Source organism: Oncorhynchus mykiss, chromosome 16 (assembly GCF_057628025.1).
Source record: "Oncorhynchus mykiss isolate SJ-2025 chromosome 16, ASM5762802v1, whole genome shotgun sequence".
Taxonomy (NCBI): domain Eukaryota; kingdom Metazoa; phylum Chordata; class Actinopteri; order Salmoniformes; family Salmonidae; genus Oncorhynchus; species Oncorhynchus mykiss.
This window is the reverse complement of record NC_143037.1, coordinates 74684259-74756347: the sequence shown is the minus strand read 5'-3', so window position 1 is coordinate 74756347 and position 72089 is coordinate 74684259. Positions and strand designations below refer to the sequence as shown.

General features: G+C 41.8%; 7 non-coding genes and 1 pseudogene across 8 annotated transcripts; all 8 read right to left on the bottom strand.

Annotated features, from left to right (window-relative positions):
- Positions 1 to 5557: 5557 nt before the first annotated feature.
- LOC110492677 (aerolysin-like protein) lies at positions 5558 to 6760 on the bottom strand (annotated as a pseudogene). Its single transcript, XR_016487541.1, has 2 exons — positions 6255 to 6760; positions 5558 to 5993 (listed from the first exon to the last, which is right to left on the bottom strand). The product of XR_016487541.1 is annotated as an aerolysin-like protein (transcript).
- A 14513-nt stretch (positions 6761 to 21273) lies between these two features.
- trnat-agu (transfer RNA threonine (anticodon AGU)) lies at positions 21274 to 21347 on the bottom strand. Its single transcript has one exon. It is a non-coding gene; the product is annotated as a tRNA-Thr (tRNA).
- An 8017-nt stretch (positions 21348 to 29364) lies between these two features.
- Positions 29365 to 29436, bottom strand: trnah-gug (transfer RNA histidin (anticodon GUG)). The gene has a single exon. It is a non-coding gene; the product is annotated as a tRNA-His (tRNA).
- A 2595-nt stretch (positions 29437 to 32031) lies between these two features.
- On the bottom strand, positions 32032 to 32103 carry trnah-gug (transfer RNA histidin (anticodon GUG)). Its single transcript has one exon. It is a non-coding gene; the product is annotated as a tRNA-His (tRNA).
- An 865-nt stretch (positions 32104 to 32968) lies between these two features.
- On the bottom strand, positions 32969 to 33040 carry trnah-gug (transfer RNA histidin (anticodon GUG)). Its single transcript has one exon. It is a non-coding gene; the product is annotated as a tRNA-His (tRNA).
- Positions 33041 to 36679: 3639 nt separating this feature from the next.
- Positions 36680 to 36751, bottom strand: trnah-gug (transfer RNA histidin (anticodon GUG)). The gene has a single exon. It is a non-coding gene; the product is annotated as a tRNA-His (tRNA).
- An 849-nt stretch (positions 36752 to 37600) lies between these two features.
- On the bottom strand, positions 37601 to 37672 carry trnah-gug (transfer RNA histidin (anticodon GUG)). Its single transcript has one exon. It is a non-coding gene; the product is annotated as a tRNA-His (tRNA).
- Positions 37673 to 39822: 2150 nt separating this feature from the next.
- trnat-agu (transfer RNA threonine (anticodon AGU)) lies at positions 39823 to 39896 on the bottom strand. The gene has a single exon. It is a non-coding gene; the product is annotated as a tRNA-Thr (tRNA).
- Between the last annotated feature and the right edge of the window lie 32193 nt (positions 39897 to 72089).

The window sequence follows — 72089 nt, the reverse complement described above, 5'->3', positions numbered from 1 at the left end:
AAGGTTTTAAAGTGATACTGCAAAAAATGTGGCAAAGAAACTAACTTTTTGTCCTGAATACTAAGCATTATGTTTGGGTCAAATCCAACACAACACATCACTGAGTACCCCTTTACATATTTTCAATCATGGTGGTGGCTGCATCATGTTATGTGTATGCTTGTCATCGGCAAGGACTAGGGAGTGATGGTAGGTTTTGAATACAAATTCACGGAATAAGCACATGCAAAATCCTAGAGGAAAACCTGGTTCAGTCTGCTTTCCAACAGACCCTGGGAGATGGATTCACCTTTCAAGAGGACAATAACCTAAAACAAAAGGCCAAATCTATACTGGAGTTGCTTACCAAGACGACATTGCATGTTGAGTGTCCTAGTTACAGTTGAGACTTAAATTATCTTGAAAATCTATGGCAAGACTTGAAAATGACTGTCTAGCAATAATCAACAATCAACTTGACAGAGCTTGAAGAATGTTAAAAATAATAAGGGGAAATTATTGTACAATCCAGGTGTGCAAAGCTCTTAGAGACTTACCCAGAAAGACTCACAGCTGTAATTGCCGCCAAAGGTGCTTCTACAAAGTATTGACGCAGGGGTGTGAATACTTCTGTAAATAGATATTTCTGTATTTCATTTTCAATAAATGTGCTGTTAATGCCTACAAACATGTTTTCTCTTTGTCATTATGGAGTACTGTCTGTAGATGGGTGAACAAATTCCGTTAATAATGCCTTTTGTCTTCAGGCTGTAACACAACAAAATGTGGAAAAACTCATTGAGTATTAGTCAATGCTGAAGGCAGGTCATTATGGTCATTAAATGTTGTTTCCTTGTTTACTACTGATATGCTGACACTAATTTGTTTCAGATATGCCATGTAACATGGCATGTGAAGGTCAAACACATTCCAGATTATGGAGACCCGTGTATGTATTTATTGTACCTTTATTTAACCAGCAAGTCAGTTAAGAACAAGTTCTTATTTTCAATGACAGCCAAGGAACACTGGGTTAACTGCCTTGTTGAGGCTGCAGAACAACAGATTTTGACCTTGTCAGCTACAGAGACTCGTTCTTGCAACCTTGTGGTTACAAGTCCAATGCTCTAACCACTAGGCTATCTGCCACATACGTCTGCCCTATCTGAATATCTCATGGGTGTGGCAGACTTATAAGAAGGAAATGTGACATCTTCGTGGGAAACTGACCAGAGAAGTCCCTAAAGAGGCTACTCTGCTTCATAGAGTCCTTGGTAGACTTTTCAATGACATCATGTGAATGTGAAAAAAACTGAGGCTGTGATCCATATAGTTGTGATTTTGAAACACAAATCACACACACCATACACATACACAATCGCTCTCTGGGTCACTGTGATCACACTGTTCTTCAACTGGTCGTTCAGTAGTGTTTCCTTTGAATTAAACGTTGCACACTATTCTGTCAAACTGGATATTTCCCTGGCAACATAATGCACAGAATGGTAGGTGATATTCAAGTAAAGGTCACAGAGATGAAGAGGAAGGGGGGAGTTACTTACCTTCCAAGTAAGATACGTGGACAAACATGTTTTTCATGTTGCAGGACAACAGTATCTTGTTACATTCGATAGTACCGGTAAAAAAGTATATATATTGAACATTTGTTTGTGGTGGAGGCAAACACACATTCAGGGGCACATTTACTGTAGTGTTTACTGTAGTGTTTACTGTATACTGAAACTTTGATAGTATTGTGATACCATAGTTTGACAAAATGTTCAACATGAGATTTTTATCAGGTTCAGCAAGGTTGGAGCTGGTTTCAGTGACTGCACACTGTGTTCTGGGTAAAACGTGTGTCCTTTGTGTGTGCCAATTATGGTACTGTGATACTACTGAAGTTTCTGTTTAACACTTCAGGAAACAAAAGTGTGTGGTGGAGACTCAATGTATACAATAACTTAGTGTTGGTTGAATTAAACTATGATACCTTGGTGCTGCAATCTCTCTCTCTCTCTCTCTCTCGCTCTCTCTCTCTCGCTCTCTCTCTCTCTCTCTCTCTCTCTCTCTCTCGCTCTCTCTCTCGCTCTCTCTCTCTCTCTCTCTCTCTCTCAGCCTGTAGCCATTAGTCCAACAATGTTGATAGACATTATTGTGATTTTTTGATAATTATTATTTTTTTTTTTTTTTCATCACCAATAGGAAAGACAATTGAAATGAATTCTTTAGGCTCTAATCTATGGATTTCACATGACTGGGAGTGTTGGTCCCAGATACATAAAACAATGGTACGGTCGTGGATCTGGTGTGACCACCATTTGATCTATGCAATGTGACACGTTTCCTCCGCATAGCGTTGATCGCCTGTTTATTGTGGCCTGTCGACCCAGAGCATCCCAAACATGCTCAATTGGTGACATGTCTGCTGAGTATACAGGCCATGGGTAAACTGGGACATTTTCAGCTTCCAGGAATTGTGTACAGACCCTTGCAACAGGCAGTGCATAATCTTGCTGAAACATCAGGTGATGGAGGTGGATGAATGGCACGACAATGGGCCTCTGGATATCATCACGGTATCTCTGTGCATTCAAATTACCCTTGATAAAATGCAATTGTGTTAGTTGTCCGTAGCTTATACCTGCACATACCATAACCCCACCACCACCATGGGACACTCTATTTACAATGTTAACATCAGCAAACCGCTCACCCATACACATGGTCTGCAGTTGTGAGGCCGGTTGGACGTACTGCCAAATTCTCTAAAAAACACGTCATTCTCTGGCAACAGCTCTGGTGGACATTCCTGTAGTCATCATGCCAATTGCACGCTCCCTCAAAACTTGAGAAATCTTTGGCATTTTGTTGTGTGTAAAAACTGCACATTTTAGAGTGGCTTTTTATTGTCCCCAGCACAAGGTGCACCTATGTAATGATCATACTGTTTAATCAGCTTCTTGATATGCCACACCTGTCAGGTGGATGGATTATCTTGGCAAAGGATACATTCTTACTGACAGGGATGTAAACAAACTCGTGCACAAAATTCGAGAGAAATATGTTTTTTTGTGCATATGGAACATTTCTGGGATATTTTATTTCAGTACAAAAGCTGAAGAACATACGCACATCCAGGTATACTTTCCGCAAGTGCTGGAGTTGTAGGCAAACTCGTGGAAAACAGAAAGGAAAACACTGCTGCTTATGCTCCCAGGTGATATTTATTTACAACAACGTTATCACCTGGGAGCATGAGCAGCAGTGTGCGGCATTTTCCTTTCTGTTTTCCATCTTTTATTTCAGCTCATGAAACATGGAACCAACATTTTACGTATTGCATTTATATTTTTGTTCAGTGTATTCCCACAGGTGCTCCAGTGTCAAAACGTCATTTCACTCATCCCAACCGTTTTACATTTGGATGTGTTGAGTGATTATTGCATATTAATTTAAACAGTCTTTCACTTCATTTAGAGATTCCCAATTCATATCTACAGAGAGTTACTAGTATTAGTAAATGCACTGAACATGCTCATCAGTTGATACATAGTTGAATGTGGAGTAGATCATCGGTAGACACCCACTAAGCTCAACTTGTGTTTCACTTTATTTGGAGAGATCCAAATCATGTCTACACGTAGTTAGTAGACTTACAACAAATAAACTGATAAATTGAAACTGAGATGCTGCTGATATTCTCCACAATTTCTAATCCAATATTTACATGTCTTTTGGGAAAGGGGGAGGGTTTAAGTTGTGCAGTATTTAGCAATTATAATAAGAGTCTGTTATTAGCAGTTGTGATGTGTGAGTAGCATGAATGTGAGTGACTGCATGTGTGCTAACAAACACATTGGATGATTCTTATATTAAATAATAAATTAATCATGATAAACAATTCTTAAGAAAGAGAACAACTCTGTCAGGACCCGGTTACAAACGCGGGTCTCCGGTGTGAGAAACAGTCACTTAGTAAACTGAGCCACTAATATTCGGCAGAACCCAGAAGATGAGGCAGACACAGCAGTACTAGAGACGGTGATTTATATATATATATATTTTTTTTTTTGAATTTTTATCCCTTTTTCTCCCCAATTTCGTGGTGTCCAATTGTTGTAGTAGCTACTATCTTGTCTCATCGCTACAACTCCCGTACGGGCTCGGGAGAGACGAAGGTTGAAAGTCATGCGTCCTCCGATACACAACCCAACCAGCCGCACTGCTTCTTAACACAGTGCGCATCCAACCCGGAAGCCAGCCGCACCAATGTGTCGGAGGCTACACCGTGCACCTGGCAACCTTGGTTAGCCTTGGTTAGCGCGCACTGCGCCCGGCCCGCCACAGGAGTCGCTGGTGCGCGATGAGACAAGGACATCCCCACTGACCAAGCCCTCCCTAACCCGGACGACGCTAGGCCAATTGTGCGTAGAGACGGTGATTTAATAAAGAAAAAAGGAAAAGATCTTCAAGGCAAAAATATAAATCCACAACGTCAAAAGTAATTCCAAGATAAAAAAAAATGTATATCCTCCAAGACACAAGGAAAATCCACAAAGTGGTAAGAACAGCAGGGAAAAAACAAACCTCAAAAGAATAATCAAAAATAAATAAGAACAAAACCAGAGTACCTCAAGTTCACAGCATGGCTGGGGCTGGATGCTAACATACAAACACAGAACAAAGAACTGAGGAAAACTAAGGGTTTAAATACAATCAAGGGAAACGAGGCACAGGTGCAAATAATAACTGGAAACAAGGGAAAACAAAAGGGTCAACAAGCACAATGGGGGCATCTAGTGACCAAAACCGGAACAACCCTGGCCAAATCCTGACAAACTCAACTTAATGATAATTTTAATATTTGTGAATTTTATGAATAGTATATCCAATGGAAGTTGAATAAACTTAACTGGGGATATGGCAAAAGGTTACTGACACACAAGGCAAATAGTTTAATATTCATGAAATTAAGTTACAGTTACATACAATTTTTTAAAATGGTAAATGGGGGTCTAACTGTATAACAAACCATTTTGTAATGAATGTTGTTCAATAATTCACACAAAACATGTGTTAACATGTCATTGGACACAAAAGGCACCGGATTGTGGGAATGACCCACCTGTTGTTATACCCTCTGCTGAGACAGAAATAAAGAGCTGAGTCAACATGGTTCAATTAGAATCACTCAAAGAAGATAATAAATAACAGAAAGTGCTGAGTCAACATGGTTCAATTAGAATCACTCAAAGAAGATAATAATAACAGAAAGTGCTGAGTCAACATGGTTAAATTAGAATCACTCAAAGAAGATCATAATAACAGAAAGTGCTGAGTCAACATGGTTCAATTAGAATCACTCAAAGAAGATCATAATAACAGAAAGTGCTGAGTCAACATGGTTCAATTAGAATCACTCAAAGAAGATCATAATAACAGAAAGTGCTGAGTCAACATGGTTCAATTAGAATCACTCAAAGAAGATCATAATAACAGAAAAGGCACACATAGATTTAGTAATGGTGTCACATTCTATCACTGTGCACACTATTCATGATGTCATGCGATCACTCCTTTGTGGATACCCTCACTGAATTTCAGTCACACTAGTGTAGATGCCGTTGGATAGGAAGACCAGCTGGCTGCCATTCATGCAGGTGACATTCACTGTGGCCCTGTAGTCGAGGTCGATATTTGCTCTCCCCACTCTCAACATCCATGGTCGTCCCTGGCGGGATCTTCAGGTTGATGCTATCTGATTCTGTTATGTTCTCTGTCTCCTGCAGGCTGGTGGATTGCTCCACTCCCACGGTCAAGCTGAACCCTGATGTCACCTCGACCAGATCCGGGATCCCTGCTTTGACCGACACACTCAAGGTGGATTCTATCTTGTTGCTGACGGACCAGGAGGAAGTATTGGTCAGTGTCTTGCTGTATGAAATGGACTCTTCTTGAACCAAGGAAGTGTCGTTGTGGTGAGACATGGACTTCACATATTCTGGGGTCACCTAAAATCAACACACACACAAAGATACAAATTGTTCAGACAAGACAAAGACAATTTAAGAACTAATCATCAGTGAGGAACTGATCAATTGATTTTTAGAAAGCTAACAATATAATCTAATGTGTGTGTATGTGTGTGTGACTGTCCTAGAAATTAGATGCCTGATGAATGTCAACCCCCATATTGGATTATACGTTTTAAAGTGGACAGCCCCCTTAATGTTAGAGCATCGGTAGAGTTTTCCTGAGTCGTCTACACACACCTGGGGTTTGAAGAGGAACAGGGTGGGATACTTCATGTCGGTCAGCACGGACGACTTGATGATGTTGATGAAGAGGAAGCCCATGCAGTCGATGTCCGAGCCAGACCTGCCCTCCAGCCCCAGGCAGATTCTGGACACCACATCTATGGTGTACTCAGTCTTCAGTGGCCAGCTGGTCATTTAAAAAAAAACTGCCGGTTCTTACTCATGGTGAACTTGCCGGCACCCAGACGTGTGCCGACGCCGTTACCCCATTGAGACAGCTTGGTGATGTGCTCCCTCTGAGGTCAAACTCAAACTCATTGAAAGTGTGTGAATTTCCAAAGGTCTCAACGCGCCCGTCGGTAAGCTCCGCCCGCACAGCTTTGACCTGCCAGCCTTCCACCGCCACTCTGATCTTCTTGAGGGTGGCACCGTTTTTCATGCCGTGGAATTCAAAGGAACTGCCTCCTCCACCACCGATCAACTGCAGTGTGGTTGCCATGTTGAGAGTTTGAGCGTGCGTCAAGTAAACTGAAATGCAAATTTGTACAGATAAATTTAAGAAACCTCCAACTCAAACTCAGGTCTGATTCAGACATTCAAAGCACCAAAAAGCACCTCACTCTTTTGTTTGGGTTACACCCCTGTGTTTCTGTATACGTGTTTGTTTTGGGCTTCGTCCCCGTGCCTTTTCACAACATGTTGTATATTTTGGGTGGAGTATTAAACCCCCCAATTACGAATTCCTGCGCCTGTCTCCAATCATTTATACAACAGGTCACATATCAACATTTAGACAGCATAATAAACATATTGCATAACAAATAATGATCACACATTTATCATCCATAGAGATGCACTATAAGTGTTACTTCCTGATCTCACTGAATCTGGTTCTAATTCTCCAGTCCCCCTCTTCCTGGCTCCTCTCCAGCTAATGTCATCTGGCTCAGTGCAGCTCACAGTGTAAAAGGTAAAGGTCACATGTTTCATTAGTGGTTGGAGGATAAGCTTCTATCTGTGTTTTGCCCTGGGGCTGCCGCAGGGGCACAGAGAAGAAGCATTGCCTGAGTTCCAAAATAGCACCCTACTCCATATATGGTGCAAAAGGCCTTGGTAAAAAGTAATGCACTAAATAGGGAATAGGGTGCCATCTGGGAGGATGCCATAGAGAGTTGTGAACCTGCTGGTGCTGCAGTGACAGACAGATCCACATCTCTGTAATGTAGCAGACCTGGGTTCAAATAGTATTGCATTTCTTTCAGGTTCATTACATACATAAATCAAATAAATTACAATAAAATGGCGCCGGAAGAAATGGCAGCAGTTTTACGGGCGCCCAACCAATTGTGCTATTATGTGGGGGTTTTTCACGTTATTTGTAACTTATTTTGTTCATAATGTTTCTGCAACCGATCACTCACCTCGGATTAGACAAAGATCTTCTGGATATCAGGACAGTGATCACTCACCTCGGATTAGACAAAGAGCTTCTGGATATCAGGACAGCGATCACTCACCTCGGATTAGACAAAGAGTTTCTGGATATCAGGACAGTGATCACTCACCTCGGATTAGACAAAGAGCTTCTGGATATCAGGACAGCGATCACTCACCTTGGATTAGACAAAGAGCTTCTGGATATCAGGACAACGATCACTCACCTCGGATTAGACAAAGAGCTTCTGGATATCAGGACAGCGATCACTCACCTCAGATTAGACAAAGAGCTTCTGGATATCAAGACAGCGATCACTCACCTTGGATTAGACAAAGAGCTTCTGGATATCAGGACAGCGATCACTCACCTCGGATTAGACAAAGAGCTTCTGGATATCAGGACAGCGATCACTCACCTCAGATTAGACAAAGAGCTTCTGGATATCAGGACAGCGATCCCTCACCTTGGATTAGATGAAGATTTTTTCTTCAACAAGCAAGATGCACAGGACATTCTCCAAACAACCGACAGGGCCAACATCCCCGTTATTTGCAAGAGGAAGCGACGCAGGTACAGAGGACAAAGAGCCGGATGCCTGGTCAGCACCCAGAAAAGGCGAGTGGGAAAGCTACCATTACCATCAATACTACTCGCCAACGTGCAATCATTGTACAATATATTAGACGAGGTACGATCACGAATATCCTACCAACGGGACATCAAAAACTGTAATATTCTATGTTTCACGGAATCGTGACTGAATGACAACATGGATATTCAGCTAGCGGGATATACGCTGCACCGGCAAGATAGAACAGCACACTCCGTAAGACGAGGGGGGAGTCTGTGCATATTTGTAAACAACAGCTGGTGCACGAAATCTAAGTAAGCCTCTAGATTTTGCTCGCCTGAAGTAGAGTATATTGTTATAAATTGCATGCCACTACTTGCCTAGAGAGTTTTCAGCTATACTTTCGTGGCTGTTTATTTACCACCACAGACAGATGCTGGCACTAAGACCGCACTCAGTCAGCTGTATAAGGAAATAAGCAAACTCACCCAGAGGCGGCGCTCCTAGTGGCCGGAAACTTTAATGCAGGGAAACTTTTATCAGTTCTACCAAATTTCCATCAACATGGTAAATGTGCATCCAGAGGGAAAAAAATTCTAGATCACCTGTACTCTACACACAGAGATGCGTAAAAAGCTCTCCCTTGCCCTCCATTTGGTAAATCCGACCACAACGCTATCCTCCTGATTCCTGCTTACAAGCAAAAATTAAAGCAGGAAGCACCAGTGACTCGGTCTATAAAAAAGTGGTCAGATGAAGCAGATGCTAAACTGCAGGACTGTTTTGCTATCACAGACTGGAGCATGTTCCGGGATTTTTCCGATGGCATTGAGGAGTACACCACATCAGCCACTGGCTTTATCAATAAGTGCATTGAGAACATCGTACCCACAGTGACTGTATGTACATACCCCAACCAGAAGCCATGGATTACAGGCAACATCCGCACTGAACTAAAGGATAGAGCTGACACTTTCAAGGTGCGGGACTCTAACCCGGAAGCTTACAAGAAATTCTGCTATTCTGCTAAATTCTGCTACGCCCCCATTCTCATCGATGGGGCTGTAGTTGAGCATGTTGAGAGCTTCAAGTTCCTTGGTATCCACATTAACAACAAACTAGAATGGTCCAAACACACCAAGACAGTTGTGAAGAGGGCACGACAAAGCCTATTCCTCCTCAGGAAACTAAAAAGATTTGGCATGGGTCCTGAGATCCTCAAACGTTTCTACAGCTGCAACATCGAGAGCATGGTTGCATGGTTGCATCACTGCCTGGTACGGCAATTGCTCAGCCTCTGACCGCTAGGCACTACAGAGGGTAGTGCGTATGGCCCAGTACATCACTGGGGCTAAGCTGCCTGCAGTCCAGGACCTCTACACCAGGCGTTGTCAGAGGAAGGCCCTAAAAATGGTAAAAGTCCCCAGCCACCCCAGTCTTAGACTGTTCTCACTACTACCGCATGGCAAGCAGTATCGGAGTGCCAAGTCTAGGGCAAAAAGACTTCTCAACAGTTTTTACCCCCAAGTCATAAGACTCCTGAACAGGTAATCAAATGGCTATCCGGACTATTTGCATTGTGTGCCACCCCCAACCCCTCTTTTTATGCTGCTGCAACTCTCTGTTTATCATATACACTGCTCAAAAAAATAAAGGGAACACTTAAACAACACAATGTAACTCCAAGTCAATCACACTTCTGTGAAATCAAACTGTCCACTTAGGAAGCAACACTGATTGACAATAAATTTCACATGCTGTTGTGCAAATGGAATAGACAACAGGTGGAAATTATAGGCAATTAGCAAGACACCCCCAATAAAGGAGTGGTTCTGCAAATGTTTTGGTCACTTTTGAATGCTGGCGGTGCTTTCACTCTAGTGGTAGCATAAGACGGAGTCTACAACCCACACAAGTGGCTCAGGGAGTGCAGCTCATCCAGGATGGCACATCAATGCGAGCTGTGGCAAGAAGGTTTTCTGTGTCTGTCAGCGTAGTGTCCAGAGCATGGAGGCACTACCAGGAGACAGGCCAGTACATCAGTAGACGTGGAGGAGGCCGTAGGAGGGCAACAACCCAGAAGCAGGACCGCTACCTCCGCCTTTGTGCAAGGAGGAGCACTGCCAGAGCCCTGCAAAATGACCTCCAGCAGGCCACAAATGTGCATGTGTCTGCTCAAACGGTCAGAAACAGACTCCATGAGGGTGGTATGAGGGCCCGACGTCCACAGGTGTAGGCCTACAGCCTAAAACTGTGCAGGACGTTTGGCATTTGCCAGAGAACACCAAGATTGGCAAATTCACCACTGGCGCCCTGTGCTCTTCACAGATGAAAGCAGGTTCACACTGAGCACATGTGACAGACGTGACAGTCTGGAGACGCCGTGGAGAACGTTCAGCTGCCTGCAACATCCTCCAGCATGACCGGTTTGGCGGTGGGTCAGTCATGGTGTGGGGTGGCATTTCTTTGGGGGGCCCTCCATGTGCTCGCCAGAGGTAACCTGACTGCCATTAGGTACCGAGATGAGATCCTCAGACCCCTTGTGAGACCATATGCTGGTGCGGTTGGCCCTGGGTTCCTCCTAATGCAAGACAATTCTAGACCTCATGTGGCTGGAGTGTGTCAGCAGTTCCTGCAAGAGGAAGGCATTGATGCTATGGACTGGCCCGCCCGTTCCCGAGACCTGAATCCAATTGAGCACATCTGGGACATCATGTCTCGCTCCATCCACCAACAGACTGTCCAGGAGTTGGCGGATGCTTTAGTCCAGGTCTGGGAGGAGATCCCTCAGGAGACCATCCACCACCTCATCAGGAGCATGCCCAGGCATTGTAGGGAGGTCATACAGGCACGTGGAGGCCACACACACTACTGAGCCTCATTTTGACTTGTTTTAAGGACATTACATCAAAGTTGGATCAGCCTGGTTTTCCACTTTAATTTTGAGCGTGACTCCAAATCCAGACCTCCATGGGTTGATAAATTTGATTTCCATTGATAATTTTTGTGTGATTTTGTTGTCAGCACATTCAACTATGTAAAGAAAAACGTATTTAATAAGAATATTTCATTCATTCAGATCTAGGATGTGTTATTTTAGTGTTCCCTTTATTTTTTTTAGCAGTGTATGTCACTAAAACTATACATTCATGTGCATACTACCTCAATTGGGCCAACCAACCAGTGCTCCCGCACATTAGCTAACCAGGCTATCTGCATTGTTTTCCACCCACCACCCACCAACCCCGCTTTTACGCTACTGCTACTCTCTGTTCATCATATATGCATAGTCACTTTAACCATATCTACATGTACATACTACCACAATCAGCCGGACTAACCGGTGTCTGTCTGTAGCTTACTTTTAAGCCTCGCCGCTGTATATAGCATGTCTTTTTACTGTTGTTTTATTTCTTTACCTACCTATTGTTCACGTAATACCTTTTTTGCACTATTGGTTAGAACCTGTAAGTAAGCATTTCACTGTAAGGTCTGTTGTATTCGGCGCACGTGACAAATAAACTTTGTTTTGATTTGATACATATACTACATACGTTTTTTTGTGAGAAAATACAAGATATTTGAAAGAAGGTTTACGTATTTATATGGGTCGTGAGATGGAACCCCTTTCTCACCAGGGTTGGTCTAAATTCCAAATAGAGCCGAGAATGACAAATATATTCCAATTCAATTATTGAATTGAAGTAGCAAACACGATACAGAATTTGAATTAAATTAAAGGAAATAGAATTTAATTCAGTGAAATTCAAATGCCTCTTCTATTTTATATAAGGTGTAGTTTATACAAATATACATATTGTACATAAAACATCAAACATGTCGTTAATTACAATATAATGTTGTTGAAACAATAGATTTTTCAGGACAAACTCTTAAAGTGAACGTTCAAGGTAAACTAAACCTGTATGAGAATATTCAACATTTTTCTATTTCATTATTCACCAAACAAAATCCTTTATTGATCTAAATTCTTCCCAGAATGCATTAGTTTAATGCTCAAATTGACAGTGAGGCCTTCAAAAAGAAGCAAAACAAATTAAATTGTTGGTGGAAATATAATTGGCTATTCTAAGCAGTAAGGTTAAAAGGGTATGTGAACATTGTTTTCAGAGAAAAGTTATGGAATTTTTTGTATCAAATGAAGAAAAGAAACAACACACCACAGCTTCTGGGGAAACACCAGAACATATTCACTCTATCAGCAATCTACTGCCTCCTTCTGGCCAAGTGTTGTAATTACAAGCTAATGGGGAAACACCCGAATATATTCACTCAAGTATGACTCTACTGCCTCCTACTGGTCAAGTGTTGTAATTACAAGTTTTTGGGAGAATCTTTCCATCGGCACTGGAAACTACAGTATTTGACTGAGTAACTTTGTACAGGAGCCATCAACAGTAATTCAACATTTTAAACTGTATTTAATATTATTTCTCCCTATATTTCAAAACTAGAGTAACACCACTTTTTAAATCAACAGTGACTGTGAGAAGGTAACACATTTTAATCAACAGTAAACTGTGAGAAGTGTTAAAAAGCATATACACAACATGACCAAAAGTATGTGGACACCTGCTAGTCGAACATCTCATTACAAAATCATGGCCATTAATATGGAGTTGGTGTCCTCTTTGCTGCTATTACAGCCTCCACTCTTATGGGAAGGCTTTACACAAGATGTTGGAACATTGTTGCAGGGACTTGCTTCCATTCAGCCACAAGAGCATTAGTGAGGTTTGACGATTAGGCCAGGCTCACAGTCGGCATTCCAAAAGTGTTCGATGGGAATTGAGGTCAGGGCTCTGTGCAGGCCTGCCAAATTCTTCCACACCGATCTCAACAAACTATTTCTGTATGGACCTTGCTTTGTGCACAGCACAGGGAGCATTGTCATGGTGAAAAAAGGGCCTTCCCCAAACTGTTGCCACAAAGTTGGAAGCACAGAATTGTCTAGAGTGTCATTGTATACCGTTGCTTTAAGATTTCCCTTCACTGGAACTAAGGGGACTAGCCCGAACCATGAAAAACATTCCCAGACCATCATTCCTCCTCCACCAAACTTTACAGTTGGCACTATGCATTTGGTCAGGTGGCGTTCTGATGGCATCCGCCAAACCCAAATTTGTCCGTAGGACTGCCAGATGGTGAAGGGTGATTCATCACTCCAGAGAACGTATTTCGACTGTTCCAGAGTCCAATGGCGGTAAGCTTTACACCACTCCATCCGATGCTTGGCATTGTTCATGGTGATCTTAGGCTTGAGTGTAGATTTCGGCCAAGGAAACCCATTTCATGAAGCTCCCGAAGAACAGTTAGTGTGCTGACGTTGCTTCCAGAGGCAGATTGGAACTCAGTAGTGAATGTTGCAACCGAAGATAAGATGATTTCTTCAGCACTCGGCAGTCCCATACTATGGGCTTGTGTGGCCTACCACTTCGCAGCTGAGCTGTTGTTGCTGCTAGAATTTTCCACTTCACAATAACAGCTCTTGACCTCTTGACTAGCAGTGCAGAAATTTGACGAACTGACTTGTTGGAAAGGTGGCATCCTATGACGGTGCCACGTTGAAAGTCACTGAGCTTTTCAGTAAAGACATTCTACTGCCAATGTTTGTCTATGGAGATTGCATGGCTGTGTACTCGATTTTCTACACCTGTAGCTAAAATAACTGGATAGCTAAACAACTTTAATCGTTTCATCTGCTTGTCCAGAGGATCTTAAACCCGTTCAGCTCGAGACGCACCAAAGTGTCCACATAGTTTTTAATCTATGGTGGAACGTCGGCTACAGTATGTAGTCTTTTACCAGTGATTCACATTTACAACATGATTCAATCACTGTGGCACATTATGGGAAATTAAATGAATCCATGTAACATGTAGCCTACAACCTAGCCATAACATTGAGTAGGTGAGAGCTGAGTAAATACTGCACCTGTATAAATACCAACCATTAAATGACACAGTGCACTTCAAATGTGCACTTGACTTCAAGTCAACGTAACGGCGTGGTTTCCCGGATAACGATTAAGCCTAGTCCTGGAACAAGGAGCAAGCTCAGTGGAGAATCTCAAACTTGAACATACTTTTCTACTATATACAACTGAAGTGTTTTTTTAAATAGAAAAAACACTACAACAAGAAGAGGCCTGAACCTCTCTGGCACAAGTGGAATGGTAGCGTCCCACCTCGACAAAAGCCAGTGAAATTGCAGGACGCCAAATTCAAAACAACAGAAATACCATAATTAAAATTCCTCAAACATACAAGTATTATACACCATTTTAAAGATAAACTTATTGTAAATCCAACCACAGTGTCCGATTTCAAAAAGGCTTTACTGCGAAGGCACACCATGCGATTATGTTAGGTCAGAGCCTAGTCACAGAAAACCATACAGCCATTTTCCAGCCAAGGAGAGGGCTCACAAAAGTCAGAAATAGCAATTAAATTCATCACTAACCTTTGATGATCTTCATCAGATGGCACTCATAGGACTTCATGTTACACAATACTAGAGGTCGACCGATTATGATTTTTCAACGCCGATACCGATTATTAGAGGACCAAAAAAGCCGATGCCGATTAATCGGCCGATTTAAAAATATATATTTTATTATTTTTTATTTTTTACATTTATATGTAATAATGACAATTACAACAATACTGAATGAACACTTATTTTAACTTAATATAATACATCAATAAAATCAATTTAGCCTCAAATAAACAATGAAACATGTTCAATTTGGTTTAAATAATGCAAAAACAAAGTGTTGGAGAAGAAAGTAAAAGTGCAATATGTGCCATGTAAGAAAGCTAACGTTTAAGTTCCTTGCTCAGAACATGAGAACATATGAAAGCTGGTGGTTCCTTTTATGAGTCTTCAATATTCCCAGGTAAGAAGTTTTAGGTTGTAGTTATTATAGGAATAATTTCTATAATTTCTACTATTTCTCTCTATACGATTTGTATTTTGTATACCTTTGACTATTGGATGTTCTTATAGGCACTTTAGTATTGCCAGTGTAACAGTATAGCTCCCATCCCTCTCCTCGCCGCTACCTGGGCTCGAACCAGGAACACATCGACAACAGCCACCCTCAAAGCAGCGTTACCCATGCAGAGCAAGGGGAACAACTACTCCAAGTCTCAGAGCGAGTGACATTTGAAATGCTATTAGCGCGCACCCCGCTAACTAGCTAGCCATTTCACATCGGTTACGCTGCTGCACCTTCTTCACTATGCTCTCTGTGTGGGTGGACCAATTCAGTTTGTCCGTGATATGTACGCCGAGGAACTTAAAACTTACTACCCTCTCCACTACTGTCCCATCGATGTGGATAGGGGGTGCTCCCTCTGCTGTTTCCTGAAGTCCACAATCATCTCCTTTGTTTTGTTGACGTTGAGTGTGAGGTTATTTTCCTGACACCACACTCCGAGGGCCCTCACCTCCTCCCTGTAGGCTGTCTCGTCGTTATTGGTAATCAAGCCTTCCACTGTAGTGTCGTCCGATTGATTGATTGATTGTTTTTTATAAGATAAGTTTAATGCTAGCCAGCAACTTACCTTGGCTTCTTACTGCATTCGTGTAACAGACGGGCTCCTCGTGAGGCAGGTGGTTAGAGCGTTGGACTAGCTACAAGGCAGTTAACCCACCGTTCCTAGGCCATCATTGAAAATAAGAATGCGTTCTTAACTGACTTGCCTACTTAAATAATGGTAATAAAAAAGAAAGAATTGGCGAAATTGGCGTCCAAAATTACAGATTTCCGATTGTTATGAAAACTTGAAATCGGCCCTAATTAATCGGGCATTCCGATTAATCGGTCGACCTCTACACAATACATGTATGTTTTGTTAGATAAAGTTCATACTTATATCCAAAAATCTCCTTTTACATTGGCACGTTATGTTCAGAAATGCATTGTCTCAAACAAACATCCGGTGAAAGTGCAGAGAGCCACATCAAATTACAGAAATACTCATCATAAACATTGATCTACGGTACACGTGTTTAACATACATTTAAAGATAAACTTCTCCTAATGCAACAGCTTGGTCCGATTTCAAAAAGGCTGTACGGCGAAAGAACACTGCGATTATGTTAGGTCAGCGCCTAGCCACAGAAAACCATACAGCCATTTTCCTACCAAAGAGAGGTGTCACACAAGTCAGAAATAGAGTTAAAATGAATCACTTACCTTTGATGATCTTCATCTGATGGCACTCCCAGGTCTCCAAGTTAGACAACAAATGTTAGTTTTGTACGATAAAGTCCATCATACCTCCTTTTTAGACGAAAATTCAAAAAAGTTATATTACAGTTTGTAGAAACATGTCATCAATCTTTAGGATGTTTTTATCATGAATCTTCAATAATATTCCAACCGGACAATTCCTTTGTCTTTAGAAATGAAAAGGAATGGAGCTTGCGCTCACGGCCGTGTGCGTGACTAAATTAATGGCTTTCAGCCAGACCCCTGATTCAAACAGCTCTTATTCTCTCCCCCTTCATAGTAGAAGCCTGAAACAAAGTTCTAAAGACTGTTGACATCTAGTGGAAGCCTTAGGAAGTGCAATATGACCCCATAGACACAGTACATTGGATAGGCAATCACTTGAAAAACTACAAACCTTAGATTTCCCACTTCCTGGTTGGATTTTTCTCAGGTTTTCGCCTGCCATATGAGTTCTGTTATACTCACAGACATCATTCAAACAGTTTTAGAAACGTCAGCGTGTTTTCTATCCAAATCTACTAATAATATGCATATCCTAGCTTCTGGGCCTGAGTAGCAGGCAGTTTAATTTGGGCACGCTTTCATCCAAATTTCCGAATGCTGTCCCCTACCCTAGTGAAGTTTTAAGGAATATGAAAGAAAAAACTTTGATGAGTTAGTTTTCACATTGTCCTGTCTAGCGTTAGCAGCTAAGCTACCTCTCCACAACAGAGTGGACCTGAGAAGCTCTATTCCCTCACTGGAACATATACAAATCAAATCAAAGTGTATTTGTCACGTGCGCCGAATACAACAGGTAGACCTTACAGTGAAAAGCTTACTTACGATCCCTACCCAATTACTTACAGGCTCTAACCAACAGTGCAATTTTTTAGCAAAACATAGGTATTACATAAACAATAGTAAAGAAATAAAAAAAACTGTAGAATGACAGTGAAAATAACAGTAGCGAGGCTCTATTCGGGTGGTACAGGTACAGAGTCAATGTGCGGGGGGCACCGGTTAGTCGGGCTAATTGAGGTAATATGTACATGAATGTACAGTTAAAGTGACTATGCATAGATGAAGAACAGAGAGTAGCAGCAGCATAAGAGAGGGGTTGGCGGGGGGGATGACGGGACACAATGCAAATAGTCAGAGGTAGCCAATGTGCAGCGCCTAACCGCTTAGTCAGGATAATTGAGGTAATATCTACATGAATGTATAGTTAAAGTGACTATATATGATAAACAGAGTGTAGCAGCAGGGTAAAAGAGGTGTTAAATAAGAAAATCTGAGAAAAATAATAGAAAAAAACCTAGGAAATGTAGAAACCTGCAGTTTTGTACGAGCTTGTGGCGAGACGGATCTATTCGTCACCACCACACCATTTTAACTAATTCAAAATGGGCACTTTTACCATGACATTGAGTCACACAATGCCATGACCCGGATCTCCTGCAGCCACAACGCAGAGTACTAACTACTATACGATCACGGCGAGCTACCAGAGCATGCTTGTAGAGGCTATTCATGCTGGGACAGTGATGTGTATAAGCTGACTAAATGCTGAGTTGGGTAGTTAGCCAGTTCAGCTAATGCTACAGTTTGTAGTTAGATTAAAAATGTAGATGACGCAGTGCGTTTGAACTTATTCAGAAGGATCCCTTTTTGTGTGCTGCAATGCTCTGACACAGATTTTAAACCTGGGTTGCTACAGCCACAGCACAAAGTACTAGCGAGTAGCATACAGTGACATGGACATACTCCTCGCGTTCTATCTCCGTCCTATCTCCTCGCCTCTTTCTCAAAACCCATTATATGAGAAAGCCAGAGGTCGATAGAAAATTACATATTTACCTGATTTGTTTAATATTAATAGTTAGCAATTATTTAATTAACAAACGGTGAGATATTTCTGTTCTGTTTAATTCTGTGTTTCTGTAAACAGATGGTTTCCACTCTATCTTCCTGCAGTTAGTCTGTCACGACTTCCGCCGAAGTTGGCTCTCCTGCCTGTTCGGGCGGTGCTCGGCGGTCGTCGTCGCCGTCCTACTAGCCGCCACCGATCCCTTTTTCGTTTGTCTGTTGGTTTTGTCTTATTAGTTTCACCTGTGTGTATTTTAGTTTATTGACGTCCTTATATGTAGTAGGTTGTCCCGCCCTTGTTTCGTGCGGGGTTGTTTTGGTTTCATGTGTTTTCGTGAATACGTATTGTGTTATTTGCTCCGATACATTTAATCCTGTGTTGGATTATTTCACCCTGTATTTTGGGTTGACCGTGTTTGGTTCCGGAGAATAAACATTCGACTCACTGCACCTGCTCTCTGCGCCTGATTCCACCCACCTTGTTAATACGTGACAGAATCCCGCACCACCAATGGAATCAGCAGGAGCAGCCGCGTCTCCTCTCCCATCGATGGAGGAGAGAGTCCTCCACCACACCAGCGTGCTCCATCGGATTGGTTCTGCCATGGACCAAATGATGGAGAGGATGGATCGATGGGAGAGGAGTGGTCTTCCCACATCATCGCTAGCACCCCCTTCTCCAGCACCTCCTGTTCCTGCGACCACATCTGGCTCCGGGGCTCTGCGGTTGACACTCCCACGGGAGTATGACGGAACGGCGGCTGGGTGCCAGGGTTTCCTCCTTCAACTGGAGCTATACCTGGCTACCGTGCGTCCTGCTCCCTCTGGAGAGGAGAGCGTGAGCGCCCTCGTCTCCTGCTTGACTGGGCGAGCCCTCGAGTGGGCCAACGCAGTATGGAAAGGTCCGGACTCGGCAAGGGATAATTACCCAGAGTTCACCCGCCGATTCCGAGCTGTTTTAGACCATCCACCAGAGGGTCGGGCGGCGGGTGAACGGCTGTTCCACCTGCGGCAGGAGACGAGGAGCGCACAGGACTTTGCTCTGGAGTTCAGGACCTTGGCCGCAGGAGCAGGATGGAACGACAGGGCCTTGGTCGACCATTTCAGATGCAGTCTCAGGGAGGACGTCCGCAGGGAGCTGGCATGTCGGGACACCACCTGCACACTGGATGAGCTCATTGACTTGGCTATCCGTCTCGACAATCTGCTGGCTGCCCGCGGGCGTTCGGATCAGGCCCTGTCGTTTCCACTTCCCAGCCCTCCTGCCCCTATCCCTATGGAATTAGGACGGGCAGCTTCGAGGGAGACCGGAGGAGGAGTGTCCTCCTGCACCAGCTGTGGTCGACGAGGGCACACGTCAGACCGGTGCTGGAGGAACTCGTCTGGGAGTCGGGAGGGCAGGCGGAGCACTGCTCGATCACCCCAGGTGAGTAAGCACCAGACTCACCCAGAGCCTCCTGTCGGTCATGTGTATGTTTTGACTTCTTTCCCTGGGTTTTTTCCCTCTCTACAGCATAAGGCGCTAGTCGATTCAGGCGCAGCTGGGAATTTCATGGATCGTGGGCTTGCGTTAAGGCTAGGGATTCCCCTGGTGTCGGTAGACCAACCTTTCCCCGTGCACTCCTTAGATAGCCGACCATTAGGGTCAGGAGTGATTAGGGAGGTTACGGTGCCACTGGACATGGTAACGCAGGTGGATCATAAGGAGCAGATTAGTCTGTTCCTTATAGATTCACCTGCGTTTCCGGTGGTGTTGGGGGTTCCCTGGTTAGCTCAACACAACCCGGTGATTTCCTGGCGACAGGGGGCTCTTAAGGGGTGGTCAGAGGAGTGTTCAGGTAGGTGTAGAGGAGTTGCCGTTGGTGCGACTACGGTGGAGAGTCCAGACCAAGTTTCCACCGTGCGCATTCCCTCTGAATATGCCGATTTGGCTATCGCCTTCAGTAAAAGGAAGGCGACCCAATTACCACCTCATCGTCGAGAGGACTGCGTGATAAACCTTCTGGAGAACGCTGCACTTCCTAGGAGTCACGTGTATCCATTGTCCCAGGAGGAGACGGTAGCGATGGAAACATACGTTGCTGAATCGCTGAGACAGGGGTACATTCGGCCCTCCGCATCACCCGTCTCCTCAAGCTTCTTTTTTGTGAAGAAGAAGGATGGAGGTCTGCGTCCGTGCATTGATTATAGAGGTCTAAATTCCATCACAGTGGGGTTTAGTTACCCACTACCTCTCATCGCTACGGCGGTGGAATCATTTCACGGGGCGCGCTTCTTCACAAAACTGGACCTGAGGAGCGCGTATAATCTGGTGCGTATCCGGGGAGGAGATGAGTGGAAAACTGCATTTAGTACTACATCTGGTCATTATGAGTACCGCGTCATGCCATACGGGTTGAAGAATGCTCCAGCCGTCTTCCAATCCTTCGTAGACGAGATTCTCCGAGACCTGCTCGGGCAGGGAGTGGTAGTGTACATCGATGACATCTTGATCTATTCTGCCACACGCGCAGCGCATGTGTCTCTGGTGCGTAAGGTACTTGGGCGACTGCTGGAGCATGACCTGTATTGCAAGGCGGAGAAATGTGAGTTTTTCAAACAGTCCGTTTCCTTCCTGGGATATCGTATTTCCACCTCTGGGGTGGTGATGGAGGATGACCGCGTTACAGCCGTGCGTAATTGGCCGACTCCGACCACGGTGAAAGAGGTGCAGCGGTTTTTAGGGTTTGCCAATTACTCCAGTCGGTCCAGTCGAGCTTTACACATTCAAAAAGTGCCTTTTTTCCGTGACATTGGAATATCTCAATTGCATCCTCCTCACATCATCTCTAATTCTCTAAACCGATTGGTGAGAAAACCTGAGTGCCCTCCCCTCTGACCTTCTCCACCAATGTGTACAATAAAATGCTTGAAAAGGTGCTGCTGAGATTTGAACTCAGGATCTCCTGTTTACTAGACAGGCACTTTAACCAACTAAGCCACAGCACCCATGAAAGAGATATATTTTGCAGATATGAACACCCACACCTATTTGAATCAAACCAGTCTCATTAATTTAACCAACATCTCTGTCTTACAAAATCACATCACAAAAGAGATGTCTTTTACTAATATTGGTCATTCGAGGACAGTACATTTTTCACTTGGGTCTCGAGATGAATAAACTCAAGAACCTCTGACATGGATTCTTAAACTATGATTTGGGACCCAAAGCAGTTATTAACATGTCATAGGTGGGTCGCGAGATTTGAGTAAACATTCAGAATCATACACTATTTCTTCATAATGTTGGTCGTTCGAGGACACTGCATTTCTCATTTGGCTCTCGAGCTTAAAAATGGTAAAAACCTCTGAAACAGCAGATTAATCAGTTTGTGTAAGTAATTAACCGGGGAACTTTGTCAAAACCGGGGAACTTTATCAAAAGGCAGAGTTGCTGAGTTTCTTAGCTTTCAGAGTAAGTCTTAACCTGTTCAAAAAACAACCCTTCTGAAAGTACATTGTAGTGCCGCGACCCGAATTCGAACCGGGGTTGATGCGGCCACAACGCAGAGTACTAACCACTATACGATCACGGCTGGCTACAAGAGGTGGCTTTGTAAAGCCTACATAGGCTTGTGAAAGTGATGTGCACAAGCTGGATAAACACTTTTCATATTGGTCTCGATAATGAATGAAGTGAAGAAACAGTCGAGCTTTACACATTCAAAAAGTGCCCTTTTTCCGTGACATTGGAATATCTCAATTGCATCCTCGTCACGTCATCTCTAATTCTCTAAACCGATTGGTGAGAAAACCTGAGTGCCCTCCCCTCTGACCTTCTCCACCAATGTGTACAATAAAATGCTTGAAAGGTACTGCTGAGATTTGAACTCAGTATCTCCTGTTTACTAGACAGGCACTTTAACCAACTAAGCCACAGCACCCATTACAGAGATATATTTTGCAGATTTGAACAGCCACACCTATTTGAATCAAACCAGTCTCATTAATTTAACCAACATCTCTGTCTAGCAAAATCACATCACAAAAGAGATGTCTTTTACTAATATTGGTCATTCGAGGACAGTACATTTTTCACTTGGGTCTCGAGATGAATAAACTCAAGAACCTCTGACATGGATTCTTAAACTATGATTTGGGACCCAAAGCAGTTATTAACATGTCATAGGTGGGTCGCGAGATATGAGTAAACATTCAGAATCATACACTATTTCTTCATAATGTTGGTCGTTCGAGGACACTGCATTTCTCATTTGGCTCTCGAGCTTAAAAATGGTAAAAACCTCTGAAACAGCAGATGAATCAGTTCGTGTAAGTAATTAACCGGGGAACTTTGTCAAAACCGGGGAACTTTGTCAAAAGGCAGAGTTGCTGAGTTTCTTAGCTTTCAGAGTAAGTCTTAACCTGTTCAAAAAACAACCCTTCTGAAAGTACATTGCAGTGCCGTGACCCGGATTCGAACCGGGGTTGCTGCAGCCACAACGCAGAGTACTAACCACTATACGATTACGGCTGGCTACAAGAGGTGGCTTTGTAAAGCCTACATAGGCTGTGAAAGTGATGTGCACACGCTGGATAAACACTTTTCATATTGGTCTCGATAATGAATGAAGTGAAGAAACAGTCGAGCTTTACACATTCAAAAAGTGCCCTTTTTCCGTGACATTGGAATATCTCAATTGCATCCTCGTCACGTCATCTCTAATTCTCTAAACCGATTGGTGAGAAAACCTGAGTGCCCTCCCCTCTGACCTTCTCCACCAATGTGTACAATAAAATGCTTGAAAGGTACTGCTGAGATTTGAACTCAGGATCTCCTGTTTACTAGACAGGCACTTTAACCAACTAAGCCACAGCACCCATTAAAGAGATATATTTTGCAGATTTGAACAGCCACACCTATTTGAATCAAACCAGTCTCATTAATTTAACCAACATCTCTGTCTAGCAAAATCACATCACAAAAGAGATGTCTTTTACTAATATTGGTCATTCGAGGAAAGTACATTTTTCACTTGGGTCTCGAGATGAATAAACTCAAGAACCTCTGACATGGATTCTTAAACTATGATTTGGGACCCAAAGCAGTTATTAACATGTCATAGGTGGGTCGCGAGATTTGAGTAAACATTCAGAATCATACACTATTTCTTCATAATGTTGGTCGTTAGAGGACATTGCATTTCTCATTTGGCTCTCGACCTTAAAAATGGTAAAAACCTCTGAAACAGCAGATGAATCAGTTCGTGTAAGTAATTAACCGGTGAACTTTGTCAAAACCGGGGAACTTTATCAAAAGGCAGAGTTGCTGAGTTTCTTAGCTTTCAGAGTAAGTCTTAACCTGTTCAAAAAACAACCCTTCTGAAAGTACATTGCAGTGCCGTGACCCGGATTCGAACCGGGGTTGCTGCGGCCACAACGCAGAGTACTAACCACTATACGATCATGGCTGGCTAAAACAGTTGGCTTTGTAAAGCCTACATAGGCTGTGAAAGTGATGTGCACAAGCTGGATAAACACTTTTCATATTGGTCTCGATAATGAATGAAGTGAAGAAACAGTCGAGCTTTACACATTCAAAAAGTGCCCTTTTTCCGTGACATTGGAATATCTCAATTGCATCCTCGTCACGTCATCTCTAATTCTCTAAACAGATTGGTGAGAAAACCTGAGTGCCCTCCCCTCTGACCTTCTCCACCAATGTGTACAATAAAATGCTTGAAAGGTACTGCTGAGATTTGAACTCAGGATCTCCTGTTTACTAGACAGGCACTTTAACCAACTAAGCCACAGCACCCATTAAAGAGATACATTTTGCAGATTTGAACAGCCACACCTATTTGAATCAAACCAGTCTCATTAATTTAACCAACATCTCTGTCTAGCAAAATCACATCACAAAAGAGATGTCTTTTACTAATATTGGTCATTCGAGGACAGTACATTTTTCACTTGGGTCTCGAGATGAATAAACTCAAGAACCTCTGACATGGATTCTTAAACTATGATTTGGGACCCAAAGCAGTTATTAACATGTCATAGGTGGGTCGCGAGATATGAGTAAACATTCAGAATCATACACTATTTATTCATAATGTTGGTCGTTCGAGGACACTGCATTTCTCATTTGGCTCTCGAGCTTAAAAATGGTAAAAACCTCTGAAACAGCAGATGAATCAGTTCGTGTAAGTAATTAACCGGGGAACTTTGTCAAAACCGGGGAACTTTGTCAAAAGGGAGAGTTGCTGAGTTTCTTAGCTTTCAGAGTAAGTCTTAACCTGTTCAAAAAACAACCCTTCTGAAAGTACATTGCTGTGCCGTGACCAGGATACAAACCGGGGTTGCTGCAGCCACAACGCAGAGTACTAACCACTATACGATCACGGCTGGCTACAAGAGGTGGCTTTGTAAAGCCTACATAGGCTTGTGAAAGTGATGTGCACAAGCTGGATAAACACTTTTCATATTGGTCTCGATAATGAATGAAGTGAAGAAACAGTTGAGCTTTACACATTCAAAAAGTGCCCTTTTTCCGTGACATTGGAATATCTCAATTGCATCCTCCTCTCATCATCTCTAATTCTCTAAACCGATTGGTGAGAAAATCTGAGTGCCCTCCCCTCTGACCTTCTCCACCAATGTGTACAATAAAATGCTTGAAAGGTACTGCTGAGATTTGAACTCAGGATCTCCTATTTACTAGACAGGCACTTTAACCAACTAAGCCACAGCACCCATGAAAGAGATATATTTTGCAGATTTGAACACCCACACCTATTTGAATCAAACCAGTCTCATTAATTTAACCAACATCTCTGTCTTACAAAATCACATCACAAAAGAGATGTCTTTTACTAATATTGGTCATTCGAGGACAGTACATTTTTCACTTGGGTCTCGAGATGAATAAACTCAAGAACCTCTGACATGGATTCTTAAACTATGATTTGGGACCCAAAGCAGTTATTAACATGTCATAGGTGGGTCGCGAGATTTGAGTAAACATTCAGAATCATACACTATTTCTTCATAATGTTGGTCGTTCGAGGACACTGCATTTCTCATTTGGCTCTCGAGCTTAAAAATGGTAAAAACCTCTGAAACAGCAGATTAATCAGTTTGTGTAAGTAATTAACCGGGGAACTTTGTCAAAACCGGGGAACTTTATCAAAAGGCAGAGTTGCTGAGTTTCTTAGCTTTCAGAGTAAGTCTTAACCTGTTCAAAAAACAACCCTTCTGAAAGTACATTGCAGTGCCGTGACCCGGATTCGAACCGGGGTTGCTGCAGCCACAACGCAGAGTACTAACCACTATACGATTACGGCTGGCTACAAGAGGTGGCTTTGTAAAGCCTACATAGGCTGTGAAAGTGATGTGCACACGCTGGATAAACACTTTTCATATTGGTCTCGATAATGAATGAAGTGAAGAAACAGTCGAGCTTTACACATTCAAAAAGTGCCCTTTTTCCGTGACATTGGAATATCTCAATTGCATCCTCGTCACGTCATCTCTAATTCTCTAAACCGATTGGTGAGAAAACCTGAGTGCCCTCCCCTCTGACCTTCTCCACCAATGTGTACAATAAAATGCTTGAAAGGTACTGCTGAGATTTGAACTCAGGATCTCCTGTTTACTAGACAGGCACTTTAACCAACTAAGCCACAGCACCCATTAAAGAGATATATTTTGCAGATTTGAACAGCCACACCTATTTGAATCAAACCAGTCTCATTAATTTAACCAACATCTCTGTCTAGCAAAATCACATCACAAAAGAGATGTCTTTTACTAATATTGGTCATTCGAGGAAAGTACATTTTTCACTTGGGTCTCGAGATGAATAAACTCAAGAACCTCTGACATGGATTCTTAAACTATGATTTGGGACCCAAAGCAGTTATTAACATGTCATAGGTGGGTCGCGAGATTTGAGTAAACATTCAGAATCATACACTATTTCTTCATAATGTTGGTCGTTAGAGGACATTGCATTTCTCATTTGGCTCTCGAGCTTAAAAATGGTAAAAACCTCTGAAACAGCAGATGAATCAGTTCGTGTAAGTAATTAACCGGTGAACTTTGTCAAAACCGGGGAACTTTATCAAAAGGCAGAGTTGCTGAGTTTCTTAGCTTTCAGAGTAAGTCTTAACCTGTTCAAAAAACAACCCTTCTGAAAGTACATTGCAGTGCCGTGACCCGGATTCGAACCGGGGTTGCTGCGGCCACAACGCAGAGTACTAACCACTATACGATCATGGCTGGCTAAAACAGTTGGCTTTGTAAAGCCTACATAGGCTGTGAAAGTGATGTGCACAAGCTGGATAAACACTTTTCATATTGGTCTCGATAATGAATGAAGTGAAGAAACAGTCGAGCTTTACACATTCAAAAAGTGCCCTTTTTCCGTGACATTGGAATATCTCAATTGCATCCTCGTCACGTCATCTCTAATTCTCTAAACAGATTGGTGAGAAAACCTGAGTGCCCTCCCCTCTGACCTTCTCCACCAATGTGTACAATAAAATGCTTGAAAGGTACTGCTGAGATTTGAACTCAGGATCTCCTGTTTACTAGACAGGCACTTTAACCAACTAAGCCACAGCACCCATTAAAGAGATACATTTTGCAGATTTGAACAGCCACACCTATTTGAATCAAACCAGTCTCATTAATTTAACCAACATCTCTGTCTAGCAAAATCACATCACAAAAGAGATGTCTTTTACTAATATTGGTCATTCGAGGACAGTACATTTTTCACTTGGGTCTCGAGATGAATAAACTCAAGAACCTCTGACATGGATTCTTAAACTATGATTTGGGACCCAAAGCAGTTATTAACATGTCATAGGTGGGTCGCGAGATATGAGTAAACATTCAGAATCATACACTATTTATTCATAATGTTGGTCGTTCGAGGACACTGCATTTCTCATTTGGCTCTCGAGCTTAAAAATGGTAAAAACCTCTGAAACAGCAGATGAATCAGTTCGTGTAAGTAATTAACCGGGGAACTTTGTCAAAACCGGGGAACTTTATCAAAAGGGAGAGTTGCTGAGTTTCTTAGCTTTCAGAGTAGGTCTTAACCTGTTCAAAAAACAACCCTTCTGAAAGTACATTGCAGTGCCGTGACCAGGATTCAAACCGGGGTTGCTGCAGCCACAACGCAGAGTACTAACCACTATACGATCACGGCTGGCTACAAGAGGTGGCTTTGTAAAGCCTACATAGGCTTGTGAAAGTGATGTGCACAAGCTGGATAAACACTTTTCATATTGGTCTCGATAATGAATGAAGTGAAGAAACAGTTGAGCTTTACACATTCAAAAAGTGCCCTTTTTCCGTGACATTGGAATATCTCAATTGCATCCTCCTCTCATCATCTCTAATTCTCTAAACCGATTGGTGAGAAAATCTGAGTGCCCTCCCCTCTGACCTTCTCCACCAATGTGTACAATAAAATGCTTGAAAGGTACTGCTGAGATTTGAACTCAGGATCTCCTATTTACTAGACAGGCACTTTAACCAACTAAGCCACAGCACCCATGAAAGAGATATATTTTGCAGATTTGAACACCCACACCTATTTGAATCAAACCAGTCTCATTAATTTAACCAACATCTCTGTCTTACAAAATCACATCACAAAAGAGATGTCTTTTACTAATATTGGTCATTCGAGGACAGTACATTTTTCACTTGGGTCTCGAGATGAATAAACTCAAGAACCTCTGACATGGATTCTTAAACTATGATTTGGGACCCAAAGCAGTTATTAACATGTCATAGGTGGGTCGCGAGATTTGAGTAAACATTCAGAATCATACACTATTTCTTCATAATGTTGGTCGTTAGAGGACATTGCATTTCTCATTTGGCTCTCGAGCTTAAAAATGGTAAAAACCTCTGAAACAGCAGATGAATCAGTTTGTGTAAGTAATTAACCGGTGAACTTTGTCAAAACCGGGGAACTTTGTCAAAAGGAAGAGTTGCTGAGTTTCTTAGCTTTCAGAGTAAGTCTTAACCTGTTCAAAAAACAACCCTTCTGAAAATACATTGCAGTGCCGTGACCCGGATTCGAAACAGGGTTGCTGCGGCCACAACGCAGAGTACTAACCACTATACGATCACGCCTGGCTAAAACAGTTGGCTTTGTAAAGCCTACATAGGCTGTGAAAGTGATGTGCACAAGCTGGATAAACACTTTTCATATTGGTCTCGATAATGAATGAAGTGAAGAAACAGTCCAGCTTTACACATTCAAAAAGTGCCCTTTTTCCGTGACATTGGAATATCTCAATTGCATCCTCGTCACGTCATCTCTAATTCTCTAAACCGATTGGTGAGAAAACCTGAGTGCCCTCCCCTCTGACCTTCTCCACCAATGTGTACAATAAAATGCTTGAAAGGTACTGCTGAGATTTGAACTCAGCATCTCTTGTTTACTAGACAGGCACTTTAACCAACTAAGCCACAGCACCCATTAAAGAGATATATTTTGCAGATTTGAACAGCCACACCTATTTGAATCAAACCAGTCTCATTAATTTAACCAACATCTCTGTCTAGCAAAATCACATCACAAAAGAGATGTCTTTTACTAATATTGGTCATTCGAGGACAGTACATTTTTCACTTGGGTCTCGAGATGAATAAACTCAAGAACCTCTGACATGGATTCTTAAACTATGATTTGGGACCCAAAGCAGTTATTAACATGTCATAGGTGGGTCGCGAGATTTGAGTAAACATTCAGAATCATACACTATTTCTTCATAATGTTGGTCGTTAGAGGACATTGCATTTCTCATTTGGCTCTCGAGCTTAAAAATGGTAAAAACCTCTGAAACAGCAGATGAATCAGTTCGTGTAAGTAATTAACCGGTGAACTTTGTCAAAACCGGGGAACTTTGTCAAAAGGAAGAGTTGCTGAGTTTCTTAGCTTTCAGAGTAAGTCTTAACCTGTTCAAAAAACAACCCTTCTGAAAATACATTGCAGTGCCGTGACCCGGATTCGAACCGGGGTTGCTGCGGCCACAACGCAGAGTACTAACCACTATACGATCACGGCTGGCTAAAACAGTTGGCTTTGGAAAGCCTACATAGGCTGTGAAAGTGATGTGCACAAGCTGGATAAACACTTTTCATATTGGTCTCGATAATGAATGAAGTGAAGAAACAGTCCAGCTTTACACATTCAAAAAGTGCCCTTTTTCCGTGACATTGGAATATCTCAATTGCATCCTCGTCACGTCATCTCTAATTCTCTAAACCGATTGGTGAGAAAACCTGAGTGCCCTCCCCTCTGACCTTCTCCACCAATGTGTACAATAAAATGCTTGAAAGGTACTGCTGAGATTTGAACTCAGGATCTCCTGTTTACTAGACATGCACTTTAACCAACTAAGCCACAGCACCCATTAAAGAGATATATTTTGCATATTTGAACAGCCACACCTATTTGAATCAAACCAGTCTCATTAATTTAACCAACATCTCTGTCTAGCAAAATTACATCACAAAAGAGATGTCTTTTACTAATATTGGTCATTCGAGGACCTCTGACATGGATTCTTAAACTATGATTTGGGACCCAAAGCAGTTATTAACATGTCATAGGTGGGTCGCGAGATATGAGTAAACATTCAGAATCATACACTATTTCTTCATAATGTTGGTCGTTCGAGGACACTGCATTTCTCATTTGGCTCTCGAGCTTAAAAATGGTAAAAACCTCTGAAACAGCAGAAAGGAAGAGTTGCTGAGTTTCTTAGCTTTCAGAGTAAGTCTTAACCTGTTCAAAAAACAACCCTTCTGAAAGTACATTGCAATGCCGTGACCCGGATTCGAACCAGGGTTGCTGCAGCCACAACGCAGAGTACTAACCACTATACGATCACGGCTGGCTACAAGAGGTGGCTTTGTAAAGCCTACATAGGCTGTGAAAGTGATGGGCACAAGCTGGATAAACACTTTTCATATTGGTCTCGATAATGAATGAAGTGAAGAAACAGTCGAGCTTTACACATTCAAAAAGTGCCCTTTTTCCGTGACATTGGAATATCTCAATTGCATCCTCCTCACATCATCTCTAATTCTCTAAACCGATTGGTGAGAAAACCTGAGTGCCCTCCCCTCTGACCTTCTCCACCAATGTGTACAATAAAATGCTTGAAAAGATGCTGCTGAGATTTGAACTCAGGATCTCCTGTTTACTAGACAGGTACTTTAACCAACTAAGCCACAGCACCCATGAAAGAGATATATTTTGCAGATTTGAACACCCACACCTATTTGAATCAAACCAGTCTCATTAATTTAACCAACATCTCTGTCTTACAAAATCACATCACAAAAGAGATGTCTTTTACTAATATTGGTCATTCGAGGACAGTACATTTTTCACTTGGGTCTCGAGATGAATAAACTCAAGAACCTCTGACATGGATTCTTAAACTATGATTTGGGACCCAAAGCAGTTATTAACATGTCATAGGTGGGTCGCAAGATATGAGTAAACATTCAGAATCATACACTATTTCTTCATAATGTTGGTCGTTCGAGGACACTGCATTTCTCATTTGGCTCTCGAGCTTACAATTGGTAAAAACCTCTGAAACAGCAGATGAATCAGTTCATGTAAGTAATGAACCTACGATATGCTGGGGAACTTTGTCAAAAGGCAGAGTTGCTGAGTTTCTTAGCTTTCAGAGTAAGTCTTAACCTGTTCAAAAAACCTTGCAGTGCCGTGACCCGGATTCGAACCGGGGTTGCTGCGGCCACAACGGAGAGTACTAACCACTATACGATCACGGCTGGCTACAAAAGTTGGCTTTGTAAAGCCTACATAGGCTGTGAAAGTGATGTGCACAAGCTGGATAAACACTTTTCATATTGGTCTCGATAATGAATGAAGTGAAGAAACAGTCAAGCTTTACACATTCAAAAAGTGCCCTTTTTCCGTGACATTGGAATATCTCAATTGCATCCTCCTCACGTCATCTCTAATTCTCTAAACCGATTGGTGAGAAAACCTGAGTGCCCTCCCCTCTGACCTTCTCCACCAATGTGTACAATAAAATGCTTGAAAAGGTGCTGCTGAGATTTGAACTCAGGATCTCCTGTTTACTAGACAGGGACTTTAACCAACTAAGCCACAGCACCCATGAAAGAGAAATATTTTGCAGATTTGAACACCCACACCTATTTGAATCAAACCAGTCTCATTAATTTAACCAACATCTCTGTCTTACAAAATCACATCACAAAAGAGATGTCTTTTACTAATATTGGTCATTCGAGGACAGTACATTTTTCACTTGGGTCTCGAGATGAATAAACTCAAGAACCTCTGACATGGATTCTTCCCAAAGCAGTTATTAAAATGTCATAGGTGGGTCGCGAGATATGAGTAAACATTCAGAATCATACACTATTTCTTCATAATGTTGGTCGTTCGAGGACACTGCATTTCTCATTTGGCTCTCGAGCTTAAAAATGGTAAAAACCTCTGAAACAGCAGATTAATCAGTTCGTGTAAGTAATTAACAGGGGAACTTTGTCAAAACCGGGGAACTTTGTCAAAAGGCAGAGTTGCTGAGTTTCTTAGCTTTCAGAGTAAGTCTTAACCTGTTCAAAAAACAACCCTTCTGAAAGTACATTGCATTGCCGTGACCCGGATTCGAACCGGGGTTGCTGCGGCCACAACGCAGAGTACTAACCACTATACGATCACGGCTGGCTAAAACAGTTGGCTTTGTAAAGCCTACATAGGCTGTGAAAGTGATGTGCACAAGCTGGATTAACACTTTTCATATTGGTCTCGATAATGAATGAAGTGAAGAAACAGTCGAGCTTTACACATTCAAAAAGTGCCCTTTTTCCGTGACATTGGAATATCTCAATTGCATCCTCCTCACATCATCTCTAATTCTCTAAACCGATTGGTGAGAAAATCTGAGTGCCCTCCCCTCTGACCTTCTCCACCAATGTGTACAATAAAATGCTTGAAAGGTACTGCTGAGATTTGAACTCAGGATCTCCTGTTTACTAGATAGGCACTTTAACCAACTAAGCCACAGCACCCACGAAAGAGATATATTTTGCAGATTTGAACACCCACACCTATTTGAATCAAACCAGTCTCATTAATTTAACCAACATCTCTGTCTTACAAAATCACATCACAAAAGAGATGTATTTTACTAATATTGGTCATTCGAGGACAGTACATTTTTCACTTGGGTCTCGAGATGAATAAACTCAAGAACCTCTGACATGGATTCTTAAACTATGATTTGGGACCCAAAGCAGTAATTAACATGTCATAGGTGGGTCGCGAGATATGAGTAAACATTCAGAATCATACACTATTTCTTCATAATGTTGGTCGTTCGAGGACACTGCATTTCTCATTTGGCTCTCGAGCTTAAAAATGGTAAAAACCTCTGAAACAGCAGATGAATCAGTTCGTGTAAGTAATTAACCGGTGAACTTTGTCAAAACCGGGGAACTTTGTCAAAAGGAAGAGTTGCTGAGTTTCTTAGCTTTCAGAGTAAGTCTTAACCTGTTCAAAAAACAACCCTTCTGAAAGTACATTGCAGTGCCGTGACCCGGATTCGAACCGGGGTTGCTGCGGCCACAACGCAGAGTACTAACCACTATACGATCACGGCTGGCTACAAGAGGTGGCTTTGTAAAGCCTACATAGGCTGTGAAAGTGATGTGCACAAGCTGGATAAACACTTTTCATATTGGTCTCGATAATGAATGAAGTGAAGAAACAGTCGAGCTTTACACATTCAAAAAGTGCCCTTTTTCCGTGACATTGGAATATCTCAATTGCATCCTCCTCACATCATCTCTAATTCTCTAAACCGATTGGTGAGAAAATCTGAGTGCCCTCCCCTCTGACCTTCTCCACCAATGTGTACAATAAAATGCTTGAAAAGGTGCTGCTGAGATTTGAAATCAGGATCTCCTGTTTACTAGACAGGCACTTTAACCAACTAAGCCACAGCACCCATGAAAGAGATATATTTTGCAGATATGAACACCCACACCTATTTGAATCAAACCAGTCTCATTAATTTAACCAACATCTCTGTCTTACAAAATCACATCACAAAAGAGATGTCTTTTACTAATATTGGTCATTCGAGGACAGTACATTTTTCACTTGGGTCTCGAGATGAATAAACTCAAGAACCTCTGACATGGATTCTTAAACTATGATTTGGGACCCAAAGCAGTTATTAACATGTCATAGGTGGGTCGCGAGATTTGAGTAAACATTCAGAATCATACACTATTTCTTCATAATGTTGGTCGTTCGAGGACATTGCATTTCTCATTTGGCTCTCGAGCTTAAAAATGGTAAAAACCTCTGAAACAGCAGATGAATCAGTTCATGTAAGTAATGAACCTACGATATGCTGGGGAACTTTGTCAAAAGGCAGAGTTGCTGAGTTTCTTAGCTTTCAGAGTAAGTCTTAACCTGTTCAAAAAACCTTGCAGTGCCGTGACCCGGATTCGAACCGGGGTTGCTGCAGCCACAACGCAGAGTACTAACCACTATACGATCACGGCTGGCTACAAGAGGTGGCTTTGTAAAGCCTACATAGGCTGTGAAAGTGATGTGCACAAGCTGGATAAACACTTTTCATATTGGTCTCGATAATGAATGAAGTGAAGAAACAGTCGAGCTTTACACATTCAAAAAGTGCCCTTTTTCCGTGACATTGGAATATCTCAATTGCATCCTCCTCACATCATCTCTAATTCTCTAAACCGATTGGTGAGAAAACCTGAGTGCCCTCCCCTCTGACCTTCTGCACCAATGTGTACAATAAAATGCTTGAAAAGATGCTGCTGAGATTTGAATTCAGGATCTCCTGTTTACTAGACAGGCACTTTAACCAACTAAGCCACAACGAAGCCATAAAGATATATAGTTTGCAGATTTGAACACCCACACCTATTTGAATCAAACCAGTCTCATTAACTTAACCAACATCTCTGTCTTACAAAATCACATCACAAAAGAGATATCTTTTACTAATATTGGTCATTCGAGGACAGTACATTTTTCACTTGGGTCTCGAGATGAATAAACTCAAGAACCTCTGACATGGATTCTTAAACTATGATTTGGGACCCAAAGCAGTTATTAACATGTCATAGGTGGGTCGCGAGATATGAGTAAACATTCAGAATCATACACTATTTCTTCATAATGTTGGTCGTTCGAGGACACTGCATTTCTCATTTGGCTCTCGAGCTTAAAAATGGTAAAAACCTCTGAAACAGCAGATGAATCAGTTCGTGTAAGTAATTAACAGGGGAACTTTGTCAAAACCGGGGAACTTTGTCAAAAGGCAGAGTTGCTGAGTTTCTTAGCTTTCAGAGTAAGTCTTAACCTGTTCAAAAAACAACCCTTCTGAAAGTACATTGCAGTGCCGTGACCCGGATTCGAACCGGGGTTGCTGCAGCCACAACGCAGAGTACTAACCACTATACGATCACGGCTGGCTAAAACAGTTGGCTTTGTAAAGCCTACATAGGCTGTGAAAGTGATGTGCACAAGCTGGATAAACACTTTTCATATTGGTCTCGATAATGAATGAAGTGAAGAAACAGTCGAGCTTTACACATTCAAAAAGTGCCCTTTTTCCGTGACATTGGAATATCTCAATTGCATCCTCCTCACATCATCTCTAATTCTCTAAACCGATAGGTGAGAAAATCTGAGTGCCCTCCCCTCTGACCTTCTCCACCAATGTGTACAATAAAATGCTTGAAAAGGTGCTGCTGAGATTTGAACTCAGGATCTCCTGTTTACTAGACAGGCACTTCAACCAACTAAGCCACAGCACCCATGAAAGAGATATATTTTGCAGATTTGAACACCCACAACTATTTGAATCAAACCAGTCTCATTAATTTAACCAACATCTCTGTCTTACAAAATCACATCACAAAAGAGATGTCTTTTACTAATATTGGTCATTCGAGGACAGTACATTTTTCACTTGGGTCTCGAGATGAATAAACTCAAGAACCTCTGACATGGATTCTTAAACTATGATTTGGGACCCAAAGCAGTTATTAACATGTCATAGGTGGGTCGCGAGATATGATTAAACATTCAGAATCATACACTATTTCTTCATAATGTTGGTCGTTCGAGGACACTGCATTTCTCATTTGGCTCTCGAGCTTAAAAATGGTAAAAACCTCTGAAACAGCAGATGAATCAGTTCGTGTAAGTAATTAACCGGGGAACTTTGTCAAAACCGGGGAACTTTATCAAAAGGCAGAGTTGCTGAGTTTCTTAGCTTTCAGAGTAAGTCTTAACCTGTTCAAAAAACAACCCTTCTGAAAGTACATTGCAGTGCCGTGACCCGGATTCGAACCGGGGTTGCTGCAGCCACAACGCAGAGTACTAACCACTATACGATCACGGCTGGCTACAAGAGCTGGTTTTGTAAAGCCTACATAGGCTGTGAAAGTGATGTGCACAAGCTGGATAAACACTTTTCATATTGGTCTCGATAATGAATAAAGTGAAGAAACAGTCGAGCTTTACACATTCAAAAAGTGCCCTTTTTCCGTGACATTGGAATATCTCAATTGCATCCTCCTCACGTCATCTCTAATTCTCTAAACCGATTGGTGAGAAAATCTGAGTGCCCTCCCCTCTGACCTTCTCCACCAATGTGTACAATAAAATGCTTGAAAGGTACTGCTGAGATTTGAACTCAGGATCTCCTGTTTACTAGACAGGCACTTTAACCAACTAAGCCACAGCACCCATGAAAAAGATGTATTTTGCAGATTTGAACACCCACACCTATTTGAATCAAACCAGTCTCATTAATTTAACCAACATCTCTGTCTTACAAAATCACATCACAAAAGAGATGTCTTTTACTAATATTGGTCATTCGAGGACAGTACATTTTTCACTTGGGTCTCGAGATGAATAAACTCAAGAACCTCTGACATGGATTCTTCCCAAAGCAGTTATTAACATGTCATAGGTGGGTCGCGAGATATGAGTAAACATTCAGAATCATACACTATTTCTTCATAATGTTGGTCGTTCGAGGACACTGCATTTCTCATTTGGCTCTCGAGCTTAAAAATGGTAAAAACCTCTGAAACAGCAGATGAATCAGTTCGTGTAAGTAATTAACAGGGGAACTTTGTCAAAACCGGGGAACTTTGTCAAAAGGCAGAGTTGCTGAGTTTCTTAGCTTTCAGAGTAAGTCTTAACCTGTTCAAAAAACAACCCTTCTGAAAATACATTGCATTGCCGTGACCCGGATTCGAACCGGGGTTGCTGCGGCCACAACGCAGAGTACTAACCACTATACGATCACGGCTGGCTAAAACAGTTGGCTTTGTAAAGCCTACATAGTCTGTGAAAGTGATGTGCACAAGCTGGATAAACACTTTTCATATTGGTCTCGATAATGAATGAAGTGAAGAAACAGTCGAGCTTTACACATTCAAAAAGTGCCCTTTTTCCGTGACATTGGAATATCTCAATTGCATCCTCCTCACGTCATCTCTAATTCTCTAAACCGATTGGTGAGAAAATCTGAGTGCCCTCCCCTCTGACCTTCTCCACCAATGTGTACAATAAAATGCTTGAAAGGTACTGCTGAGATTTGAACTCAGGATCTCCTGTTTACTAGACAGGCACTTTAACCAACTAAGCCACAGCACCCATGAAAGAGATATATTTTGCAGATTTGAACCCCCACACCTATTTGAATCAAACCAGTCTCATTAATTTAACCAACATCTCTGTCTTACAAAATCACATCACAAAAGAGATGTCTTTTACTAATATTGGTCATTCGAGGACAGTACATTTTTCACTTGGGTCTCGAGATGAATAAACTCAAGAACCTCTGACATGGATTCTTCCCAAAGCAGTTATTAACATGTCATAGGTGGGTCGCGAGATATGAGTAAACATTCAGAATCATACACCATTTCTTCATAATGTTGGTCGTTCGAGGACACTGCATTTCTCATTTGGCTCTCGAGCTTAAAAATGGTAAAAACCTCTGAAACAGCAGATGAATCAGTTCGTGTAAGTAATTAACAGGGGAACTTTGTCAAAACCGGGGAACTTTGTCAAAAGGCAGAGTTGCTGAGTTTCTTAGCTTTCAGAGTAAGTCTTAACCTGTTCAAAAAACAACCCTTCTGAAAGTACATTGCATTGCCGTGACCCGGATTCGAACCGGGGTTGCTGCGGCCACAACGCAGAGTACTAACCACTATACGATCACGGCTGGCTACAAGAGGTGGCTTTGTAAAGCCTATATAGGCTGTGAAAGTGATGTGCACAAGCTGGATAAACACTTTTCATATTGGTCTCGATAATGAATGAAGTGAAGAAACAATCGAGCTTTACACATTCAAAAAGTGCCCTTTTTCCGTGACATTGGAATATCTCAATTGCATCCTCCTCACATCATCTCTAATTCTCTAAACCGATTGGTGAGAAAATCTGAGTGCCCTCCCCTCTGACCTTCTCCACCAATGTGTACAATAAAATGCTTGAAAAGGTGCTGCTGAGATTTGAACTCAGGATCGCCTGTTTACTTGACAGGCACTTCAACCAACTAAGCCACAGCACCCATGAAAGAGATATATTTTGCAGATTTGAACACCCACACCTATTTGAATCAAACCAGTCTCATTAATTTAACCAACATCTCTGTCTTACAAAATCACATCACAAAAGAGATGTCTTTTACTAATATTGGTCATTCGAGGACAGTACATTTTTCACTTGGGTCTCGAGATGAATAAACTCAAGAACCTCTGACATGGATTCTTAAACTATGATTTGGGACCCAAAGCACTTATTAACATGTCATAGGTGGGTCGCGAGATATGAGTAAACATTCAGAATCATACACTATTTCTTCATAATGTTGGTCGTTCGAGGACACTGCATTTCTCATTTGGCTCTCGAGCTTAAAAATGGTAAAAACCTCTGAAACAGCAGATGAATCAGTTCGTGTAAGTAATTAACCGGTGAACTTTGTCAAAACCGGGGAACTTTGTCAAAAGGAAGAGTTGCTGAGTTTCTTAGCTTTCAGAGTAAGTCTTAACCTGTTCAAAAAACAACCCTTCTGAAAGTACATTGCAGTGCCGTGACCCGGATTCGAATTGGGGTTGCTGCGGCCACAACGCAGAGTACTAACCACTATACGATCACGGCTGGCTACAAGAGGTGGCTTTGTAAAGCCTACATAGGCTGTGAAAGTGATGTGCACAAGCTGGATAAACACTTTTCATATTGGTCTCGATAATGAATGAAGTGAAGAAACAATCGAGCTTTACACATTCAAAAAGTGCCCTTTTTCCGTGACATTGGAATATCTCAATTGCATCCTCCTCACATCATCTCTAATTCTCTAAAACGATTGGTGAGAAAATCTGAGTGCCCTCCCCTCTGACCTTCTCCACCAATGTGTACAATAAAATGCTTGAAAAGGTGCTGCTGAGATTTGAACTCAGGATCTCCTGTTTACTAGACAGGCACTTCAACCAACTAAGCCACAGCACCCATGAAAGAGATATATTTTGCAGATTTGAACACCCACAACTATTTGAATCAAACCAGTCTCATTAATTTAACCAACATCTCTGTCTTACAAAATCACATCACAAAAGAGATGTCTTTTACTAATATTGGTCATTCGAGGACAGTACATTTTTCACTTGGGTCTCGAGATGAATAAACTCAAGAACCTCTGACATGGATTCTTAAACTATGATTTGGGACCCAAAGCAGTTATTAACATGTCATAGGTGGGTCGCGAGATATGAGTAAACATTCAGAATCATACACTATTTCTTCATCATGTTGGTCGTTCGAGGACACTGCATTTCTCATTTGGCTCTCGAGCTTAAAAATGGTAAAAACCTCTGAAACAGCAGATGAATCAGTTCGTGTAAGTAATTAACCGGGGAACTTTGTCAAAACCGGGGAACTTTGTCAAAAGGAAGAGTTGCTGAGTTTCTTAGCTTTCAGAGTAAGTCTTAACCTGTTCAAAAAACAACCCTTCTGAAAATACATTGCAGTGCCGTGACCCGGATTCGAACCGGGATTGCTGCGGCCACAACGCAGAGTACTAACCACTATACGATCACGGCTGGCTAAAACAGTTGGCTTTGTAAAGCCTACATAGGCTGTGAAAGTGATGTGCACAAGCTGGATAAACACTTTTCATATTGGTCTCGATAATGAATGAAGTGAAGAAACAGTCGAGCTTTACACATTCAAAAAGTGCCCTTTTTCCGTGACATTGGAATATCTCAATTGCATCCTCCTCACGTCATCTCTAATTCTCTAAACCGATTGGTGAGAAAACCTGAGTGCCCTCCCCTCTGACCTTCTCCACCAATGTGTACAATAAAATGCTTGAATAGGTGCTGCTGAGATTTGAACTCAGGATCTCCTGTTTACTAGACAGGCACTTTAACCAACTAAGCCACAGCACCCATGAAAAATATATATTTTGCAGATTTGAACACCCACACCTATTTGAATCAAACCAGTCTCATTAATTTAACCAACATCTCTGTCTTACAAAATCACATCACAAAAGAGATGTCTTTTACTAATATTGGTCATTCGAGGACAGTACATTTTTCACTTGGGTCTCGAAATGAATAAACTCAAGAACCTCTGACATGGATTCTTAAACTATGATTTGGGACCCAAAGCAGTTATTAACATGTCATAGGTGGGTCGCGAGATATGAGTAAACATTCAGAATCATACACTATTTCTTCATAATGTTGGTCGTTCGAGGACACTGCATTTCTCATTTGGCTCTCGAGCTTAAAAATGGTAAAAACCTCAGAAACAGCAGATGAATCAGTTCGTGTAAGTAATTAACCGGTGAACTTTGTCAAAACCGGGGAACTTTGTCAAAAGGAAGAGTTGCTGAGTTTCTTAGCTTTCAGAGTAAGTCTTAACCTGTTCAAAAAACAACCCTTCTGAAAGTACATTGCAGTGCCGTGACCCGGATTCGAACCAGGGTTGCTGCAGCCACAACGCAGAGTACTAACCACTATACGATCACGGCTGGCTACAAGAGGTGGCTTTGTAAAGCCTACATAGGCTTGTGAAAGTGATGTGCACAAGCTGGATAAACACTTTTCATATTGGTCTCGATAATGAATGAAGTGAAGAAACAGTCGAGCTTTACACATTCAAAAAGTGCCCTTTTTCCGTGACATTGGAATATCTCAATTGCATCCTCCTCTCATCATCTCTAATTCTCTAAACCGATTGGTGAGAAAATCTGAGTGCCCTCCCCTCTGACCTTCTCCACCAATGTGTACAATAAAATGCTTGAAAGGTACTGCTGAGATTTGAACTCAGGATCTGCTGTTTACTAGACAGGCACTTTAACCAACTAAGCCACAGCACCCATTAAAGAGATATATTTTGCAGATTTGAACAGCCACACCTATTTGAATCAAACCAGTCTCATTAATTTAACCAACATCTCTGTCTAGCAAAATCACATCACAAAAGAGATGTCTTTTACTAATATTGGTCATTCGAGGACAGTACATTTTTCACTTGGGTCTCGAGATGAATAAACTCAAGAACCTCTGACATGGATTCTTAAACTATGATTTGGGACCCAAAGCAGTTATTAACATGTCATAGGTGGGTCGCGAGATATGAGTAAACATTCAGAATCATACACTATTTCTTCATAATGTTGGTCGTTCGAGGACACTGCATTTCTCATTTGGCTCTCGAGCTTAAAAATGGTAAAAACCACTGAAACAGCAGATGAATCAGTTCATGTAAGTAATGAACCTGCGATATGCTGGGGAACTTTGTCAAAAGGCAGAGTTGCTGAGTTTCTTAGCTTTCAGAGTAAGTCTTAACCTGTTCAAAAAACAACCCTTCTGAAAGTACATTGCAGTGCCGTGACCCGGATTCAAACCGGGGTTGCTATGGCCACAACGCAGAGTACTAACCACTATACGATCACGGCTGGCTACAAGAGTTGGCTTTGTAAAGCCTACATAGGCTGTGAAAGTGATGTGCACAAGCTGGATGAACACTTTTCATATTGGTCTCGATAATGAATGAAGTGAAGAAACAGTCGAGCTTTACACATTCAAACAGTGCCCTTTTTCCATGACATTGGAATATCTCAATTGCATCCTCCTCACGTCATCTCTAATTCTCTAAACCGATTGGTGAGAAAACCTGAGTGCCCTCCCCTCTGACCTTCTCCACCAATGTGTACAATAAAATGCTTGAAAAGGTACTGCTGAGATTTGAACTAAGGATCTCCTGTTTACTAGACAGGCACTTTAACCAACTAAGCCACAGTACCCATGAAAGAGATATATTTTGCAGATTTGAACACCCACACCTATTTGAATCAAACCAGTCTCATTAATTTAACCAACATCTCTGTCTTACAAAATCACATCACAAAAGAGATGTCTTTTAATAATATTGGTCATTCGAGGACAGTACATTTTTCACTTGGGTCTCGAGATGAATAAACTCAAGAACCTCTGACATGGATTCTTAAACTATGATTTGGGACCCAAAGCAGTTATTAACATGTCATAGGTGGGTCGCGAGATATGAGTAAACATTCAGAATCATACACTATTTCTTCATAATGTTGGTCGTTCGAGGACACTGCATTTCTCATTTGGCTCTCAAGCTTAAAAATGGTAAAAACCTCTGAAACAGCAGATGAATCAGTTTGTGTAAGTAATTAACCGGTAAACTTTGTCAAAACCGGGGAACTTTGTCAAAAGAAAGAGATATATTTTGCAGATGTGAACACCCACACCTATTTGAATCAAACCAGTCTCATTAATTTAACCCACATCTCTGTCTAGCAAAATCACATCACAAAAGAGAGGTCTTTTACTAATATTGGTCATTCGAGGACAGTACATTTTTCATTTGGGTCTCGAGATGAATAAACTCAAGAACCTCTGACATGGATTCTTAAACTATGATAATGAATAAAGTGAAGAAACAGTCGAGCTTTATAGGCTGACTTTGGTCGTCATGAGAACGGTGTTTCCTCTGACAAATTGGTGTGGCTGGCTTCCGGGTTAAACACGCGGGTGTTAAGGAGTGCGGTTTGGTAGGTCATGTTTTGGAAGGACGCATGACTCGACCTTTGCCTCACCTAAGCCCCCGTTGGGGAGTTGCAGCAATGAGACAAGATTGTGATTGGATATTATGAAATTGGGGAGAGAAACAGGGTTAAAAAAACAGGAAGTAAAAGCTTTTCACCATGAGAGTTCTGTGACAGTCTATAGTTCTGTGCTTGTGATGGACAGAGGAGCTAAGTGGCTTCAGCTACATTACCATTCAAAGGTGTGGACACATCTACTCATTCCATGGTTTTTCTTTATTTGTACTATTTTCTACATTGTAGAATAATAGTGAAGACATCAAAACTACGAAATAACACATATGGAATCATGTAGCAACCGAAAAAGTGTTGGATGGTTGAGGAGCAGCACTTGGGGATCTTGGAGGGCTGGTGTCCTGGTCGTTGGGAGCTCGGGTAAGTAGATGATTGGTCACTGGTTCGGGTCCCTGTTTTTGACCTTGTGGGAGATCTGTCGATGTGCCCTTGAGCAGGGCGTTGACCCTGGTTTCTTCTGTGGGTCGCTCTGGATGGGAGTCTGTTAGATGACTGAATGTAATGGAAATGTTGAGCAGCTTCAATGCAAGTAAATTGTCTGTTTTAATATTCAAAAATAAAAAAAAAGAAGAAAAAAAAAGAAAACAGTCCTAATATAATTTATATCTATATATTTAATCTATAGAAATTACAGAAGGACAAGGCAGGAAGGAAATACATTTCGTAATGAAAATGACTCCCATCATAATATTATGATAAATATGTCCACTAACTCAAATTGTCCACTAGATGTCAATATACGACGGGAAAATGTCTCATGTTCCTGTCAGTCCATGGCAATGGAAAACACTACTTCACCTCCCCCTATAGCAGCTGTGTGAAGATACATCCCCTGACAATTAGCCATTCTGTTAGCTATTTTCTCCCACAAGGTCAAAAACAAGGACCCGAACAAACGACACAGAGCAAATGAGCAAATGAGGTGAGATAAGGGAGGTAAAGGCAAAAAAAAGGCCATGATGGCGAAGTAAATACAATATAGCAAGTAAAACACTGGAATGGTAGATTTGCAATGGAAGAATGTGCAAAGTAGAAATAAAAATAATGGGGTACAAAGGAGCAAAATAAATAAATAGATTAAATACAGTAGGGAAAGAGGTAATTGTTTGGGCTAAATTATAGGTGGGCTATGTACAGGTGCAGTAATCTGTGAGCTGCTCTGACAGTTGGTGCTTAAAGCTAGTGAGGGAGATAAGTGTTTCCAGTTTCAGAGATTTTTGTAGTTCGTTCCAGTCATTGGCAGCAGAGAACTGGAAGGAGAGGCGGCCAAAGAAAAAATTGGTTTTGGGGGTGACTAGAGAGATATACCTGCTGGAGCGTGTGCTACAGGTGGGAGATGCTATGGTGACCAGCTAGCTGAGATAAGGGGGGACTTTACCTAGCAGGGTCTTGTAGATGACATGGAGCCAGTGGATTTGGCGACGAGTATGAAGCGAGGGCCAGCCAACGAGAGCATACAGGTCGCAATGGTGGGTAGTATATGGGGCTTTGGTGACAAAAAGGATTGCACTGTGATAGACTGCATCCAATTTGTTGAGTAGGGTATTGGAGGCTATTTTGTAAATGACATCGCCAAAGTCGAGGATTGGTAGGATGGTCAGTTTTGCAAGGGTGTATGGCAGCATGAGTGAAGGATGCTTTGTTGCGAAATAGGAAGCCAATCCTAGATTTAACTTTGGATTGGAGAGGTTTGATATGGGTCTGGAAGGAGAGTTTACAGTCTAACCAGACACCTAAGTATTTGTAGTTGTCCACGTATTCTAAGTCAGAGCCGTCCAGAGTAGTGATGTTGGACAGGCGGGCAGGTGCAGGTAGCGATCGGTTGAAGAGCATGCATTTAGTTTTACTTGTATTTAAGAGCAATTGGAGGCCACGGAAGGAGAGTTGTATGGCATTGAAGCTTGCCTGGCGGGTTGTTGTGTCCAAAGAAGGGCCAGAAGTATACAGAATGGTGTCGTCTGCGTAGAGGTGGTTCAGAGAATCACCAGCAGCAAGAGCGACCTCATTGATGTATACAGAGAAGAGAGTCGGTCCAAGAATTGAACCCTGTGGCACCCCCATAGAGACTGGCAGAGGTCCGGACAGCAGACCCTCCGATTTGACACACTGAACTCTATCAGAGAAGTAGTTGGTGAACCAGGCGAGGCAATCATTTGAGAAACCAAGGCTGTTGAGTCTGCCGATGAGGATGTGGTGATTGACAGAGTCGAAAGCCTTGGCCAGATCAATTAATACGGCTGCACAGTAATGTTTCTTATCGATGGCGGTTAAGATATCGTTTAGGACCTTGAGCGTGGCTGAGGTGCACCCATGACCAGCTCTGAAACCAGATTGCATAGCAGAGAAGGTATGGTGAGATTCGAAATGGTCGGTAATCTGTTTGTTGACTTGGCTTTCGAAGATCTTAGAAAGGCATGGTAGGATAGATATAGGTCTGTAGCAGTTTGGGTCAAGAGTGTCCCCCCCTTTGAAGAGGGGATGACCGCAGCTGCTTTCCAATCTTTGGGAATCTCAGACGACACGAAAGAGAGGTTGAACAGGCTGGTAATAGGGGTGGCAACAATTTCGGCAGATAATTTTAGAAAGAAAGGGTCCAGATTGTCTAGCCCTGCTGATTTGTAGGGGTCCAGATTTTGCAGCTCTTTCAGAACATCAGCTGAACGGATTTAGGAGAAGGAGAAATGGGGAAGGCTTGGGTGAGTTGCTGTGGGGGGTGCAGTGCTGTTGACCGGGGTAGGAGTAGCCAGGTGGAAAGCATGGCCAGCCGTAGAAAAATGCTTATTGAAATTTATCAGTGGTGACAGTGTTTCCTATCTTCAGTGCAGTGGGCAACTGGGAGGAGGTGTACTTATTCCCCATGGACTTTACAGTGTCCCAGAACTTTTTTGAGTTAGTGTTGCAGGAAGCAAATTTCTGCTTGAAAAAGCTAGCCTTAGCTTTTCTAACTGCCTGTGTATAATGGTTTCTAGCTTCCCTGAACAGCTGCATATCACGGGGGCTGTTCAATTCTAATGCAGAACGCCATAGGATGTTTTTGTGTTGGTTAAGGGCAGTCAGGTCTGGGGAGAACCAAGGGCTATATCTGTTCCTGGTTCTAAATTTCTTGAATGGGGCATGTTTATTTAAGATGGTTAGGAAGGCATTTTTTTAAATATCCAGGCATCCTCTACTGACGGGATGAGATCAATATCCTTCCAGGATACCCCGGCCAGGTCGATTAGAAAGGCCTGCTCGCTGAAGTGTTTCAGGGAGCGTTTGACAGTGATGAGTGGAGGTCGTTTGACCGCTGACCCATTACGGATGCAGGCAATGAGGCAGTGATCGCTGAGATCTTGGTTGAAGACAGCAGAGGTGTATTTAGAGGGCAAGTTGGTTAGGATGATATCTATGACGGTGCCCGTGTTTAAGGCTTTGGGGAGGTACCTGGTAGGTTCATTGATAATTTGTGTGAGATTGAGGGCATCAAGTTTAGATTGTAGGATGGCTGGGGTGTTAAACATGTTCCAGTTTAGGTCGCCTAGCAGCACGAGCTCTGAAGATAGATGGGGGGCAATCAGTTCACATATGGTGTCCATAGCACAGCTGGGGGCAGAGGGTGGTCTATAGCAGGCGGCAACGGTGAGAGACTTGTTTTTAGAGAGGTGGATTTTTAAAAGTAGAAGTTCAAATTGTTTGGGTACAGACCTGGATAGTAGGACAGAACTCTGCAGGCTATCTTTGCAGTAGATTGCAACACCGTCCCCTTTGGCAGTTCTATCTTGTCTGAAAAGGTTGTAGTTTGGGATTAAAATGTCTGCATTTTTGGTGATCTTCTTAAGCCAGGATTCAGACACAGCTAGAACATCCGGGTGGGCAGAGTGTGCTAAAGCAGTGAATAGAACACACTTAGGAAGGAGGCTTCTAATGTTAACATGCATGAAACCAAGGCTATTACGGTTACAGAAGTCGTCAAAAGAGAGCGCCTGGGGAATAGGAGTGGAGCTAGGCACTGCAGGGCCTGGATTCACCTCTACATCGCCAGAGGAACAGAGGAGGAGTAGAATAAGGGTACGGCTAAAAGCAATAAGAATTGGTCGTCTAGAACGTCTGGAACAGAGAGTAAAAGGAGGTTTCTGGGGGCGATAAAATTGCATCAAGGTATAATGTACAGACAAAGGTATGGTAGGATGTGAATGCAGTGGAGGTAAACCTAGGTATTGAGTGATGAAGAGAGAGATAATGTCTCTAGAAACATCATTGAAACCAGGAGATGTCATTGCATGTGTGGGTGGTGGAACTAATAGGTTGGATAAGGTATAGTGAGCAGGACTAGAGGCTCTACAGTGAAATAAGCCAATAAACACTAACCAGAACAGCAATGGACAAGGCATATTGACATTAAGGAGAGGCATGCTTAGTCGAGTGATCAAAAGGGTCCAGTGAGTAGAGAGGTTGGTTGGGGGTCACGGCGATTTAGACAGCTAGCCAGGCCATCGGTAGCAAGCTAGCATAGGATGGAGGTCTGTTATTAGCCACCTCTTGCGTTCCGTCAGTAGATTAGTGGGGTTCCGTGTGGTAGAGGGGATTAATCCAAATCACACAACAACAAAAAAAACAACAACAATAGATATAGTTATAGAGGCCCAAGAAGAAAAATAATAATAATAATAATAATACAAATAAATAAATTGTCCGATTGTCTATTCAGATAGCAGCCGATAAGACATTTAACGGTTAGCTGGCCGCAGATTTGGCGTTCAGGTAACGTCGCGACGGAGGAGCCAGCCGGATAACTCCTTCGGGTAGATAACTTCGGCAGTCCAGTTGTGAAGGCCCGGTGGGGCTCCGCGTAGGCAGTAAAACGGGTCCGGATAGGTGATTGTAGCCCAGGAGTGATTGATGGAACTCTTCAGCTGGCTAGCTTCGGAATAATTGATGTTTGCTCCGGAATCGAAGAAAGCCGATAGTCACACGGATAGCAGGTAGCTAGCTGTGAGATCCAGGTATGAATGTCCAGAGTTAGCGGTTGAAATCCAGGGACATGGAGAGAAAAATTGGTCCGGTATGTTCCGTTCCGAGCCGCGCTGCGCCGTACAAAACTGGCGATAGATTTTCGAGCTAAAGGATAGCTGATGACCACAAACCGTGGTTAGCTGAATACTAACGATTAGCCAGTAAAGAAGCTAACTAGCTTCTGATTAGCTTCTGATTAGCTTCTGGATTAGCTTCTGGCTAGCTTCTGGCTAGCCCCTGGCTAGCTTCTGGCTAGTTTCTGGCTAGCTTCTTGGAGGATTACAGATTTGAGGTAAATAATACTTTTTTTATAAATATAAATTGGTGAGGCGGGTTGCAGGAGAGTGTTTTGAAGATGAGTTTATGGAAAATAAAAAAATATATATAAAAAGGTATGTGAAAAAAGTTGTAAATATATATATATATACGGGACACGACAAGACGAGGACAAAAGACTTCTGAACTGCTATGCCATCTTGGAATGAATGTTTAAGTCTAAGGCACAGCTTCTCAGTGCAAGAGGCATCACTACAATCCCTGATTTGAATCAAGGCTGTATCACATTGGGAGTCCTGTAGGACAGTGCACAGTTGGTCTAGAGTCATCTGGGGGTAGGCTGTCATTGTTAAAAAAATAATTTGTTCTTGACTGACATGCCTAGTTAAATGTAAAAAAAAAAACAACAAAAAAAAACACTGACACTCCAACATGCACACACATTTACTCTGTTTATCATGTATCCTGATGCCTAGTCAGCTGACCCATATACATATCTACCTCGATCACTCCAGGATCCCTGGACGGTTTAAATATGATATTGGAACGGACCCTGTACAGCTTTTCTTACTTTCTTATTTTTATTTCTCAGTGTGTTTGCTCTACCTTATGTTATGTTTAGTACTACATTGATATTGATTGCTGCATTGTTGGGTTTGGAGCTGGCAAACAGCTGGCGCTGTCAAGATTTCACTGTACACTGCAAGTGATATTAAAAATCAAGAAACACACACACTCACACAAAACAGGATGTTCCGGACCCATAGTAATCATTAAGAAGTATAATATTCCTAGTGACACACCTATTGCTTTGCTAGGCCTGGGCAGTATTTAACACGTTCCAACTGACCAGAACTTAGCTTAGCATACTACCAAATATGGTATAGTAGGAAGATCTACAATAGAAATCCCTAATCACATTTGTAGGCGGTGTCATGGCGATATTGGCTAGCAACGATCGTAGGAACTGTACAGTGTACATTCCGAGGCAGAGCTCATGCGTAGAAACATGTAATCTTGTCTAATAGTGTAGGCCTTCAAATGCGCTCCTTTGATATAAAGTTGTTTTTGACGAAAATGAAAATGTGTCAGTAACATGGTGAACTACTTAACCCTTGTGTGGTGTTCATGTTTTTGTTATTCACCCAATGTTCGCGGGTCTAATGGACCAACAACGTTATTTGGTTTTTAAAACAATACAGCCATATCAATTTACGTAAAAATACTTAATACTTAGAAGTCGACTTATATCAATTACAAGAAATATAGACAGCGTATATGGTTAGTATTTGCCATTTACCTCTGCTAGATCACATTTATCAATAAAAGTGCTATTTTCACCAAAAAAAAACGTATATGTAAAATGTGATTTTTATGAACGAAAATCAATTATTTTAATTTTTTATTTTTTATTTTTTTTATTTCACCTTTATTTAGCCAGGTAGGAAAGTTGAGAACAAGTTCTCAATTACAACTGCGACCTGGCCAAGATAAAGCGTAGCAATTCGACACATACAACAACACAGAGTTACACATGGAATAAACAAAACATACAGTCAATAATACAGTTGAAGAAAATCTATATACAGTGTGTACAAATAAGGTAAGAAAAGGGAGGTAAGGCAATACATAGGCCGCAGTGGTGAAGTAATTACAATATACCAATTAGACACTAGAGTTTTTTTATTTATTTTATTTTACCTTTATTTAACCAGGTAGGCAAGTTGAGAACAAGTTCTCATTTACAATTGCGACCTGGCCAAGATAAAGCAAAGCAGTTCGACAGATACAACGACACAGAGTTACACATGGAGTAAAACAAGCATACAGTCAATAATACAGTATAAACAAGTCTATATACAATGTGAGCAAATGAGGTGAGAAGGGAGGTAAAGGCAAAAAAAGGCCATGGTGGCAAGGTAAATACAATATAGCAAGTAAAACACTGGAATGGTAGTTTTGCAATGGAAGAATGTGCAAAGTAGAAATAAAAATAATGTGGTGCAAAGGAGCAAAATAAATAAATAAATTAAATTAAATACAGTTGGGAAAGAGGTAGTTGTTTGGGCTAAATTATAGGTGGGCTATGTACAGGTGCAGTAATCTGTGAGCTGCTCTGACAGTTGGTGCTTAAAGCTAGTGAGGGAGATAAGTGTTTCCAGTTTCAGAGATTTTTGTAGTTCGTTCCAGTCATTGGCAGCAGAGAAATGGAAAGAGAGGCGGCCAAAGAAAGAATTGGTTTTGGGGGTGACTAGAGAGTATACCTGCTGGAGCGTGTGCTACAGGTGGGAGATGCTATGGTGACCAGCGAGCTGAGATAAGGGGGGACTTTACCTAGCAGGGTCTTGTAGATGACATGGAGCCAGTGGATTTGGCGACGAGTATGAAGCGAGGGCCAGCCAACGAGAGCGTACAGGTCGCAATGGTGGGTAGTATATGGGGCTTTGGTGACAAAACGGATTGCACTGTGATAGACTGCATCCAATTTGTTGAGTAGGGTATTGGAGGCTATTTTGTAAATGACATCGCCAAAGTCGAGGATTGGTAGGATGGTCAGTTTTACAAGGGTATGTTTGGCAGCATGAGTGAAGGATGCTTTGTTTCTAGATTTAACTTTGGATTGGAGATGTTTGATATGGGTCTGGAAGGAGAGTTTACAGTCTAACCAGACACCTAAGTATTTGTAGTTGTCCACGTATTCTAAGTCAGAGCCGTCCAGAGTAGTGATGTTGGACAGGCGGGTAGGTGCAGGTAGCGATCGGTTGAAGAGCATGCATTTAGTTTTACTTGAGTGATTGATGTGCAGAAGATGAATGTGCAAGTAGAGATACAGGGGTGCAAAGGAGCAAGATAAATAAATACAGTATGGGGATGAGGTAGTTGGATGGGCTAATCAAGACATGGGTGGAATTAATCCTGTTTATCTTGAACAAATATAAATGAAACAAGGTTTTCATCACTACTGACGTTTATTGCTTTGAACTGAACAAATTACAAGGACGGTATTTTATGTACAGTATTTTATGGAAATGATAAATGAGCCAAATTGAACACAAATTAAGGCTGGTCTACACACCACATGAGGGACAGAGTTGTACTGTGTGTGTGTTGCAAATGTATTTCTTGCACTTGATGCATGTGTACCCTGTCTTCCTGTCCTTCTTGGGTCCACACGCATTGCAGAGCTTCTTCTTGTTGCTACCGGCTGCAATCTAGAATGATGAAAACACTTAGTTCAGGAGTTTTACTAACATGTCACTCACTCACTCACATATATAGTTACAGCAGGCCAAGGTAGGAGAGTCAGACACACACATGCAACAACATCACTCACACTTAGTTCCGGTATTGAAGTTGTTGGTTCTGTGGTTTCTGGCGAATGGGGCACCAGCATCCTCCTCCTGATTCCTCCTTGCAATGGGTGCAGAAGCTGGGTCCTTGGGATATGTTGCCTCCTCTTTCCAATGCCTTACCCAGCTCCTCGAGAAAGAGCCGTCTCCTCTGGAGCTTCCCTCTGTTCCAATCTGGGTTCAGCGCCATCCAGATGACAAACACGTTGTACACCAAGATGTTCAAGATGTTGAAGAATATCACAAGATGCCAGCGTAGGGTTCTTCTTTTGCAGCTGTAGTCAGTCACCAGCTTGTCTAAATTGTCCACCCTTTCTTTTGTGGCATTGTAATCCATTACGATTTCTGTTTTTTGATATTCCTGGCCACAGATTCCCCAGTCCCTATTCAGCCTACTCATTTGCTAGTTTCTTTGGAAAGTACGACATTGGGGACGTGTTGGCCATGAACAAACTTAAAGGAATTGATAGGCCTGTTCCTTGTATTTTTTATATATATTTTTAACTAACCTTTATTTAAGTAAGCAAGTCAGTTAAGAGCTCATTCTTATTTACAATGACGGCCTACCACAGCCAAACACAGACGACGCTGGGCCAATTGTGAGCTGCCCTATGGGACTCGCCATCACAGCCGGATGTGATACAGCCTGGAATCAAAGCAGGGACTGTATTGACACCTCTTACACTGAGATGCAGTGCCTTAGACCCCTGCACCACTCGGGAGCCCCCAATATTCAACTGCTGAGGTGGGAGCTCTGGCTTGTTTTTTCGTACTGTTCCTACCATCGTCAACTTCACCTTGAGGAGCTCCTGTCCCAGCTTGTGCAAAGTAAAAAAGTTATTGCATGTGATGTTGTGGCCACGGAGTCCCTGTGTCACGTCCAGGACAACCTGCATCCGTTGGTCCTTCTCAGGAGCTCCTCCATCTGGCTTCCCCGTATACACTTGCAAGTTCCATGAATATAATGAAGCAGCATCACAGGCAGCCAAGATCTTGATTCCATATTTTGTGGGTTTAGACGGTATGTATTGCCTGAAGGGGCAGAGGCCCCTAAATGGCATAAGCTGCTCATCAACAGTAACTTTGGGCCCGGGGTTGTAAAACACGGGCAGGCGGTCCACCCACTTGTCACACACTAACCTGATTGCAGCTAGCTTGTCTCTCTGCACAGACCTGATTGCAGCTAGCTTGTCTCTCTGCACTGACCTGATTGCAGCTAGCTTGTCTCTCTGCACAGACCTGATTGCAGCTAGCTTGTCTCTCTGCACTGACCTGATTGCAGCTAGCTTGTCTCTCTGCACTGACCTGATTGCAGCTAGCTTGTCTCTCTGCACTGACCTGATTGCAGCTAGCTTGTCTCTCTGCACTGACCTGATTGCAGCTAGCTTGTCTCTCTGCACTGACCTGATTGTAGCTAGCTTGTCTCTCTGCACTAACCTGATTGCAGCTAGCTTGTCTCTCTGCACTGACCTGATTGCAGCTAGCTTGTCTCTCTGCCGCCGAGCTGGTCTGGTGTCTCGGTTATCGAAGCGGATAATCCTGGAGACATTGTTGCATGTTTCATTTTTACTTGTTTTCACCTACACACACACAAACACACTTTTCCACACTTGTATTACCTTCGGGTCCAGCGGACCTGAAACACACATATGTTATATAAATGTATATGTATATATGTACAGTGTGCATTCAATGAAAATGTGTTATTTTACATGTTCTTCACAGAAAATGAGCCAAGGCCAACGAGTGAGTCTCAGGTTGAATTTCTTTTTTTCATTTTTCTGTTAGTAAACATTGAAAATGGGTCCCACAGAACCACACACCACAAGAGGTTTAAGATATTGGCTGAAATCTAGGTTGTGCCTTTTTAGATTTTGAGGAATGTAATTTATTTGTCGAACCCCAAACCCAATAAAAATATCCAGTAAGTCTGCAGTTTTAAAGTAAAATAATTTATGCCTATTATTTCTCAGTAGTTTTTGTGAAGCATTTAATGTTGACAAGGTATCGGTCAACTTTGTCACACTTTGATAATGTGTTCAATTAATTTGTTTTACAGACATTCATATTTCAACTAAATGTAATACATTTCACACAGAATTTGAAATAAAGTGTTTGAACTAAAACAACCAATAGCGGCCTGCGTTTCAAGTTCCTGCTACTGCGCTAATATGTCTTCACAACACTCTCTCAGAGTAGAAGAAACATATTTCTTAAAGATATAACAGGCCATGAAATATTTATGTCGCCCTGATTTTGTATGGCACTGCAGTGAATAATTGATTGTTTTGGGGTACGTGGGAAATACGTATTTTCAGCATCCAACTGTTCCCTTTATTGGAGAACAGATTCACATGCTGCTTTGACTGTCATCCAATGTGTCGTTGTTTCACAAGAGTCCCGCCACTGAATTAAATAGAACAGAAATTATATTAGGCTATGACATGTATCATATTGTATCTCTATGGCCTTTGCTTATATGTTTGCTGGACCCCAGGAAGAGTAGCTGCTGCCTTGACAGGAACTAATGACGATCCTTAATAAACCCCAGGAAGAGTAGCTGCTCCCTTGTCGGGAACTAATGGGGATCCATAATAAACCCCAGGAACAGTAGCGGCTGCCTTGACAGGAACTAATGACGATCCTTAATAAACCCCAGGAAGAGTAGCTGCTGCCTTGGCAGGAACTATTGAGGAGACATAATGAATTGAATTTGTTCAACTCCTGCGTCCTCTGTCTTCCATCATCTCTCGCCTCCTTTTGAAAAAGGTCAAGAGGTGGCGAGGAGCGGGAACGTGGAAGAAAAAGCACTTATATGAAATGAGTCTCCATCTCCACTCGAACGTTATCAGGCAAATCACATTTACAGGGGTGGATCCCAAAATAAATGTGTAAAGTCATAAAAACAAATTAAGTTAGCTGTGCGAGACGTTTTATAGATTAAAAAAAAAGATACAAGTAACATTATTGTTTTTAAATGTGTGCATTCCTTTCTCCGACGACAAAACAAACGCTGATTCAATGAGGGTGTGGCAGTTTTCCAAACACTTCCACAAAGGATGAAAGGTGGCTATTCAGGACGGGAGGACACTCTTCTGTTCGCCTACTAACAAAATGACATCTCCTCGACTACTTATCGGTTTCCAGGTCCCAGAGGAGAGAGGAATGACTTTTTTTCCCAGATTAGAAAAGGCCTATGGGTTCAACAACAATTACAAGAGGCTTGAAATGTTGAATGTTGACTTGAAATCTTACTGAGGTAGATCAGACAAGCTCCTAAACCAATTTAGTGGTGCATTAATATCATAGCATGAATTTTCACTTCATCCTGCCCAGCTCAAGGCATATTATCCTGGTAGGATGAAGGGGTGGATGGAGGGATGTTGGATCTCCTTCAAATGGGCAGGGATGAAGGGAATTGTAAAGCACGGAGGGATGGAGGTTGGAGCTTCTTCAAAGGGAAGAAATATTGATCTGAATCATATGACCGGCCAGGGAAGTTGAAAGACAAACTTAAAAGAGCTCTTACGTCTACCACAGGCAAGGTATTCATCCCATAATGCTTTAAGTGAGGATAGAAATATTATTATTATTGTATTAGCAGCAGCATACCACCCTGCATACCACTGCTTGCTTGCTTCTGAAGCTAAGCAGGGTTGGTCCTGGTCAGTCCCTGGATAGGAGACCAGATGCTGCTGGAAGTGGTGTTGGAGGGCCAGTGGAGGGCACTCTTTCCTCAGGTCAAAAAAAAATGCCCTAGGGCACCCTACACTGCCCTGTGTAGGGTGCTGTCTTTCAAATGGGATGTTAGACGGGTGTCCTTACTCTCTGAGGTCATTAAAGATCCCATGGCACTTATCGTAAGTGTAGGGGTGTTAACCCGGTGTCCAGGCTAAATTCCCAATCTGGCCCTCAAACCATCACAGTCACCTAATAATCCCAAGTTTACAATTGGCTCATTCATCCCTCTCCCCTGTAACTATTCCCCAGGTTGTTGCTGTAAATGAGAATGTGTTCTCAGTCAACTTACCTGGTAAAAATGAAGAACATTTGTATTATTTTAAAGCTGATATGTTTTGTGTGTCAGAGTGAACAAAAGCTCAGAAATCATCGCACTGTCGTGAGCAATGCCGAAGCCCAATATAACACACCGACAATTATGTAACTGTTTAGTTTGACATGAAGATTGAGGTGAGTACAGCCTTTTCCTTGGTGCAACTAAAACAACAAAATGGTAGAAAAGACACAGATACAAAGGTTATTTAGGTGTGCAGGCCAGAAGGCCATTGACTTTGACCTGACAGCGCTACAGATCCATTGACTTTGACCTGACAGCGCTACAGATCCATTGACTTTGACCTGACAGCGCTACAGATCCATTGACTTTGACCTGACAGCGCTACAGATCCATTGACTGACCTGACAGCGCTACAGATCCATTGACTGACCTGACAGCGCTACAGATCCATTGACTTTGACCTGACAGCGCTACAGATCCATTGACTTTGACCTGACAGCGCTACAGATCCATTGACTGACCTGACAGCGCTACAGATCCATTGACTTTGACCTGACAGCGCTACAGATCCATTGACTGACCTGACAGCGCTACAGATCCATTGACTTTGACCTGACAGCGCTACAGATCCATTGACTGACCTGACAGCGCTACAGATCCATTGACTTTGACCTGACAGCGCTACAGATCCATTGACTGACCTGACAGCGCTACAGATCCATTGACTTTGACCTGACAGCGCTACAGATCCATTGACTTTGACCTGACAGCGCTACAGATCCATTGACTTTGACCTGACAGTGCTACAGATCCATTGACTGACCTGACAGCGCTACAGATCCATTGACTTTGACCTGACAGCGCTACAGATCCATTGACTTTGACCTGACAGCGCTACAGATCCATTGACTGACCTGACAGCGCTACAGATCCATTGACTTTGACCTGACAGCGCTACAGATCCATTGACTGACCTGACAGCGCTACAGATCCATTGACTTTGACCTGACAGCGCTACAGATCCATTGACTTTGACCTGACAGCGCTACAGATCCATCGACATGATAGAGCTAACAGATCCATTGACTTTGACATGATAGAGCTAACAGATCCATTGACATGACAGAGATAAAATATTTTTCAAAAACAGCTACAGATGCAACAGGTACTGGCTGAAAGAGCAAAGCACAGCCTGGCTGAAAGAGTTGATTTGACTTCTCACACATTTTGAGTCCTGAAAACTGAACTCCAAAAGTATTGGGACAGTAACACATTTTTATTGTTTTGGCTCTGTACTACAGCACTTTGGAGTTGAAACGATACAATGGCTATGAGTAGAAGGGCACAAGGGGAGACCCAGATGCAGACACGGGAGACAGATGACAGTTTGAGTCTTGATATTTATTAACTTCTTGATGCACCCATCCCATTAGCGGGATCATTTTCATCAACCACCGCTGAATTGCAGAGCGCCAAATTCAAATGAAATCACTAAAATATTTCATTTTCATGAAATCACAAGTGCAATATAGCAAAACACAGCTTAGCTTGTTGTTAATCCACCTGGCATTTCAGATTTCAATAAAGCTTTTCGGCGAAAGCATAACAAGTGTATAGGTAAGGACATGTCTCTCAGTAGACAAAATATTACAAACAGCTAACAGCCAAGTAGATTGGTCACAAAAGAAAGAAAAGCAATAAATTAAATCGCTTACCTTTGATGATCTTCGGATGTTTGCACTCACGAGACTCCCAGTTACACAATAAATGTTCCTTTTGTTCCATAAAGATTATTTTTATATTCAAAAACCTCCATTTGGTTGGCACGTTATGTTCAGAAATCAACAGGCTCGAGCGGTCACGACATCGCAGACGAAAATTCCAATAAATATCCGTAATGTTCATAGAAACATTTCAAATGTTTTTATAATCAATCCTCAGGTTGTTTTTCCAATATATAATCGATAATATATAAACCGGGAATGTAGCTTCTTCAATAGGAGAGAAAATGGCTGCTCCAAGCTGTTGGGCATACAAAACGCTGCTGACACCCGACCATACAATGATCTTTCTCTCTCATTTTTCAAAATAAAGACTGTTCACACCATGGGGAAGGAATAGGAAAGGGAATCTGGTTGATATCCTTTTAAATGGAGCGAAGGCAGACTATGGAACATGGAGCTTTCAAAATAGTGGCCACTTCCTAGTTTGATTTTCCCCAGGTTTTTGCCTACAATATCAGTTCTGTTATACTAACAGACAATATTTTGACAGTTTTGGAAACTTTAGAGTGTTTTCTATCCTAATCTAACAATTATATGCATATTCTAGATTGAGGGCCTGAGAAATAGGCAGTTTAATTTGGGTACGTTTTTCATCCAAACATCAAAATACTGCCCCCTACAATCGAAAAAGGGGTAGGCAAGAGATGTTCATGGACAGACAAAAGGTCATAACCAGTTCAGAGTCCAGGAGGTACAGAGTGGCAGGCAGGCTCGAGGTCAGGGCAGGCAGAAAGGTCAGGCAGGCGGGTACGGAGTCCAGAAAACAGGCAAGGGTCAAAAACCAGGAGGACTAGCAAAAAGAGAATAGAAGCAGGAGTACGGGAAAAACACGCTAGTTGACTTGAAAAGCATACAAGACGAACTGGCACAGAGAGACAGGAAACACAGGGATATATACACCAGGGATAATAAGCGACACCTGGAGGGGGTGAAGACAGTCACAAGACAGGTGAAACAGATCAGGGTGTAACAATGAGTTTGAAGTGCAAACTGTCAGCTTCAATACATATTTATCATTCATTTCTATTGGGCACAAAATAATCTGAAACACAACCAAAACAAACAGCAAATGCATCCAACAAATCCGTAACGTCACAATCTTGATGTAATCATTACATGCTAGGAATATGGGACCAAATACTAAACTTTTGACTGACTACTTTAATATGCATAAAAGTGAATTTTTCCCAAGAATTTTGGTCTCCTAAAATGGTTGGACTATGTCCAAAATGTTCTGTAATTTGTAAATGGTTCATAGATGACGAAACCCTAAAATTAAAGCTGACAGTCTGCACTTTAACCTCATAGTCATTGTATCATTTCAAATCCTAAGTGAAGGAGTACAGAGCCAAAACAACAGCAAAGGGTCACCAATACTGTTGGAGCTGTACATTATCTCTGTATATGTCTCACTGTATTTCTGTCCATACTGTATCGTTATATATATCTGCCTGTTTTTTGACTGCTCCAACACCTGTTTACTGTTTACCACGACGTCGTCATTTATTAATTTTTTCCCTGGGTACGATATTGTTGGATTCCTGTCATTGTTGTTGAGCACCCCTCATTTTGAGAACTTTCTGCTGTTTGCCAGAGCGCGACGGCCTACCTGAACTCAATTTTCTCTTGTGTTTACATGCTTTAACGCTTCAATGCTTTGAACACCGAGGAAGTAGCTGAAAACTTTATCCTGTTGAAAATCATGCTCACTGGTGTGATGATGAATAGACTGTTTTGCAACTCTTGTTCATATTTTGTAATTACTCTTCCCCTTCATAAATTAGAACAATTGGACCCATCATGGTTTTATTCTTCAGCTGCTATCACCTCTTATTGATCCTCAGTGAACTGTGGGTAATGTGAAATATGACTTTCTCTCTCTCTCTCCCTCCCTCTCTCTGTGGGAGGGAGCTATACATAATTCATGGAGAGGAAGTCATTAGGATGTGTGAAATGCATTATTCCTGCTAGGGTTGGATGTGTACGTGGAGAAAGCACAGAGGATGATTAATATGCATTGATGTGATGCATGTTCAGTACCAGTCAAAAGTTTGGACAGGATTTTTCTTCATTTGTACTCTTTTTCTACATTGTAGAATAATAGTGAATACATCAAAACTATGAAATAACTCATATGGAATCATGTAGTAACCGAAAAAGTGTTCAACAAATCAAAATAGATTTTATATTCTTCAAAGTAGCCACCCTTTGCCTGGATGACATCAGTGGTACCAGCAGGTCATATCTAATACATGTGTTGACACTAACATAGCCTTGACCTTGTGGAATGCCTGCTCCTGTGGGTCTCTTTTTTTCAACAGCTCAGTGATGGGGTGTGGCACTGATGACAGAACCGGCAAGAATTTGCCCAAGTAGTTCAGCGCTTTCACTTTGCTGTCATCCGGCTTTATCCCATCCGCTCCGATCACATGACCGAAGTACTGGATCTCCGACTTCCCAAAGTGACACTTGTCTTTGTTCAGCTTTAGTCATGACTCTTTGTTGGTCTGTAGCACTTTGCTCAGATTCCTGTTGGGTTCTTCCTTGTTTGCACCGTAGACCAGTATGTCAACCATCACAACGACTGTGCCCTTATGTCCTCTCAGGAGCTCATCTCCCTCTGAAAGATTCTCTGGCACGCTGATTATTCCAGAAGCAGAATCTTCCCACAGCGAAAGTTGTCAGTTCTCTGCAGTTCTGTTCAAGTGGTATCTGCTAAAAACCGCTAGATGCATCGAATGGGGTGAAGACACTCGCCCCGGATAGGTTTGGTGCTATATCCTCCAAAGTAGGTAAAATAAACCTATCCCGTTTTGGTGCTTCGTTGAGTCGTTTTAAGTCTACACATGTTCTCACTTTGCCACCAGCATCATGGGAGCACTCCGGTCTGTAGGCTTGGTTACTCCCTCGATGAGGCAATTTTTTTCCATTCTGTCCAGTTCTTCCTCCGCTTTTGCTTTTGGAAAGAGTGGAAAAGGAATTCTGCGTGGCGAAGTCAGAGAATAGGGGACTGCATCAGGCCTAAGCTCAATCTTGACTGGTTCAGTAGCCCTATCTCTCCAAACACATCCGTGCTGATCTCATCTGCTCTGAGGACCAAACCCATATTTCATGCAACGGTTCTGCTAAGTAGGCTATTAGCATATACTTTTTTTATTTTCTTTTACTTGTGGCTAGGAATTTCCCCATATAATCAATCCTGCCACCTTGACTGTGAACGTCAGTTTCAATGTCAACCAGCAGGCGGCGCTGTGGAAACTCTGGTAAGTGCTCTGAAACGTCACTATACGTCACTATATTCACTGGGAGCTCAACATGCCACTCTTCTTCAGAATCCGACTGCTTAGTGACTGTCCTCGGGGCCTGATTGGTGTCACAGTTTTGCTCCAGGTCCAGCTAACACATCTGACTCCAATAATCAACTAATCGTGATCTTCAGTTTAGAGTACACTTTGATTAATCAGCTGTTTTTGCCAGGGATGGAGAAAAAGTGTGAGAGCAATCAGGCCCTGGAAGACTGGAGATGCCCACCGCTGCGTGGAACACTAATGTTACAGCTGAAAAAGCAGCAGGTTAAAGTGGTTAAAGTCTGTTGGATCTGTACAACAATGGTTGAAGACGTTTTCTCAAAGGCTGTTTTTTTTATTTTTAGGGGTAGATAAAAGATCAAATCAAATCAAATAGCATTTGTCACACAGGTGTAGTAGACCTTACCGGGAAATGCTTACTTTACAAGCCCTAAAAAAAACAACAATGCAGTTTTAAGAGAAATAAACTAAAGTTTTAAAAAAAAGTAACACAATAAAATAACAATAACGAGGCTATATAGAGGGGATACCGGTACCGACTCAAAGTGCGGGGGTACAGGTTAGACGAGGTAATTGAGGTAATGGACTGAGAGTCTAACGAGGAATCTAGCGATCACACAGCGACAACACAGTTTGTTTTACCCCCCTGCCTTCTGTTCCCCTACCCTGCGACTCAGCCTGTGATGAATGTAACCATGGCCACAATGACTAATGTCTCTCTCTCTTACTTTACCAGTGGTGTTTAGAGAGGTTTTCAGACGTTGTCCAATAGATGTGGAGGTTAGCAATAATAATGCAACAACAGGCTCAGCATTTCCTCTAAGCAAGCCATTTTAGCAAGCACCTATAAATAATGGGCCCAATGAGATCAACATTTCAAAATGTTTTGAAACGAAAAAAGGATTTTCATGCAGTTCCACATAAAAGTTAACATGTGAAAATTGACTCATAACTACACCTATACAACACCATGGTATATATTCTTTAAACAGGGTTTTTGCAGACATTGGCAGGTCAAATTCAAGCACTTAATAGTCATTTTCAATGACCTCAATGTTATACAATTGTATAATTTATATAAATGATATATTGCCACTTTAAGAATAGTAAAAATGTTTGGCCTTGCCAATGCACTGATATTTTCTTACATTCTAAAAATATGTGAGAATAATGTGGCCATTACCTGACAAAATAGATCGGATACATGCATTAATCTCACCATTTTAATCTCACAGTCACTGTTTTTATAATGAGAAAGTGACCAAAAAACAGGTTCCTTTTTTTTAACTGAAGGGTTTCTTATGGAAAGCCAAGTTGAAGCCATAATTAGATGTTGCGGTCCTCGTAATAACCGAATATGGATTTACTGCAACAACCATTTACAAACGGATAAAAACATTTAATCACAGATAATTATAAGGGAGCAGGAGAACTTCTAAATTGTCTAAAAATAATTGCAAGGACTTTTCAAGCACCATTAAAGACGTGTATTTTTCAAGGACTTTTCAAGCACCATTAAAGACGTGTATTTTTCAAGGACTTTTCCAGTACTCCAAATTCAAGATCAAGTATGCTACTTTGCGCTCCTTGAATTGTATGACATTTGTCATCTTATTTCATTACCAGATCATATTGACAAGCCCACTAGACTATGTAATTTCATTATATCCAGAAAAAATTCATAGAAATAGCTTGGGTGTTGCGCAATAGTCTATCCTACACAATTGCGCACAGTGGACTCGGTGTCCAGTACCAGGCACAAAAACATATGAAAACATGAACTCATTACCAAATCCAATTTGATTGATTAGCAGATGTTATTGCGGGTGTGTAGAGAAATGCTTATGCTTCTTGCTCTGACAGTGCAGTAATATCTAACCAGTAATATCTAATAAATTACACAACATATACCAAATACACACAAATCTAAGTAGGAATGAATTAAGACTATACATATGGACAAGCGATGTCAGAGCGGAACGGACTAAGATACATTATAATAGTATAGAATACAGGATATACATGAGATGAGTAATGCGAGATATGTAAACATTATTAAAGTGGCTAGTGTTCCATTCCTTAAAGTGGCCAGTGATTCCCAGTCTATGCCTATAGGCAGCAGCCTCTAATGTCCTAGTGGTGGCTGTATAACAGTCTGATGGCCTTGAGATAGAAGCTGTTTCCCAGCTTTGATGCACTTATACTGACTTCGCCTTCTGGATGATAACGTGGTGAACAGTGGCTCGGGTGGTTGATGTCCTTAATGATCTTTTTGGCCTTCCTGTGACATCAGGTGCTGTCGGTGTCCTGGAGTGTGGGTAGTTTGCCCCTGGTAATGCGCTGGGCAGACCGCACCACCCTCTGGAGACCCTTGCTGTTGCAGACGGTGCAGTTGCCGTACCAGGCGGTGATACAGCCCGACAGCATTCTTTCAATTGTGGTTTTAGGTGAATTTATTTAGCCTCCTGAGTTTGAAGAGGCTTTGTTGCGCCTTCTTCACCACACTGTCTGTGTTGGTGGTGCATTTAATTTTGTCAGTGATGTGTAACCAAGTAACTTGAAGCTTTCCACCTTCTCCACTGTGGTCCTGTCGATGTAGATGGGTGAGTGCACCCTCTGCTGTTTACTGAAGTCCACGATCATCTCCTTTGTTTTGTTGACGTTGAGTGAGAGGTTGTTTTCCAGGCACCACACTCCCAGAGCCCTCACCTCCTCCCTGTAGGCTGTCTTGTCATCTTTGGTAATCAAGCCTACTACTGTTGTGTCGTCTGCAAACTTGATGATTGAGTTGGAGGCGTGCATGGCCACGCAGTCATGGGTGAACAGGGAGTACAGGAAGGGGCTGAGAAAGCACAGTTGTGGGTCTCCAGTGTTGAGGATCAGCAAAGTGGAGATGTTGTTTCCTACCTTCACCACCTGGGGGCGGCCCATCCGGAAGTCCAGGACCCAGTTGCACAGGGCGGGGTTCAGACCCAGGGCTTTGATCTTAATGATGAGCTTGGAGGGTACTATGGTGTTGAATTCTGAGCTATAGTCAATAAACAGCATTCTTACATAGGTATTCCTCTTGTCCAGATGGGATAGGGCAGTGTGCAGAGTGATTCCGATTGCATCGTCTGTGGATCTATTGGGGCGGTAAGCATATTGAAGTGGACCTTAATGTTTTCTCTGTTAAATCTAACAAGACCCTGCTGTAAATCAAGCAGACAACAACAGAAGATCGACCTCATTTCACTAGGGGGATCCCGATTGGCGCAGCGGTCCAAGGCACTGCATCTCAGTGCTAGAAGGTATCACTATAGACCCTGGTTGAATTCCAGGATGTATCACAACCAGCCATGAATGGGAGTCCCATAGGACAGAGCACAATTGGCCCAGCGTCGTCCGGTTTAGGGTTTGGCCGGGGGTGGGCTGTCATTGTAAATCGGAATTTGTTCTTAACTGACTTGTCTGGTTAAATAAAAGGGATATTAGATGCAATGTGAATACAGGCACAACTGTCTTCACCAGTGTCACAAATGAGACACCCAAATATTCTGGATATTCTTTGCCAACAACTTTTTTTCCAGCACTTGGGCTATTGTTTTATTGCATGCGTTATCACAAAAGATGTCATTCAGAAATTATTTCCTGGATCAGATGATGATTTGTGAAAATAACACAGCGTAACTCATCAGCTGGACACCAAATGCGCAAAATTGTTGAAGAACCACTTTAAGTATCCAGGTAAGGTGACTATTTTCGGTTAGAAGCATTCGAATGCGCAATTGCATTCATTATTTTGGATTTGTGGATTTGGCCCTTGAAAACTTTTTTCACCACGTAACATAATGAGACACAAAATGTTACAAATGCAAAAAACTGTTCAACAGATCCATGATTCTTACAGGGTTCAATTTCAATTTCTAATTTAACTGAATAACGCTTAATATAAAGTCACACGATTTTGGACAAGACACCAACCACGAGAAAGGGTTATCCTTTTACTGTAGTGGGGTAAATCAGGGTCACACAGTGTTTCTTGAGTCTTAAACAAATCTACTAGGAAACAAAAGTATACACCTCACACACATGGGCTTAAGACAAGAAGACACCTGTACCATGTCAGATATAGAGTTGAAATGTATTTCATCACAGAAGATAGGTTCCTTCCCCAGGCAGTATTGTATCTGTTGTTCATGTCTGGATGCTACTCCTACGTTGTATCGTTCTTTATTATTTGTTATATTAAACTTACCACCTGCACTTGCTTCTCGACTTCCAGTGTCTACGTTACATTGTTACGTTACAGCCTTATTCTAAAATGTATTGAATATTTGTTTCCCTCAGCAATCTACACACAATACCTCATAATGACATCACAATACCCCATAATGACATCACAATACCCCATAATGACATCAGAATACCTCATAATGACAAAGCAACATTTTAGCAAATGTATTAAAAATAGAAACCACAATACCTTAATTATGTAAGTATTCAGACCCTTTGCTATGAGACTCGAAATTGAGCTCAGATGCATCCTGTTTCCATGGATCATCCTTGAGATGTTTCTACCACTTGATTGGAGTCCACCTGTGGTAAATTCAATTCATTGGACATGATTTGGAAAGGTACACACATGTCTATATAAGGTCCCACAGTTGACAGTGTATGTCAGAGCAAAAACCAAGCCATGAAGTCGAAGTAATTGTCCGTAGTGCTCCGATACAGAATTGTGTCGAGGCACAGATCTGGGTAAGGGTACCAAAACATTTCTGCAGCATTGAAGGTCCCCAAGAACACAGTGTCCTCCATCATTCTCAAATGAAATAAGTTTGGAACCACCAAGACTCTTCCTAGAGCTAGCCGATGGGTCAAACTTGGGGGAGAAGGGCCTTAGTCAGTGAGGGTACCAAGAACCCGATTGTCACTCTGACAGAGCTCTAGTGTTCCTCTGTGGAGATGGGAGAACCTTCCAGAAGAGCCACCATCTCTGCAGCACTCTACCAATCAGGCCTTTATGGTAGAGTGGCTAGATGGAAGCCACGCATCAGTAAAAAAGGCACATGACAGCCCGCTTGGAGTTTGCCAAATGGTACCTAAAGACTCTCAGACCATGAGAAACCAGATTCTCTGGTCTGATGAAACCAAGATGGAACTCTTTGGCCTGAATGCCAAGCATCACTTCTGGAGGAAACCTGGTACCATCCCTACGGTAAAGCATGGTGGTGGCAGCATCATGCTGTAGGAATGTTTTCCAGTAGCAGGGACTGGGAGACTAGTCAGTATCGAAGCAAAGATGAATGAAGCAATGTACAGAGAGATCCTTGATGGAAAACTGCTCCAGAGCGCTCAGGACCACAGACTGGGGCTAAGGTTCACCTTCCAACAGGACAACGACCCTAAGCACACAGCGAAGACAAAGCAAGAGTGGTTTCTGAATGTCCTTGAGTGACCCAGCCAGAGCCCAGATTTGAACCTAATCGAACATCTCTGGAGAGACCTGAAAATAGCTGTGCAGCAACGCTCCCCATCCTAACTGACAGAACTTGAGAGGATCTGCGGAGAAGAATGGGAGAAACTCCCCGAATACAGGTGTGCCAAGCTTGTTGCGTCCTGTCCAAGAAGACTCGAGGATGTAATCAGTGCAAAAGGTGCTTTGACAAAGTACTGAGTCTTATGCAAATGTGATATTTCAGTTTTTTATTTTTAATACATTTGCAAAAATGTCTAAAAAAAACTGTTTTTGCTTTGTCATTATGGAGTATTGTGATGTCATTATGGAGTATTGTGATGTCATTATGGGGTATTGTGATGTCATTATGGAGTATTGTGATGTCATTATGGAGTATTGTGATGTCATTATGGGGTATTGTGTGTAGATTGATGAAGAAAAAACTATTTCATCCATTTTAGAATAAGGCTGTAAAGTAACAAAATGTGGAAAAAATCAACGGGTCTGAAAACTTCCCTAATGCACTGTAGCTATGATAATAATATATATAATATCTTAATGTAATGACATGACATTTTTTGCAGATTATTATCAATGACTTCTCAACAGCTGTTACAAGTTGTCCAGTGTAGTAAATCCTCACTGGTACCCTAGTTTATAGAAATACCCATATACAGGTTATCTTCTATTGGTTCACAGTGCTTCTACATCTGCATTGCTTGCCGTTTGGGGTTTTAGGCTGGGTTTCTGTACAGCACTTTGTGACATCGGCTGATGTAAAAAGGGCTTTATAAATACATTTGATTGATTGATTGATTGGTTACCAGGATAAGAGATTTAGCAGCATGGGGTCGAACAAACATGCATGTGTAATCATTTACATGTAATCTGATAAAAATAAAAAAAACTATTGAGTTACCAGCAAAAAAAACATTGTAATCAGATTACAAATACTTTTGAAAAACTAGATTACTTATTGGATTATTTTTAACTTCAGAAAGGATGTTTGTGAAAAAATACATTGATACCTTTGTTTTCACAATGGGATTCAATTCAGCATTGAACACAGGCGCAAGTTTAAGTTCGTTCCACCTGAGCGAGACCACTATGATGACACACCAAATGATGACCACCAATTGGAGACCACTATGATGACACACCAAATGAGTTTGATGGATAATTTTTGTCTTCTTCTAACGCCTCTTAAAGCGAAAGTAATCCAAAAGTAACAAAAAAAGTAATCAGACTACTTTACTGAGTTTGTTATCCAAAAGTTACATTACTGATTAAAATTTTAGACAAGTAACTAGTAACTACAACAGATTCGATTTAGAAAGTGACCAAGCCGAACCCGAGCTGAGGCATCAGACGACAATCCTGTTACTGTTACAGTATGACTGTTTCCAACTGACACAGTACGGGTGACTGATTTCTTAATCTAACCACTTCTCGTCAGAAACATGAACTTCTGTCGTTCATCTTCAGAGGGTTCAAGTCATTCATCTTGAGCGGGTTCAAATGATTAATCTTCAGAGGGTTCAAGGGAAATAATAACTTTATGTATGAGAACTCACTTTGAGTGTAATACTCTTCGCAACATAGGGTATCACTTATCTGGGATACATAGCTGTACATTGCTTTGGTCGATTTTCTTTGTTCGGGTACCGAAGACATTTTCTCTGGTGTGACACACACACACACACACACACACTGCTGTAAGGTTATCTATGGATAACAGTAGTACGAGGCTGGATCTCTCCGAGGCAGCTGTCCAACACAGATCTCCTAATCTGAGGATAATGCGGTAATCTGTTGTTGGTGAGATATCTGATGAGAGCGGATCTGATTTGGTCTGGTCACGTCATCTGTCTCGGTCCTCAGATCCTGCCCATGATAAACTCATTGCGTAATGACAGAATTGAATCAAATTCATCTGGGGTTTCCGGACTCCATGATCTTATATTCACTCAATTCAAATGGGGTGGCTGGAATCAAGTAAATGTCACAGTGATTTAAAATAAATATTGTTATGCTGACAATGTTTATTTTCTGCTGAAATAGACAATGTTTCTGAGCTCATGGGAACATTTCTAGAACATATTTACACACCATCCACACTGATGATAACCACTAATCCACTACTACTTCTACTGTAGTACTACAGTCATATAACGTATAGGCATAGATGCAGGAGGATGGCACCCACACTGCCGACAATAAAATCTCTTAGACTCCCACCAGTCATCGCCAAGGTTTCCTATACCATCCATTTGAATCATTCCCATTGTATGAGTGAAACAGGAGACAAGTGGAACTGAAATACTAGCTCTCATCCATACCAACCAAATCACTGGTCACCCATAAAGTTGTCCTTCTATTGCCTCATCAAAAATGCCTCATCAAAAAATCTTAAAGCAACTGCATGGTGCAGGGCACGTTTTGGATTGTTTGACTGATCTTCTGACCAATGTACATACTTTTTACTTTATGATCACGGATGATGATGTTCATGTGCTTCTACTGATAGGGTGACAGGTAGCCTAGTGGCTAAAGCGTTGGGCCAGTAACCGAATGGTTTCTTGGTTTGAATACCCAAGGTGAAAAATCTGTCAAAGTGCCTTTGATCAAGACACCTAACCCTAATTTGCTCCAGCTGACCCTGTTAAACACCACATGTCACTGCACCTATCATACTACTATGGCTGACCCTTGTGGTGGTTCATTTCTTTACTATCAAATGAGGAGACAAACTTATCACACAAGTCAGAGTTATACTTAAACTAAATCTTTATTCACTTATTAATAAGGGAGCAGGTCAATACAACGCACACATATCAATTGAATCGATCGAGTGCTCTACGATAATGATGGCTGGTTGACGAATCACCCTCCGATGATTCGTTGAGAGCCACGAGACAAAAGTAAAAAGGTATTTTATAGCTAAGATACACCCCCTCTCAGTCTACATGACGAACAACAGCTGTATGGAATGGGTTGCAAGGTTAAGATTTGTATGAAAGATACTTAAAATTCACAGCAGACAGTATCTGCTGTAAAAACAGTTCTCTTTGTGTAGAGACCAAGGTCTGGCCCTGAGATCATCTGGCCCTGGAACCATCTCTCCCTGGTACCATATAGAACAGAAACATTAACTCATGCTCTGGAATGCTCTTTAGGTTTTATCACCCAAAAGACATTGCAAATCTCCTGTCAGTGTTATCTCCCCAAGGCCCACTTTCAGTTCACAGAGACACAATAGTTATAAGAACCCTCTATTATGTTGCATAAAACAACCATTTGATGCAATATTATAACATAATCTTGCAATTTTGCTCTCATACCCTGTTAAACACCACATTTCACTGCACCTCTCATACTACTATGTTTGACCCTGTTAAACAACACATTTCACTGCACCTATCATACTATTATCAAGACACAAGGCGATTCCCAAATGCAGACACAGGAGGCAGATGGTTGGAGTCTCACAATGTTTATTAATCCAAAGGGGTAGGCAAGATAATGGTCGTGGACAGGCAAAAAGGTAAAAACCAGTTCAGAATCCAGGAGGTACAGAGTGGCAGGCAGGCAGAATGGTCAGGCAGACGGGTACGCAGTCCAGAAAACAGGCAAGGGTCAAAAACCGGGAGGACTGGCAAAAGAGAATACAAGTAGGAGTACGGGAAAAACACTGGTTGACTTGAAAGACATACAAGACGAACTGGCACAGAGAGACAGGAAACTCAGGGATAAATACACTGGGGAAAATTAGCGACACCTGGAGGGGGTGAAGACAATCACAAGGACAGGTGAAACAGATCAGGGCATGACAACTATGGCTGACAATGTTAAACAACACATTTCACTGCACCTATCATGCCACTATGGCTGACCCGGTTAAACAACACATGTCACTGCACCTATCTGGTGTATGTGGCAATAATTCAGTGTTTTGTGCTACAAATAGACAAGCAAATGTCACATAAATGTTGTTATTATCATTAAATGTTATTACAATGTTATTCTTATTATTGTTGTTATTATTGTTATTATTATTATGTTATCATTGTTATTATGTTATTATGTTATCAGTATTATTATTATTATTATTATTATTATTATTATTATTGATGATGCTGATATTATTATTGTTGTTATTATTATTTATTTTGATATTATTATTATTATTATTATTATTATTATTATTATTATTATTATTCTATTATTATTATTATTGTTGTTGTTATTATTATGTTATTATTGTTATTATATTATTATGCTATGATGATTATTATTATTGTGTGTGAAGAGGAGACAAGAGAGCACACAAATCTACCATGATGCTCAATGGGACAAACTATCCCTAAATAATAAATGATTTGGACAACTTGAAGTGCATGAAGGCACTCTTAATTGAGGTGGTAGAAAGAAAGGCAGAGAGAGAGAGATGGAGGGGGAGTTATTTTAGAGAGTGTGAGAGAGACTTAAGAAGGAGGGAGACAGAGAGTGAGAAAGGCAGAGAGAGAGAGTATGGGAGAAGAAGAGAGAGAAAAAGATGGAGGGAGAGTTATTCCAGAGAGCGTGAGAGAGAGACAGAGGGCGAGATTGAAAGTGAGAAAGATACATATTTTGAGAGAGGAGGTAACAGCGGGATAGAGATACATTTTTAATCACAATGTGTCACTCTGATAAGGAGGGAGTAAGAGAGCGAGGGAGCAGAGGAGAGGAGATGTACGCCTGTCTTCTTCCTCTGCGGCGCGTGTGTGCACCTTTAAAGATTAACCACTGGGCACAGACGTCAGTTCAAAGTCTCATTTTGATTTACATTTGGTTGAATTGAATTTAAGTCCCTTTCTCTAGCCTTGATCTCTGTGTCTCTCTCCAACTGTCTGTCATGCTGCCTGTCTGTGTCAGTCTCGCTCTCTCTCTCTCTTTCGCTCCTTTTCTGTCCCTAATATATCTTCTCCCTCCATCTCTCTTCAGACACATTCCTGCAGCCTAAGCTTTAACATGACCCTGTGACATGAGTGTTATTAACTTCTTGGTGACAGGGGGCAGTATTTTCACGTCCGGATGAAACGCATGCCCAAATTCAACTGAATGCTACTCATCCCCAGAATATAAGATATGCATATTATTAGTAGATCTGGATAGGAAACACTCTGAAGTTTCTAAAACTGTTTGAATCATGTCTGTGAGTATAACATAACTTATTTAGCAGGAAAAACCCAGAGGACAAACCATTGACTTTTTTTTTATTTTTAGGTCACTCTTTTCAATGGGTTTTCATTGGGAATCCAGATTTCTAAGGGACCTTCTTGCAGTTCCTATCGCTTCCACTGGATGTCAACAGTCTTTAGAAATTGGTTGAGGTTATTCCTTTGTGTAATGAAGAAGTACGGCCGTCTTGAATGAAGGTCACTTGAAGTGTACTGTTAGATACAGGCGTGTGACCAGAAAGCTAGCTCCAGTTTGTTTTCCTCCTGTATTGAACACAGATCATCCAGTCTTCAATTTTACCGATTATTTCCGTTAACAAATACCTAAAGTTGTATTACAAAAGTAGTTTGAAATGTTTTGGCAAAGTTTACAGGTAACTTTTGAGATATGTTGTAGTCATGTTGCGCAAGTTGGAACCAGTGTTTTTCTGGATCAAACGCGCCAAATAAATGGACATTTTGGATATATATCAATGGAATTAATCGAAACAAAAGGTCCATTTGTGATGTTTATGGGACATATTGGAGTGCCATCAAAAGAAGCTCGCCAAAGGTAAGGCATGAATTATATTTATATTTCTGCGTTGTGTGTCACGCCTGCAGGGTTGAAATATGGTTTCTCTCTAAGTTTACAGAGGTGCTATCCTCAGATAATAGCATTGTTTGCTTTTGCCGAAAAGCCTTTTTGAAATCTGACACGTTGGCTGGATTCACAACAAGTGTATCTTTAATTTGCTATCTTGCATGTGTGATTTAATGAAAGTTTGATTTTTATAGTAATTTTTTGAATTTGGCGCTTTGTATTTTCCCTGGCTTTTGGCCAGGTGGGACGCGTCCCACATATCCCAGAGAGGTTAATTAGGCTGAAGGCCACTGAGACACAGGCTGCTGGGTCTGAAATTACACCCTATTCTCACATAGTGCACTATAAAGGACTTAGGGTTCCATAAGGCTCAGGTAAAAAGTAGTGCACTATATAGGGTATATGGTGTCATTTCAGACACAACCACTGAGTAGAACAGTGACTATTGTTCTTACTGAGAAACAAAAAAGTAATTACAATCTCAAAGCAAATGAGAACAAGAGGTCCTA